General features: G+C 37.5%; 2 protein-coding genes and 2 pseudogenes across 3 annotated transcripts; 2 read left to right on the top strand and 2 right to left on the bottom strand.

The window, feature by feature from the left end:
- Positions 1-1,835: 1,835 nt before the first annotated feature.
- LOC116525347 (olfactory receptor 10A2) lies at positions 1,836-2,876 on the bottom strand. The gene has a single exon (XM_032241152.1). It carries the CDS (start codon positions 2,860-2,862, stop codon positions 1,909-1,911), a length of 954 nt encoding a protein of 317 aa, XP_032097043.1. The 5' UTR covers positions 2,863-2,876; the 3' UTR covers positions 1,836-1,908.
- Positions 2,877-4,828: 1,952 nt separating this feature from the next.
- Positions 4,829-6,274, top strand: LOC116525068 (annotated as a pseudogene). The gene has a single exon (XR_004257567.1). The product of XR_004257567.1 is annotated as an elongation factor 1-alpha 1 pseudogene (transcript).
- Positions 6,275-25,136: 18,862 nt separating this feature from the next.
- On the bottom strand, positions 25,137-26,178 carry LOC116525346 (olfactory receptor 10A5). Its single transcript, XM_032241150.1, has one exon. The coding sequence runs from the start codon at positions 26,163-26,165 to the stop codon at positions 25,200-25,202; it is 966 nt and encodes a 321-aa protein (XP_032097041.1). The 5' UTR covers positions 26,166-26,178; the 3' UTR covers positions 25,137-25,199.
- Positions 26,179-27,961: 1,783 nt separating this feature from the next.
- LOC116524997 lies at positions 27,962-28,923 on the top strand (annotated as a pseudogene).
- Positions 28,924-60,550: the final 31,627 nt, after the last annotated feature.

Genomic DNA, 60,550 nt, shown 5'->3' with positions numbered 1-60,550 from the left:
GGAGGGAGGGAGGGAGGGAGGGAGGGAGGGAGGGAGAGAGGGAGGGAGGGAGGGAGGGAGGGAGGGAGGGAAAAGAAAAGAGGAAAGCAATGGAATGGAAAGGAAAGGAAAGGAAAGGGAAACACTTATGCTGCATGCAGTGGCTCACACCTGTAATCCTAGCACTTTGAGGGGCTCAGGCAGAAGGACTGCTTGAACTCAGAAGTTCGATACCAGCCTGGGCAGTGTAGCAAGACCTCGTCTCTACTAATTTTTTGTAAATAACCAGGTATGGTGGTGTACACCTATATTTCCACCCACTAGGGAGGCTGAGGCAGGAGGATGGCTTGAGCCCAGGGGTTTGAGGCTACAGTGAGCCATAATTCTGCCACTGAACTCTAGTCTGAGTGATAGAGAGAGACTCTGTCTCGAAGACAAAACAAAACAAAACAGAAACATTTGAGCAGTTCTTATTTTTGAAGAGTTACAGAAATGTTGGAAGAAGACAAGCATGTAAAAATAAGTACATGTACATTTTGTACATGTAGTACATACAAAACTTATTTATTAATAAACTTGAAATGGGTGCATATAGGAAGGAGTGATTTATGCCGCTTGAGGACTCACAGTGGATGGAGTCTTGAGAGATGGGATAGATTCAGCTAAAATAAAGAAACTTTCAAAAGTGAAAATGAAACACCAAGACATCACCAATTGCTAATTATCTAATCTATAACTCAGAAGTTTGTCTTTTCTCTGATTTAATCATCCATTTCTTTTTATTCAAAATTTTTTCAAATTAAAATTTCATTGAGTTTTTATAAAATATTAAATAATCAAAATTCTAAACGTTTCATGACAAATGTTATTGACGTGTTATGGGGAAACAAACACCTCATAAATTGCTGGTGAGAGCATAAAATGGTACAGTAAGTTCAGAGGAGAGCTAGATAGACAATCAATATACAGCAACGTTATTTAACGTGTATTTAACTTTTGCCCAAGAAATCCAGTTTTTAGATTTCTAATTGTCAGGTACACTAGCAAAAATATAAAAAAGATATATGCATAAGTCTGTTATGTACAGCATGATTTGTAGTACTAAAAGACTGGCTAAATTAGGGCACATCTACCAACAGAGTACTATCAGGTTATAATAAGGAGAAATCTTGTGGTTAAAGAAGACTTATTCTGAAGTTAGCTGGGATTTGTTTTAAAAGCTATGACTGAAATTTGCGACATTATTTCAACAAAACATAAGAACCTGAATATGGAATAGACAGCTTAGGGAAGATCAGGTTATACTTCCTGGGAAAAGTCTAGTGAGAAGGAAATGGTTATTGGGGTTACAAAGGCATACGCATGTGAACTTTTGATCTATTCTTGTACATGCATACTGCATACCAGTAAGCTTAAAAGAACTAACACTGCTCAAGGGCATGAGAACTGAAGTAAGATGGTGAGGAGAGTTATGTGTTGGGAAAGATCATGGGATTTTCTATCTCATGAATGGAGAGTCAGATTTGCTCAGAGAAAGAAAAGTGACAAGATGATTTTTAATGGGTTTTACCCTCTGTTACTATGTGTGCTCCCATGTTATAATGACTAGCATTTTCATATTGTACACAATGTATGCCACACACAAATGTAAATATCTGGAAATACTTGGCCACAGAAGTGCTGACATACCAATTGAAATAAGAAAAACAATGTAAGTCTACAATGGGCAGACAGAGAAGTTTTCTTAATTGGTGGTGCTAGGTTGAAACTACTTCTGTGCTCTATTCTCTCCTCTCAGCTTTCCAAAAGCCATTTGGAAATGGCAGCTGTGCTTCATCTCATTGGATATGTGGAAAGATACAGAAAGGAATCTCAAATCTGGGACTCACTGTTTCTCATCCAGTAAAATGCAGTCTTGCTTCCTAAGGCCTATGGGATACAGTTTTGGAGGGCTAGGGCCTTGCATATCGTCCTGCTGAGGGCATTCTTCATCTCACTATTTCTCAGGCTGTAGATAATGGGGTTCAACATGGGAGTCACGACAGTGTAGGACAATGATAGGAGCTTCTTGCCCTCAGGAGAATTATTTGATTTAGGCCGAAAATATGTGAGGCTTAATGATATATAGAAAAGTGAGACAACAAGGAGGTGTGAAGAGCACGTAGAGAAGGCTTTATGCTTCCCTTTAGCTGATGGGATCTTGAGGATGGCAGCAGCAATGTGAGTGTAGGAACACAAGATCAGCAAGCAGGGGACCATGACCACCAGAATGGTTCCAACGATGGCGTAGATCTCAAACAGTGCTGTGTCTGCACAGACCAGCCTCAGCACAGGTGGGCTGTCACAGAAGAAGTGGTTCACCTTGTTGGTGCCACAGAATGGAAAGCTGAAGAGCCACGTGGTCTGCACAGTAGCTACAGGAAAGCCTGGGAACCAGGAGGCAGCAGCCAGTTTGGCACGTGTCCTTTGGTTCATGATGACTGGGTAGTGCAAAGGACTGCAGATGGCCACATAGCGGTCATATGCCATGGTGGCCAGGAGGAAGCATTCAGCCACCCCAAAGAAGAAGAAGAAGTACATCTGAGTGGCACAGCCAAGGAAGGAGATGGTTGTGTCCTGGGCAAGTAGGGTCCCCAGCATTTTGGGTACGATGACTAGGTTGAAGCCAATCTCCAGGAAAGACAAGTTTCTGAGGAAGAAGTACATGGGGCTGTGTAGCATAGGGTCAGCTAGGGTAACCAGAATGATGAGGCTGTTTCCCATCAGGGTGACCAGGTAGATGGTTAGAAATGTCAGGAAGAGCAATGACTGTATTTCAGTAGGCAGGGAAGAGAAGCTCATGAGGATAAACTCACTTATTCTTGTCCAATTTCCTGTAGCCATAAGTATGAGCAAAAGTCCCCAGCTGTGGTCACAGAGAAAAAGCCTTCATTAGAAATCAAATTCTCAATTTTTTTCAGATTCCCTTTTAGTGTCAGGGAAAGAGGCAAGATCAGCACCTCAGCTGGAAGAGGAAGGGCCTTGGGTTGTCCAAGAATAAAAATACAATAAAGAATAGCCAGAGCCTAATCTATGAGATGGGCCTGAATCAGGCTCTAGAGGAGTTGATATTTCTACTCACACATTAAGTTATTCAGAAATGCCATGCAAAGTGAGAATCACGAGTTTCTAAAGGAACCATCAAAGAATACATTTTGGCAGAAAGTGATGTTTCTGAAAATACTTAAACTTATGAGACACACACAGTATTCATAATCTCATAAAAGAACACATACATTTAAATTTATCAAAATTTTAGAAATATATTTATAACTATCATGAAGAATGCATTTGATAATTTTTCTACTCTTCATGAATCTTTCTTGACTGGCTAGAATTTGAAAGGAGGGTGAGAGGTTAGCATGTATTGAGGACCATTTACATAGCATGTTTTTGTTCTTTTATATCTCTGTTTTATACATGAGAAAACTGAACCGAGATAATTTAAGGAACACCAATTACATGGCAGATCTTGAATCAAAACCATATCTATTGGATTACAAAAGCCTTCAGATTTTTACTAAACCATGCTTTGTTCAATTGTCATGCCTTATCTGATGACTAACTCATTAATTTGTAGGAGAATTAGAATTGGCATTTCTGCAAAATCACAGTGAAGACAGACGAAAAGATAAGCAAGAGAACCAACATCATTAGCATTAATAGGTTTAGGAGATTTCCTAGACACAAGTGGATCTCAGTTTTGTATTATTGGTTTCTAATTTTAGTTGGTTATCTAGAGGCTCTTCTTACTGTCTTTGTAATCTAGAATATTGAAGTCTAATGGAGAAATGGTGATATGAAGCTGGAAAACAAAATTGGCTGAGAGACTGGGAAAAATAAAAAAAGAAACGAACGTGGTTAGCAAACTATGGTAAAAAAAACTTTAATAATAAAAATAAAAACATTAGGAGCAGTAAATTGACAAAAAGTAAAAGATAAACAAGATGTGGTCAATGTTTTGGATATGTTACATTAATAGACTTTTATTCTATGCTGAGAATTTTGGACTTTATAGATGAGGAGAGCCACCTTAACATTTGAAGCTGCTGAGTGACGTTGTCATAATGCTATGTAGAAGGATCACTCTGACACTGTTGAGAGAACGGGATAGAGAAGGGATCAAAAGCTGTAGGCCTGAGATCAAGAAGACTAGGTAGCATATCCATAATTACTCTCAATCTTCTACCCATTTTCAAGCAGCAGACAACTTATTAAAGAGGTTAAATATTAGTCAGGTCTTGGTGAATAATTTGAACTTCAAGGTTATGTTTAAAACTTCAGAGTATCTGTGAAGGAAAAAACATCATTCTTATAAAAGATCTATAACCAAACTGATGTAATATTTCTCAGAAGTGCTAAACACTAAATGAAGTAATGACTACAGTTTTGAGCTCAGTTTCAGAAAAACAAATGTAAGTTTAAAAAATAATAAAAGAACCAATGATGAAAGAACAGATTGTCTCAACTAGAAACTCTCTCACTGTAGGCCAGGCATAGGGGCTCACACCTGTAATTCCCAGCACTTTGGGAGACTGCGGCAGGTGAATCATTTGAGCCTAGGAGTTTGAGACCAGCCTTGGCAAGGTGGCGAAACTCCATCTCTACAAAAAATGGAAAAATTATCTGGGTTTGTCATATGCCTGTTGTCCCAGCTACTCAGGAGGCTGAGGTGGGAGGATCACCAGAGCTCAGGGGATTGAAGCTACAGTGAGCTTTGATTGTGCCACTGCACTCCAGCCTGGGTGACAGAGTGAGACTCAGTCTCAACAAAAAAGAAAAAAGTAAAGAAAAAAATGGAAACTCTTTTTCGCAACGGGTTTGCCGCCAGAACATAGGTGTCATGAAAACTACCCCTAAAAGCCAAAATGGGAAAGGAAAAGACGCATATCAACATTGTCATCACTGGACATGTAGATTCCGGCAAGTCCATCACTACTGGCCACCTAATCTACAAATGTGGTGTCATCGACAAAAGAACCATTGAAAAATTTGAAAAGGAGGCTGCTGAGATGGGAAAGGGCTCCTTCAAGTATGCCTGGGTCTTGGATAAACTGAAAGCCAAGCGTGAACGTGGTATCACCATTGACATCTCCTTGTGGAAATTCGAGACCAGCAAGTACTACGTGACTATCATTGATGCCCCAGGACACAGAGACTTCATCAAAAACATGATTACAGGGACATCTCAGGCTGACTGTGCTGTCCTGCTTGTCGCTGCTGGTGTTGGTGAATTTGAAGCTGGTATCTCCAAGGACAGGCAGACCCGAGAGCATGCCCTCCTGGCTTACACACTAGGTGTGAAACAACTAATTGTTGGTGTTAACAAAATGGATTCCACTGAGCCACCCTACAGCCAGAAAATATATGAGGAAATCATTAAGGAAGTCAGCACTTACATTAACAAAATTGGCTACAACCCGACATAGTAGCATTTGTGCCAATTTCTGGTTGGAATGGTGACAACATGCTGGAGCCAAGTGCTAACATGCCTTGGTTCAAGGGTTGGAAAGTCACCCGTAAGGATGGCAACGCCAGTGGGACCACGCTGCTTGAGGCTCTGGACTGCATCCTACCAGCAACTCGTCCAACTGACAAGCCCTTGCGCCTGCCTCTCCAGGATGTCTATAAAATTGGTGGTATTGGTACTGTTCCTGTTGGCTGAGTGGAGACTGGTGTTCTCAAACCTGGTATGGTGGTCACCTTTGCTCCAGTCAACATTACAACTGAAGTGAAATCTGTTGAAATGCACCATGAAGCTTTGAGTGAAGCTCTTCCTGGGGACAATGTGGGCTTCAACGTCAAGAATGTGTCTGTCAAGGATGTTCATCGTGGCAACGTTGCTGGTGACAGCAAGAACGACCCACCAATGGAAGCCGCTGGCTTCACTGCTCAGGTGATTATCCTGAACCATCCAGGCCAAATCAGTGCTGGCTATGCCCCTGTACTAGATTGCCACACGGCTCACATTGCCGGCAAGTTTGCTGAGCTGAAGGAAAAGATTGATCGCCATTCTGGTAAAAAGCTGGAAGATGGCCCTAAATTCTTGAAGTCTGGTGATGCTGCCATCGTTGATATGGTTCCTGGCAAGCCCATGTGTGTTGAGAGCTTCTCAGACTATCCACCTCTGGGTCGCTTTGCTGTTTGTGATATGAGACAGACAGTTGCAGTGGGTGTCATCAAAGCAGTGGACAAGAGGGCTGCGGGAGCTGGCAAGGTCACCAAGTCTGCCCAGTAAGCTCAGAGGCTTAAATGAATATTATCCCTAATACCTGCCACCTCAGTCTTAATCAGTGGTAGAACGGTCTCAGAACTGTTTGTTTCAATTGGCCATTTAAGTTTAATAGTAAAAGACTGGTTAATGATAACAATGCATCATAAAACCCTCAGAAGGAAAGGAGAATGTTTTGTGTACCACTTTGGTTTTCTTTTTTGCTTGTGGCAGTTTTAAGTTATTAGTTTTTAAAATCAGTACTTTTTAATGGAAACAACTTGACCAAAAATTTGTCACAGAATTTTGAGACCCATTAAAAAAGTTTAATGAGAAAAAAAAAGAAAAAAATGGAAACTTTCTTACTAACATTGCAAGGCAAGCCAGCCCTTTGTCTTTCAGAATAAGTAAACAGAGAAAGTTATGGGAGATATGAAGACACAACACTTAGGTTAATGAGATGAAATCCAAGATACCAGAGCAATTGTTTTCCTTTTCAAAAAAAGAATCTGAAAGTACGTTGAAATGCATTGAATTGCCTTTATTACTTACTCTCAACAAAGCCCTATAAAAGATTGAATATTTAGGCCAGGCACAGTGGCTCATGTCTGTGATCCCAGTACTTTGGGAGGCCGAGGCAGTTGGATCACTTGAGGCCAGGAGTTTGAAAACAGCCTGGCCAACATGGCAAACCCCTGTTTCTTCTAAAATAACAAAAATTCGCTGGCAATGGTGGTACATGCCTGTAATCCCCAGCTATTCAGGAGGCTGAGGCATGAGAATTGCAAGAACTCAGGAGGCAGAGGTTGCAGTTAGCCAAGATTGCACCGCTGTATTCCAGCCTGGGCGACAGAAGGAGACTCTGTCTCAATAATAATAATAATAATAATAATAATAATTGAATACTGAATATGTACTCATGAAAATGACAGTATTGGGCCAGAAAAGACCACCTGAGGGACAAAACAAAGCCATGATTATTGAAGTTAAACCCTGTGGAGCAAAATGCCAGAAACTTAAGAAAACTGAGTTAGTCAGTTAGAATATAAGTTTGAAAAATTACACCCAAGTTACTGGTAAAAATTATGAAAACATAATAATTATAAGAAGAGTAATGAAGAAAAATACAAGAAATAAAATAACAGATATTCCACAATGACAAAGAACCAAGAGGGGTAGAAATAATATTCAAAGAAGTACCAGGGGAAGAATAAATATCTCTGATCTAATGGAAGAGATGACTTTCTGAACCAAAAGAATCACTAAGTCTGAAAAAAAATTTTTTAAATATTCACACAAACATGTTTTTATTTTAATGAAAGATTTCTTTAAAATTCTGAAAATAGAGAAAAGTTCTGGTAAGTAACCAAACTGGAAAATGATTAAAACAAAATAAAACAAAACAAAAATGCCCCCTACAAACCACAACTAAACAAAAAATAAAAAGCATTCACCATTAGGGAAATGCACATAATCTTATAAAGACCCCAGTGATATATCACTACACACATATCAGAATGGGTTAAAAAAAAAAAAAAAAAGTGACAATGCCAAATGCTGGTGAGGATTTGACTAATTGGATCATGCATACATTGCTGATGAAAATGTAAATGGTATCAGAGGTGTTCCATCTTTTGACTTCCCTGGGCCACATTGGAAGAAGAAGAATTGGCTGATAAGCTAAAACAAAACAAAACAAAAGTCTCAAAAAGAAAAATCTCATAATGGTTTAAGAAAGTTTCCAAATCTGTGTTGGCCCACATGCAAAGCCATCCTGGTCTGCATGTGACCCACAGAGTTGGACAAGCTTGGTATAGCCACTATAGAAAATAGTTTGACAGTTCTTTTAAAAAAACTAAGCATGCAACTGCCATATAACCAGCAATTGTACCTTTAGGTATTTATCCCTGAGAAACAAAGACTATGTTCAGACAAAAACATGAATATTCCTCAGTGCTGTATTCATAATAGCCTCAAATTGGCAAACACCCAGATGATGAAACAAATTGTGATGCATTTATACCTTGGTAAACTACTCAGCAATAAAGAGGATGATGCAATAATATGAATTTCCAGAGAATTCTGAGTGAAAAACACCAGAAACATATTTTATTATTTAAAATATTTATTATATTTTATCATTCCACTTACATAACATCCCTGTAATGACAAGATTATAGAAATGGAAAAGAGACTAGTGGTTGCCAGTGACTAATGAGAGGGTGGGGACAAGAGGGAAGTAGGTTTGGCTATCAAAGACCAAGGTTGGAGATTCTCCTAGCAATGGAATGTTCTGTATCTTGACTGTACTAATATCAATTTCCTGGTAGTGATATTGTACTATAGTTTTTTAAGATGATGTTACTTTTGGGAAGAACTGAGTAAAGACTGCATGAGACATCTCTGTATTATTTCCTACAAGTGCATGCAAATATCCAATGATCTCACAATAGAAAGTTAAAAGAAAGAGAGAAAGAATACAATTTACTCAAAGTAAAGATGATGTTTTAACAAGAAATTAAGGAGAATTAGTTTTTTTGAATAATCCTCTGCAATGAAGGGTCATTTGGATGTTTGCAAATACTTAGATCATTATATGATTTTGTTGACAGAAATGACTATGTCTCCTCTAAAACTCTCATATTTACTCACATAAAAAACTGATAAAGTGAATTTTCTAATGAATTTTTTAAATCTGCTAAATGTAGAGTTGCAATAAGTTTTGAACACATTTTTAAAACAATTAAAAGACAATGTCTTAATTTATTAAAAAATTATCTCAAGAAAAATAGAAATTTCCCAGCCATATTTCAACAAAATCTTTGTATATTTGTGGGTCAGAACTATTGAATCAGTGTGAATATTTAGTAAGCGTAGACAGTAATAACTTTCTTCCTTTTCTATTTTTTCTACATATTTATAGTTTTTTATAGCCATCAAAATAGAGTATTATTTTTGTGCCTAAATATTTTATAATTTTAAACATATATATAAATATATTGTACTCAGAACTAGATTTTCAAATTAATGTATTATAAAGTGTCAAGCCAAATTTAAAAAAAAATAGGACATTTTAAATCACATTCCTCTGAAATATTATTAATGCTAATATTTAATTTTATATAATTTAATCAGCATATTTTGTGAGGGCAAGTTATCTCCTTTTTGTAATAAAAATAATTTAAAATGTTTTGTTATATACTTACTGGCTCCTTTAAAATTTCCACTGGTGATATATATTTATAATATACATATTTTATAACCTAAATTAAAAACAAATAAAAAATAAATCAAGAGAGCAATAGACTTCTATGCAACACCAAATGACAGGACAATTTTAGATTGATTATGTGCATATTTTAGCTATATTTTAGCATACTTCTCTCAGCTTTATTTATAATGGAGTAACTGAAACAAATAATAAAGGACAATCTACGAATATAAAAATAGTAAACTGGCTAAAGAAATTCTGTTTTATCTGTGATACAATGCTATGCAGTAGTTTAAAAGTGTGTTGTAGACGAATATTAAGTGACATGACAAAATATTCAGTCTGTTTTGCTACACTGATAAAGTAGGCTACAAAATACAATGTTCAGTGTAAGTCATTCATTGTAAAATGAAAATATATGTTTATTTATAACAATTACAGTATTCCAACACTTTGTAAAATCCACCTGTTATTTAGATCCACAGTGTTTAGGCCATTGTTTATGTTCTTTCACTTTTACCAAAATAATTGTAATATTTTTAAATGAGGAAGAAAAAAGAATTTAAATACACACACACAGAGAGAGAGAGAGAGAGAGAGAGACAGAGAGAGAGAGAGAAAGCCTTCACTTCTATTTCTTTGTTAATACTTTAGTGGTATAATTATGAATGTTTCAAATTTCTTCCTTGTGTTTTATATTTTTTAAATTGTCCACAGTAAAAATGTATTGCTTTTTATTTAGAAGAGCAAATACTTGGATATTATTAAGAATAAAATACTGATAACACAAATCAACCCATAAACAAAAGGGAAATATAAATCATAAATTATGGAAAATATTTACAAAAACAGCAATTAAAAGTATTTTATACTTAATATATAATGAGCCACTTAACATCATTTTTAAAGGACACAAATGCCTACAAAGAAAAAGAAATAGAGGATACAAAAATTTAATTTACCAAGAAATGCCAATAGCCAATAAACATATAAAAGTTACTCTGTTTTTCTAGTGATAAAAATAAAAACTCAACATAGAGATTCAATTTTTAAATTAAATCCAAAATACTGAAAAATATAATATTCAGTGATAGTAAGGGATGGTGTAGTAGGCAATATCTTATTTTGTTTAAGGCTATTGAACTAGTATAAGTTCTCTAGAAATCCATTTGGCATAATTTTATGATGATCTTTTATATAATTTCTTTCTAGTTCATGCATTTTGATGGAAGAACCCCTTCTGGTACTAGAGATAAAGGCAATGATTTTATGTGTAAGTTTGTTCAGTGCTGACCTTTATAGCTACAAATTGAAAATGATCATTAATAGAATGAATGGCTCAATTATGAAGCATGTATTTAAGGAAATATCCTGTAATCTTTAAAGTCACTTCTCAAGAACATTTAATGCTGTCATATAATAATCACCATACAATATTAAATGAAAAACACAGCCTGTACACATGTGATATATTTACAATTTTTAAAATATATGCTATATAAAAAGACTGAAGGGCTATATGCAAAATGTAAAAGTGACTTATTTCAAGTGGTAAAAGGAGGGTATTTATGTTCTTATTTTTATTTTTCTGGATTTCCAAATTTTCTACAGTGAGCTATATTTGCTCTGCATTAGCAATAAAAACACTAAAAATGAAAAGGATGATGATAGTAATAATGATGAAGCTGGTAATATTCCCTGAGTATGTAATAGATTTATGCCTTGTGCTTTACAGTAATTCACTTTTTTCTCACAACTCTATGATTTAAGTGCCATTATTATCCTCTCCACATTAGAGATGAACAAGCAAATTTCAAACTGATATATAATTTTATGGTTAATAAGTTTTGTAATTATATGGGAAATAAATGGCAGAGCCTGAACTTAAAACATAATGAGAAAAATTTATAATAAAAAAATTGGGGTTTTCAACAAGCCATATGAAATTAACTTAAGCTACACCAGAAATGTCATCTTTGGTCTCCCGCATCCATCTCTCCTTCTTCTGCTTCGCTGTTGAGCTTTTTACTATTTACTGAACAGAGTTCTTTTTGTTTGCATCTGCCTTTGTATGTGACATCACTTCTGCCTGCAAACATCCCCTACTCTATCTGGCAGGCTCGTTGAAATCCTCAAAACTCGGCTCTATTACTTGATACTTTCAGATAGGATTAGTCATCTTCTCTATTTTCCTCTATCTTTTAAAAATATTTTAAAATTATTCAGATATTTCCACTGCCAATATATATCTCACTCTTTAGACTTCTTCATAGTATAAACTTAAACTGTCTTAGTCATCTTTTATATGAAGAAATCCAGTGTTTTTACAGAGTAAGCTATTTACAGTATACATGTTTTTGGACAACTGATTGTATAAAGGCTTACATGAATTCTACAAAGTTCATTCTTCTTGGAGTTTTTATTCACCATTAGAATGTTTGTTTTTCTCAATGACTGTTCTTTTTTTTTTTTTTTTTTGTCAGAACTGCACTTTCACTAGAAGCTTCATTTCATGACAGATGTGTAATATGTGGTGCTGGTGGAGAGGACTGGGGAGAAGGAGGGGTGGAAACACCTGCTGGGATTCCCAGAGAACTTCCGAAAACACTGGGAAAGAAAAGTTGGTGCCCTGTCTCCAGTATGGGAGAGGCATTGCAGAAGTTGGCAGCCCATGATCAGCTTACAGGGTTCTCTAGAATGGGGTGTCTAATCTTTTGGTTTCCCTGGTCCACACTGGAAGAAGAAAAACTGTCTTGGTCACACATAAAATGCACTAACATTAATGATAGCTTATGAGCAAAAAAAAAAAAAAAAAAAAAAAAAAAGCAAAAATGTTTTGCTTTTTTTAAGCATAATGTTTTAAGAAAGTTTACGAATTTGTGTTGGGCCACATTCAAAGCCATCCTGGGCCGCATGTGGCCCATGGACCACAGGTTAGACAATCTTGCTTTTGAACTTCCCCAGGAACATCCCTTTGCTAATCATCTGACTGTCCCAGGAACTGGAACTCACTCTTCTAGGCCTTCTATGACTAGAATTGTTGTAAAGTAGTAATTTGCCTGATGTTCTCCATCTCATAAATGTTCCACTGAGACAAGTCTTCCCTGTGTGTGTTAGACGAAAATCAAGACCTGAAGGGGGTATATGTCCTGTGAAGGTTGTAAGGCCTGGAAGCTTCCTGACTTAGAAAACTTTAGAGGACAGAATTAGAAAAAGCCTAGGTAATGTCAGTCTTTTTGTGAATTCAGATCTCACTTATCTTACGACATAGAATGGAGAAACTCACTCGCAGGGAGATAGGAGCTGATGAGATCTTCCAGTGTGGAAAGAGCAGTAGAATTAGATATCCACCAAACTCTGATCATATTTTGCACAGCTGAGTAACTGAACCTGGAGAGTGGCCCCTGGTAGATTCAGTCCTTGGTAAAAAGGCTTACCTGTGTCCAATAGGAACATCTGCCTTGTTCAGCTCTGCCTGACATCCATGCTTCATGCATATCCTTCATGCATGTAATCTAAGAGCTCTATTTTTGTATCAGCAAAGCCAAAAGAAGAACCAGGGAAGTCTTATGCCCTGTCCTGGCTGAGCTATTAATGGCTGGAGCTATAGCCAGCTCATCGCTGCTTTGTGTATCAGAGGCGAGCAAGTGCACTGTGAAGTTTGCCCATGCTCCCAGTCCTGGTTTTGGGAGAGTTGTTCCCACCTGTGCCTTTTTTGTCCTTGGGGCCAGTCGAAGGTATGACACTTGTATTTTTCCCCAGGTGTTTCTAGGCTCTTCTTTCCCTTCCTCAGGGGACCTGGTCTTTCTTGAATCTACCGTCCTTTGAGTATATAATGAATTTCAGATGCCAACAACATAAAATTCAAGAAAGAAAAACCAAACTCCAGGCTAAGGGAAGCAGCATTGTGTAGAGAAGCACTACAGGAGTTTGAAGTCAGAATACCCTAAATTTAATCTCAGCACTGGAACTCTCTGGCTTGTAATGTTTAGCAATTTTGTTAAACTTGCTGAGCTTCAGTTTTCACATTTCTTAAAGATAACAAATATTCTTACTTTACAGAGTTACTGTTATGATGAAATTAAATGGCTTATAGTAGTTAAACCTATCGCATGCTGAAATATTGCTTATTAAGTATCTACTAAATGTCAAACACTCTCCTAAGCTTAAGGTTATGAATTAAAAAACAAAAACAAAAACAGATTTGGTTTCTCTACTCATAAAGCTTACATTTTAATGGGAAAATTTAAACTATGGTTAAGTAAATTACAAGATAACAATTAAGAACATATGACTAATATGGCTGTTATTGAATCCAGAGGAAGAAATAAGAAACTGAATGGAAAGTAGGAGGCAGACATGTAGAATTTGGCATAAGAACTTTTGTTGTTATTATTTAGTCCTATGCTGGTCATTGGTAAGGAAAATGTACGGGACAGGATCCCCAGTCTCTTGGTTGTTCAGGTGAATTGAAGCTACCTAATTTTGAAATAGCTAGTGAACAGTACAAGATAGAGATAAAGTGATATTAAATTGATCCAGGCTTTTAAAAGTCACTTATTTTGGAGAAAGGAAAATTATCATTTTTAAATGTAGCACCACTGTTTAAAAAACTTTTATTTTAAATTCAGGGGTGTATGTCATGGGGGGGCTTCATACAGATTATTTTGTCACCCAAGTACTAATTCATTAGTTATTTTTTCCTGATTCTAACCCTCCTCACACCTTCCACCCGCAAGTAGGCCCCAGTGTCTATTGTTCCCCTCTTAATATCTATATGTTCTCATCATTTAGGCCCCACTGGTAAAATAAGAATATGTGGTATATTGTTGTCTGTTCCTGCATTAGTTTGCTAAGGATGATAGTCTCCAGCTCCATCCATTTTCTTGCAAAGGACATGACGTTTTTTTATGACTGCATAAATATTCCTTGGTATATATGTAACACATTTTCTTTATCCAATTTGCCATCAATGGGCATTTACATTGATTCCATGTCTTTGCTATTGTGAATGGTGTTACAATGAACATACATATGCACGTCTTTATGGTAGAGTGGTTTGTAATCCTTTGGGTATATACTCAGTAATGGGATTGCTAGGTCAAATGGTAGTTCTGTTTTTAGCTCTTTGAGAAATTGTCACTCTGCTTTCCACAATAGTTGAACTAATTTACACTCCTATTAACGTGTATAAGCATGCCCTTTTCTCCATAAACTTGCCAGCATCTGTTAATATTAGACTTTTTAATAATAGCCATTCTGACTGATATAAGATGATATCTCATTGTGGTGTTTATTTGCATTTATCTAATGATCTGAGCTTTTTTACATGTGCCTTTGAGCTGCATGTATGTCTTCTTTTGAAAAGTGTCTGTTCATATCCTTTGCCTACTTTTTAATGGCGTTCTTTGATTTTTACTTGTGTATTTATTTACATTCCTTCTAGATGCTAGATGTTAGACCTTTATCAGGTGAATAATTTGTGAATATTTTTCTCCCATTCTATAGGTTGTCTGTTTACTATATTGATACTTTTGCCAATGCAGCATATTTTACTTGCAAAATAATGTAAAAAAAATATTGATTCCATTAATAGGAGACTGATTCAAAGCCTGTGGATTTTTCATAGACTAGAATGGAATGCTATGTAACTGGGGATATATATTAATATTTATGTTAAAAATTAATGCAGACACGTAACACCCAGCTAGCTTTCTAATGCAATTTACCAATAAAAGGAACTAGTGTTCCCTGGAGAAATGGCTGATTCTAGGACTGAGGCAGGAAATAGGCAGGATGAGCCTGAAGACACTTGTAATGCAGAAAGTAAGAAAGTGATGGGGAAAAAAAAAAACAAAAAAACCCCACATTTTTGAGTATGTCAAAGGAACACAGAAACCACATGAAGAGCTCCCAGTAGCCAAAGCTGGAATTTTGAGCAACAAATAAGGTAGTATTGTATTATAAACCAAAACATAAAATAAATGTTCATGATTGTGTATGATATAAATAAATAATCGAGTAAAGAAATAAAAATGGGGAAAGCTCAACAAGTCTAGAAGAAATCAACATAATTTATGTAGTTACTTTGCCCATAAGGAGGTGAAGCATTACTCTCTACCTTTTGAGTGTGGGCTTAGCATGGTGACCTCTTTACAAAGAGTATGGTATGAAAAGGGGAGAAAAGAGTAACTGATATGGTTTGGCTGTGTCCCCGCCCAAATCTCATCTTGAATTCATGTTGTGGGAGGACCCCAGTGGGAGGTAACTGAATCATGGAGGCAAGTCTTTCCCATGCTGTTCTCGTGATAGTGAATTATTCTCATGAGAGCTAATGAGGAATTAGCCTGCACAAGCTCTCTCTCTTTGCCTGCTGCTATCCATGTAAGATGTGACTTGCTCTTCCTTGCCTTCTGCCATGATTGTGAGGCTTCCCCAGCCATGTGGAATTGTAAGTCCAATTAAACCTCTTTCTTTTGTAAATTGCCCAGTCTCAGGAATGTCTTTATCGGCAGTATGAACATGAAATAATGTAGTAAATTGGTACCAGTAGACCGGGGCATTGCTGAAAAGATACCTGAAAATGGGAAGTGACTTTGGAACTGAGTAACAGGCGGAGATTGAAACAGTTTGGAGGGTTCCGAAGAAGGTAGGAAAATGTGGAAAAGTTTGGAACTTCCTAGAGACTTGTTGAATGACTTTGACAAAAAATGCTGATAGTGATGTGAACAATAAGGTCCAAGATGAGGTGGTCTCGAAGATGAGCAACTTGTTGGGAACTGGAGCAAAGGTGACTCTTGTTATATTTTAGCAAAGAGACTGGCAGCAGTTTGCCCCTGGCCTAGAGATTTGTGGAACTTTGAAGCTGAGAGAGATGATTTAGGGTATCTGGTGGAAGAAATTTCTAAGCGGCAAAGCATTCAAGTGGTGACTTGGGTGCTGTTAAAAGCATTCGGTTTTTGTAAGGGAAGCAATTGAGACAATTGAAATATGAAATTTATAAGGGAAGCAGAGCATCCTTGCAAAGTTCAGAAAATTTGAACTGCACATTCAGAAAATTTGCAGCCTGACAATGTGATAGAAAAGAAAAACCCATTTTCTGAGGAGAAATTCAAGCTGGCTGTAGAAATTTCCATACGTAAAGAGGAACCAAATGTTAATCCATAAGACAATGGGGAAAATGTCTCCAGGGCATGTCAGAGGGCTTCATGGCAACCCCTTCTATCACAGGCCTAGAAAAAAATGTTTTCATGGGCTGGGTCCAGGGTCCCCATGCTGTGTGCAACCTAGGAACTCGGTGCCCTGCATCCCAGCTGCTCCAGCCATGGCTGAAAGAGGCCAATCTAGAGTTCGGATTGTGGTTTCAAAGTGTGCAGACTCCAAGCCTTGGCAGCTTCCACATGGTGTTGAGCCTACGAGTGCACAGAAATTAAGAACTGAGGTTTGGGAACTTTCACCTAGATTTCAGAAGACAAATGGAAATGGCTGGATGTCCAGGCAGAAGTTTCTCTGAGAAGATCCACTGGCTAGACTCATGGAAATGGCAGTAAAAATGGGTATTTAAGCAAGGTTGAGTCAAAAGATGTTGCCAAGGAGGAGTTAACAGGATTAGGAGACTGGTTGAACACTTCGTTGGTAGCACTTATCAGTGCAAAATTATAATATAGTAAAGCCTTTTCCATGGCACTGTCTTTTTGTCTATATCTGTGTATTTACTTTGTCTCACTTAAGGAGCCAGGAGCTTTTAGAGGGAAGCACCTTGTTCACTGTTGTACCTTCAGTATGAATATTCACTGATTAAATGAAAGAATATGTCCATGAAAGGTGGGATAAAAACAATAAATATGTAACAAGACATTTTTCTTTCACAATTTAGAGATTGGGAGAAAATTTTGTCTGGGAGCTTGTTATTTGACATGTGCCTTGATACCTAGGCAGAAATGTCTCTGAGACAATTGAAATATGAAACTCACTTCTCAGTGAGAGTGGAACAGGCCAAGGCTAGAGAAACAATTTTAGGACTATGCATTTCTTCAATCATTTATTGAGTACTTACTGTATGCCAGGTGCTAGACTAGGTGTCAGAAATACAAGCAAGAATGATGAACTACTCTTACTGTATCCTCTATGCTTATAAAGATACAATTGCAATGTCTTTAATGCTTAACAATTATATATACAAACTATCACATGTGTAAAAAGGAAAGTGAACTCAGATTTGCCTAGAGGAATCAGGGAGAGATTCACAAGAGAGAAAACACTAGAGTTGAATCTTAAATAATATGTAGGGATTAAGTTGGTATGGTGAGTATGGGGTGAGTAAAGATATAAAGATTTAATAGTAATGTCTACTTTCTGTTGAAGACATATTCTTTTCCAAGTAGATTGATTTAGTGAATAAAGAGATTTAATTAGAGAATAAAAAGTAACTTGTACATTTCTTTCAATTACCCCAAAGAAATAGTTTACAACATGGTGATTTGTCATCCTTTTATGTCTACTGGCCTCAAAGGTTTTTTTCCACTTATGACCTTCCTGAAGCCTCTTGGCTGCCCATATTACATTCCTTTACTTCCAAATATCTTTCTATATTCTTAGATCCTTTCTTTATGTTTTAGAGATTAAATATGCTATCTTAAACATGATATTGTGGAATCAGATAGACCTAGATTCAAATCCAAACTTTGACACCCATTACTTGTTACTTTGCCATGTTCTATACATCTTGTTAATACCTGTAAGGAGTAAATGATACTTTATTGACAAATATGTAGCTCATATTTAACATGTTACTTCCTCTCTTTGTTCACTGGGAAAAGGAGGGAACCTAATAATTTACTTGTGTTATGAGTGGTGCCTATTGAGAATATTACATAACTGATATACTACTTTGAACGTAAAAAATAACAAAGAATAGACAAAAATCATGAAGTTCCACAGGTGTAAGTGGTTGGCTGATATCATTTGATTAACACACCTGGTACCTCTGCTGTCACAGAACAGCTGGCCTTTTAACATCTTCATAGTAGGTTTCATTATTCTCATTTCATCTTTGCATTACATCCACAAGATATTTGCACTCAATTCACAGAAAAGGAAATAGAAGGATAGAAACACAGAGTAATTTTCATATCTGGTAAGTAGCAGACACACAATTTGAACTAAGGTTTTTTAGACTCCAAATTTTTGAGAGAAACAAAAAAGCACGTTTAGAGAAATTTAAAGTGCATAGTATAAAAGAAAATAAAATAATTCAGTATGATGAACTATTTTCATCATACCACATTCAACTGTAATGGATGGGGTCTGGTAAAAACTGAAATTTGAAAGAGAAACTAGAACTGAACTATAAGGAGGTTTGGATGACATGCTAGGAACAATAGTTTTACTCTTATTATTAGGGTGATTCATAAGGAATTTAAGCATGATTATGACAGATTGTCACATATGTGTTTAGAAAGAACTCTGGGTAGACTAAGGGCTGAATGGGAATGCAGTGTATGTGTAAATCTGCAGCATGACTGGAGGCAGGGAATACAATTAGGAGGCTATAACACTAATCCTAGTGGGAGATATAGGTCAATGCCCAAGTTCATCGCCAGAGGGGTCATGTGTTGGAATCCTATGAATGGAGGAGATGTCTAGGAGACAGTAAACAAGGAGGATAGAAGAGGCCAATAAATTAACTCCCAGGACAAATACAATTTAAAAATACTTGGAAAATAATCCAAAGAATCTGCACTTAGACATACATAGGGAATAGCAAGGAAATCCATAGTTATGGAAGGTTAGATGACAAAAGGTTTCAAAAGCAACATTCCATTTTCATAAGCATCCCAGAGAACTCGAAGAGCACTTGATTTCCTCATGAATCTCTCTAGACCAAGAGCTATTACAAGCCTGAGATCACTTGACTCTGTTGTCACTTCCTCCTACCAAGGCCTTGGTCCCTCAAGATGTCCTCTAGAATCATAGTCTCTGAAAGCTGGAAGCAACCCTGGAGACCTCAGAATACAAGCCTAAGAGCCTCTGCTAAGTTATTTCTCCTTCTAACGCAGCTACCCTTAGGCTCTGTAATCACTGACTTCTGTCTTCATTCTCCTCCATCCGTGAGGATGCTGACTAGCCAATCTAGTAATGAGCAGTCACAGGCTGTGACATAATTAAAAGGAGCTAATGAGGCACTCTGTTGTTCAGGGAGCAGAGTCTACTGAGGTTCCCAATGGCCTATCTTGTGGCCTGGAGGGAAAACTTAGGTGAATAGAAAGGATCAGATATGGGGGAGAGGGCTAATGATTCAGGCTGTAGAGCCATACCTTCAAATAAACTTATCTTGGTAAGCAGCCACCTCTGCAGCTCAAGTCCTGCTGGCCTGCAGGTAGACAGGAGTAGATGTGGTCCAGAGTAGCAGTGATGATTTTCCTCTGAGCTGTTAGCATGGGTGCTCTGCTGGCCTATTTTGATAAGGACTTGAATTTCTGAAGATTAAGAAGAGGGTTTCCAGGAACACATGGACACAGGGAGGGGAGCACTACACACTGGGGTCAGTTGGGGGAAAATAGGAGAGGGACAGTTGGGGGTGGGGAGCTCGGGAGAGACAGCGAGGGGAGAGATGCCAGATGCGGGTGATGGGGAGGAAGGCAGCAAATCACACTGCCACGTGTGTACCTATGCAACAATCTTGCATGTTCTTCACATGTACCCCAAAACCTAAAATGCAATAAAATAAATAAATGGGGAAAAAGAAAAGAAGAGGGTTTCTTTGCACTGAGTTTTGGTATTATATCTCTTAACTGCTCATTTACAGAAGTCTTTCTTCTCTATCTTACAGGTTGTGTCCCCTTACTGCCTACTTGCCATACGACTGCCAAAGTAATGTTTCCAAAATATGTATTGTTTTTTCATGCTGAAACACTTAAATTGATTTACATAGTTCACAAGATAGCATTAAACACTTCAGCATAAAGAACTTTCAAGATTTGATGCTTATCTACATCATCAAACTAATCCTTCTGTTCCTGGACCAAAATGAAGGTCAGGCTATTTCTCGTGGCCCAATAAGATAAGGAACTTATTGGGAACCGGAGCAAAGGTGACTCTTGCTATGCTTTAGCAAAGATCCTGGTGGCATTTTGCCCCTGCCCTACAGATTTGTGAAACTTTGATCTTAATGGAGATTATTTAGGGTATCTGGCAGAAGTAATTTCTAAGCAGCAAGGTATTCAAGAAGTTACAGAGTGTAAAACTTTGAAAAATTTGCAACTTGATCATGCAATAGAAAAGAAAACAATTTTCTGGGGGGAAATTCCAGCCAGCTGCAGAAATTTGCATAAGTAACAAGAAGCTGAATGTTAGTCACCAAGACAATGGGAAAAATGTCTCCAAGGCACATCAGAGATCTTGGTGGCAGCCCCTCCCACCATAGGCCTGGAGGCCTGCAAGGGAAAAATGGTTCCCTGGGCTCAGCCCAGGGCTCCTCTGTTCTGTGCAGTTTCAAGACTTGGTGCCCTGTATCCCAGCTGCTTCAGCTCCATCAAGGGCTAAAAGGGGCTAAGGTATAGCTTGGGCTGTTGCTCTAGAGGGTGCAAACCCCAAGCCTGGGTGGCTTCCACATGGTGTTGGGCCTGTGAGTACATAGAAGTCAAGAACTGAGGTTTGGAAACCTCCACCTATATTTCAGAGGATGTATGGAAATGCCTAGATGTCCAGGCAGAAGTTTACTGCAAGGGTGAAAAACCTCTAGTAGGGCAGAGCAAAGGGAAAATGTGGGGCTGGAGCCCCCACACAGTATTCCCACTGGGGCACTGCTAGTGGAGTTGTGAAAGACGGCCACCATCCTTCAGATCTCAGAATGGTAGATCCACCAACGGCTTGCACCATGCACCTAGAAAAGCTACAGACACTCAATGCCAGCCTGTGAAAGCAGCAGGGATGGGTACTGCACTGAAAAGCCACAAGGGTGGAGCTGCCCAAGACTGTGGGAGCCCACCCCTTGCATCTGTGTGACCAGAATGTGAGACATGGAGTCAAAGTAGATTATTTGGAGCTTTAAGATTTAATGGCTGCCCCCACCACCAGATTTAGACTTGCATGGGGCCTGTAGTCCTTTATCTTCACCAATTTCATACATTTGGAATGGGAGCATTTATCCAATACCTATATCCCACTGGCAATAACTAATTTGCTTTTGATTTTACAAGTTCATGGGCAGAAAGGACTTGCCTTGTCTCAGATGGGACTTTGGACTTGGACTTTTGAGTCAACGCTGAAATGAGTTAAGACTTGGGAGACTGTTAGGAAGGCATGATTGGTTTTGAAATGTAAGGACATGAGATTTGAGGGGGGCTGGGGTGGAATGATACAGTTATATGGTGTTCCCACCCAGATCTCATCTCGAATTGTAATCCCCAGGTGTTGAGGAGAGACCTGGTGGGAGGTTCCCCCAATGCTATTTTTATGACAGTGAGAGAGTTCTCATGAGATGTAATGGTTTTATAAATGGTGCTTTCCCTGGGCTTTTCTCTCTCTCTCTTCCCTGCCACCATGTAAGTCATGCCTGCTTCCTATTCCACCCTGATTGTAAGTTTCCCGAGGCCTCTCTAGCCATGTGGAACTGAGAGTCAATTAAAACTTTTTCCTCTATAAAACACCCAGTCTCAGGATGTTCCTGATAGCAGTATGAAAATTGACTAATACACTATTGCATGCAGGTTAAACTCCAAGCTCATTTGCATGCTCAAAAGGAATTCCTCTATGACCTCACCTATATCTACCTATCAAGCCATTTTTCACCTTTCTTTCCCATATTTACAACATTTCAGCAAAAATTGGTATTCTTGTACTTTCAAAATGCACCAAGTTCTTCTTCTCCTGACTTCTGTGATCTTTCTCAGCCTAGAATGCCATTTTCCTACCTCTTAACCTAGTTGCAATAATTAGCTTAAATATCATCATCTAAGGAACCTCTAAAATATTATTTTGATATTATTTGTGTTATCGTTCCTTTTTTCCCTCTAGGGCAATTTTCACAACTTTTAATTTTATAAATATAAAGTCATCTTTTAAAATACTACCCAGTACATCTAGAACTTGCTCAAAGCCAAATTTCAGAATGAATACCTTACCTTTTAAAGTTATTTATAAAATTTAGAGCAACCCAATTGGATGCATTGCAATTGTGTTGATATTTTTTGAAGATTCCTGTGAAGTTGCTAATTTTCTATTTGTCTCTTCATGGTAATAAGTACAGTATTGTTAACTTTCTGAAAACTTTAAAACCATTAAATTTTAAGTTTCTTACTGTTATCTAGACCTCCTAAGCATATTCTTATGAATATTGTAACTATATGTAAGAGTATATTGATGTTTCAATTTTTAGGAGAAATAACATATTTCTCAATAAATTGTTTGGACAATAAGGCTAGCTATTGGAGAAAAAGAAAAAAATCGTACCTCCTACCAGATAAATTTACATTGCAAAAAGATTTAAATATTAAACAATGAAAGTAAAGGAGAATTAATGGAAGTAATGAAAGAATATTTTTGTAGACCCAAGTATGACACCTAAGCCTAAGGAATAAAATATTACCATAAGCAAAGTTAAGAGAGAAATGACAATGTGTTAGGCTATTCTTGGGTGCCTATAAAGAAATAGATGATGCTGGGTAATTTACAAAGAAAAGGAATTTAATTGGCTGATGGCTCTGTAAGCTGTACAAGCATGGGGTGCTGGCACCTGCTCAGCTTCTGGAGAGGCCTCAGAGAGCTTTCACTCATGGTGGAAGGTGAAGCGGGAACAGGTACATCACCTGGCTGGAGCAGAAGCAAGAGATGGGTGGGAGGTGTCACACACTTTTAAACAACCAGATCTTGTGAGACTTACTCACTACCAAGAGGAAAGCACAAAGCCCTAAGGAATCCACCCCTGTGGGGAGCAGTATCCTGAGGCTGTACAAGGCAATGAGTCCCCTGTTCCTGGCCCCCAAAACCATTCCTCCCTCCTAGGCCTCTGGGCCTATGTTGAGAGTGGTTATCACAGAGGTATTTGAAATGCTTTCAAGACCTTTTACCCATTGTCTTGGTTATTAGCACTTGGCTTCATTTTTAGTTATGTAAACCTCTAGCAAATTGTTCCTCCAAAGCCTGCTTGGATTCTTCTAAAAATGGGCTTTCATTTTCTACCACATGAGCAGGCTATAAATTTTCCAAACTTTTATGCTCTGCTTCTCCTTGAAATATAAGTTCCAACTTTAAATAATTTATTTGCTCCCATATCTGACCATAGGTTGTTAGACACAGCCAGATCACATCTTGAACACTTTGCTGCTTAGAAATTTCCTCCACCAGATACCCTAAATTATCTCTTCAGTTCAAACTTCCACAGATCCCTAAGACATAAACAGAATGCAGCCAAGATCTTTGCTAAGGCATACACGTGTGACTTTTGTGCCAGATCCCAGTAAGTTTCTCATTTCCATGTGAGACCTTAGCAGCCTGGCCTTCACAATCTATATCACTATCAGCATTTTGGTCACCACCATTAAAGTAGTCTCTAAGGAGTTCCGAACTTTCCCTCATCTTTCTGTCTCTTTTGAGCACCCCCCACAAACTTTCCAACCTCTGACCATTACTCAATTCCAAAGTTGGTTCCATATTTTCAGGTATCTTGATAGCAATGCCCCACTCCCAGTACCAATTTTCTGTGTTAGGCCATTCTTGCATTGTTATAAAGAAATCACTGACAGTGGGTAATTTATAAAGAAAAAAGGATTTAATTGACTCATGGTTCTAATGGCTATAAAAGCATGACAATGGCATCTGCTTGGCTTCTGGGGAGGAATAACTTGAATCTTACTTTGCTTAACTGTAAAATGAATTTGCTGTTAGCAATTACCTCATCTAAATCCTTCATTGTTGATTATATTATTAACTTCTGATGGCAATGATTGTGCTTTATGGTATTTTGTATTTTCATATCAACAACATAAAAACTTTAAAGGCACTAAGAAAATATTGGAGTCAGCTAAGATCCACTGTAAGCCTTGTAAAAAGCAGCATATGATTGAAATTATGTTTCTGAATTTTGAAATTACTTCACCAAGGATTAGGAACATGGAAATGAATTTGCAAGAAACAATGGGAAATAGCTCATTCTGCCTGGGAAGAGTAGCCTAAGGAAGGAGTCTTTTAAGGTATTGGGCTTATAAAAAATTATGAATAGGGATTAGTGATCCTCTTTTCTCTATTCACACTAAATATCAATAAACATAAAAGCCAACACTTTCTTAGGGGCATGTAAAATGAAATGAAGAACAAGAATTATGTACTAGAAGTATTATAGTGTTTTTCTACTAAATGGTGTCAGAGTTGTCCAAACCGAGATGATGGCCAAGATGACATTTGACACTTGTCATTGTCTTGCATATTGTGTGTCCCTCAAGGTCACATTACAAGTAGTTTCATACTGTCCATAATATATGTCATATTTGTGCTCATTAGCAAAGCAAATATCTTCAATGGTTTGGCCAATTGCTCCAATAAGAAAAACACAGTATGTCTATGATGGGCAGGTAAAAGAATTTGGCAGATGATAATGACAGGCCTATGTCAACACTGTGCCCTCTTCTCTCCACAAAACTTTCCAATAGCCATTTCAATACCTGGCCTTCATTTCAATAGAGATGTGAAGAAAGGCAGACAGGTGTCCCAAACATGAAACTAATTGTCATTCAATAGAATTCAGCCTTACTTCCTAAAGGTCTATGGGATACAGTTTCTGAGGGCTAGGACCCTGTGGAAGGTTCTGCTGAGGGCATTCTTCACCTCACTATTTCTCAGGCTGTAGATAATGGGGTTCAACATGGGAGTCACAACAGTGTAGAACAATGATAACAGTTTCTTGCTGTCAGGAGAATTATTTGATTTAGGCCGGAAGTAGGTGAGACTAGAAGATATATAGAAAAGTGAGACAACAAGGAGGTGTGAGGAACACGTAGAGAAGGCTTTATGCTTCCCTTTAGCTGATGGGATCTTGAGGATGGCAGCAGCAATGTGAGTGTAGGAACACAAGATCAGCAAGCAAGGGACCATGACCACCAGAATGGTTCCAACGATGGCATAGATCTCAAACAGTGCTGTGTCTGCACAGACCAGCCTCAGCACAGGTGGGCTGTCACAGAAGAAGTGGTTCACCTTGTTGGTGCCACAGAATGGAAAGCTGAAGAGCCACGTGGTCTGCACAGTAGCTACAGGAAAGCCTGGGAACCAGGAGGCAGCAGCCAGTTTGGCACGTGTCCTTTGGTTCATGATGACTGGGTAGTGCAAAGGACTGCAGATGGCCACATAGCGGTCATATGCCATGGTGGCCAGGAGGAAGCATTCAGCCACCCCAAAGAAGAAGAAGAAGTACATCTGAGTGGCACAGCCAAGGAAGGAGATGGTTGTGTCCTGGGCAAGTAGGGTCCCCAGCATTTTGGGCACAATGACTAGGTTGAAGCCAATCTCCAGGAAAGACAAGTTTCTGAGGAAGAAGTACATGGGGCTGTGTAGCATAGGGTCAGCTAGGGTAACCAGAATGATGAGGCTGTTTCCCATCAAGGTGACCAGGTAGATGGTTAGAAATGTCAGGAAGAGCAATGACTGTATTTCAGTAGGCAGGGAAGAGAAGCTTATGAGGATAAACTCACTTATTCTTGTCCAGTTCCCCATAGCCATAAGTATGGGCATAAATCCCCAACTGTGGTCCTGGAGAGAGACTCTTGATTGGAAGTCAGATACTCAATCTGTTTTTCAGACGTTCTCTTAATGTCAGGGATAGAGACAAGATCAGCACCTCAGCTGGAAGAGGAAGGGTCTTTTCTTGGCTAAGAAAAAAGACACAATAAAGAGCCTTTAGTCAGAGCCTAAGCACTGAAATGAGCAATATGTCACCTTTCTCCTCTCTTTTATGTTCTATTATCTTGTTAGTATTTTTACTAAAACAAACCTGATCTTGTTCACACACACTCATTTTCTTCTGCACACTTAACACTTTTGTAACAGGGTTAAGTGAAAGGGATCCTGAGGCAATGGAGTGAAGTAAGATGAAAAAGATGAAGAAGAAAGATGAAAAGATAAAAGATAAAGTAAGTAGAAAGTTTCCATTTGTACCTGTTACATATCAGCCTTCAGCAAAGACACATTGTTTTCATCTTCATCTGCTGTCAAAACTATTACTTACCTTTCTGCATCCATTTAGGGACTCCAGTTCCAAAACACTTGAGAGAGTATGCAGTAAAAAAACGTGTATTGTATCATATTTTATTTTTAAACTATTCAAAGTAGAAAAAAAAATAGAGGTGAAGGGATGAAAAAATAGAGGTGAAGGGATGAGTCAGAATAATGTTTACAGTGTGTGGTTTTTTTGTTTTTTTTGAGATGGAGTTTCACTTTTGTGACCCAGGCCGGAGTGCAAGGGCGCGATCTCGGCTCACCACAACCTCCGCCTCCTGGGTTCAAGCAATTCTCCTGCCTCAGTCTCCTGAGTAGCTGGGACTACAGGTGTGTGCCACCATGCACAGTTAATTTTTGTATTTTTGGTAGAGATGGGTTTTCACCATGTTGACCAGGATGGTCTCGATCTCTTGACCTCGTTATCCACCCTCCTCAGCCTCCCAAAGTGCTGGGATTATAGGCGTGGGCCACCGCGCCCGGCAGTGTGTGGTTGTTTTAATGCACTTTCTGCATGCATTTAGGGACTCTAGTTCCAAAACAATTGACAGGATATGCTGTAAAAAACATGAATTGTATCATATTTTATTTTAAAGTTATTCAAAGTAGAGATAATAGAGGTGAAAGCATGAGTGAGAATAATGTTTACAGAGTGTGGTTGTTTTAATGCAGTTTCCCCCTTACTCAATGTGAGAATTGTAGACTACTTCAAATCACATGATACTTATTTTTTCTTGCCAAATCAGACTATGGGAAACAATGTTATCAGTTTCCTCTTTGGTCCAGCATATCTATAATTGACAATTGATTCTTAGTACCTGCATAATCCACTGACTCTCAAAATTAAGATCTGAGAGGAACATTATGCTACAACTCTGTGGAAAGCGAGTGTGTCCAAGGAGATTCTGAGTACTTCTCTTTCAAGAACAGGAAAATTGGAAAAAAACAAAACAGATTCCCACAAAAAAATCTGTAAAAAATATAAGAAACATTTGAGTGAAATTTCAAAGGAAAACATTCATGAATAAAAAGTTATGAAACAAGAGACAGAATCTTAAATGATATAAAAAGAAAGTCTGTATTTATTCAATTTCTATGGCAGCACTGATTTTACAATGATTGATTATTCATTGAAGCTCAGAATTTAACAGAGAAAATATTTAAATAATCAATTATAACACATCACAATGGAAGTCAAAATACAGAAATATATTGTACTTTAGGGGGGCGCAGGAACACATAATGTAGTCTTTAAAGTCTTTCTAGGCAACAGAGATGAAAATAAAGTTGGCTAAAATATAGGAATAGTCACCATGGGAGTGTTGGAGGCCAATGACATGGAAGATGGGCAGCTTTCTGACATGACTCAGATTCTGACATAACGGTAGCACCCAGTGACAGGCCACAGCAAGTGTGGGAAGTGCTAGGCGGGGACAGTGCTAATGAGGGCCTTCCAGACCAAGGAAACTGTATGTGCACCAGTAGCACAGTATTGAGCTGTTGAAACTGTGGATTCAAATGAAGAGAGTTTTTCTAATTCAGATGATGATTACTGTCTTTGGAATCACAAATGACAGAAATGTTTTAACCCCCCTCCCAAATCAGAGTCTTTTCAGTTCGGCCATAGCAGTCAGAAACCACCTGTTGCTGGAGGAAAGAAGGTTAGTGGCTTTCTGCAACTTCAGTGGCAGTGGCCACTGAACTTGGTATCTTGGGAATGAAGCAGACAGTCCGAGACCTACGATTATTTGCTTGCTAAGAAACTTAAGGGGGAATCTCAAAAGCATACAAAAAGACTAGACAAGGAATTAGATGAATACATGCATGGTGGCAAAAAAATGGTATCAAAGGAAGAGGAAAAGGGGCAAGGTCATCTCAAAAGGAAATGACCTATCAAAGACAGGCTAGGGAACAGACCAGATATAAACCATGAAGGTTGATATGAGATCACAGAGGAAGATTCTCAAGAGAAAGTGGCTGATGAAATTTCATTCAGCTTATAGGAACCACAGAAAGATCTGATAGCTCAAGTAGTCAGGATTATTGGGAACAAAAGGCAATTGAACTTCTGATGGAAAGTGCTGAAGTGGAACAAAATGGCAGCCTCTTTATAATGAATGGTAGGTGAAGAAGAACACCAGCTGGACTTTTTCTGAATCTCTTGAAAAACATTCCTAGTATCAGTAAGGAACAAATTAAAGGTGTTTCTACATTGAAAATCAAAAGGAATATGAAAATAAAAAAGCTGCTAGGAAGAGGAGAACACAAGTGTTGAGGGGGAAATGAAATAAGCTATTAATAGTCTAAATTTTCAAGATGATGATATATCATGAGAAACTTTTGCAAGTGACACAAATGAGGCCCTGGCCTCTCTTGTTGAGTCACAGAAAGGACATGGAGAAGCCAAGTTAGATGCAGAGGAAGCCACTGAAGTTGATCATTCTCATAAATTTGGATGTCTTTTAAGTACACTTTTGATCGTTTGTGGAATACCCTTTCTAAAATAACATCGTAATAAACAATTTTTACTAAAATTGCAATGTTATGCACTGATCAACATGAGAATCTGGAGGAAAGAGAATTGTTTTCTTGTTTTAAATAAAAACTAATATATGTGGCAAAAGGAATCCAATTGATGGAAACATTTAAATATATCTTATGTCTGACAAAATACTTAAAAGTATATAGTACAGGATTTAATTTCTCAATCGATTGCATGTGCTAATTATTATATTACTAGTTAATAATCTATTTTGTTCAGGTCATTATAACATATTATTCAAAAGTTTATTTGCCTTTTCTAATTTATCTTTGCAGTAAATTGTGCTTTGGCTTTAAAACATTCCACTAAAAGATCATAATGAGACATATAAATTATTAAACTGTTACAAATGCATTCAAATTTGTTTTTTCTGTGTTCTAAGAACTCAGGCAATTTTAAGGATAAAGACTAAAATTAAAAGAGGCTTATACTGATGGCTCTTCCCACTTATTTGTTTGTCAAGAAGTAAATAAATGTCAGAAAATTTTCAAAGAACTATTTGTACTTTTTTTTTTTTTTTTGAGACAGAGACTCAGTCTGTTACCCAGGCTGGAGGCCGTGGCCTGATCTTGGCTCAGTGCCAACTCTGCCCACAGGTATAAGCAATCTCATCCTGCTGAGTAGCTGGGATCACAGGTGCCCTACCATGCCTGGCTAATTTTTGTATTTTTAATAGAGATGGTGTTTTGCCATGTTGGCCAGGCTGGTCTAGAAATCCTGGCCCCAGGTGATCCACCCGCCTCGGCCTCCCAAAGTGCTGGGATTACAGTTGTGAGCCACCACAACCGATCTATTTGTTCTTAAATTTAACATGTTTTTTGACTTCTTAATTAACTTGGTCATATACTAAATGTGATCTACACCTGTTATTTTTTAATTCCCAGGCCGGGCGTGGTAACTCACACCTGTAATCTCAATATTTTGGGAGGCTGAGATGAAAAGATGGGCTTGACCCCAGGAGTTCAAGATCAACGTGGGCGACATAGTGAGACCCTGCCTCTAATTAAAAAAAGAAAAAAAAAAATCCCAGTGACAGCCTGCCTAAGACTGCCTAAGACAAATAATTAATGTCCCTGAAAAAGTGAGCCAAACAAATGGAGCGGGAATAATAAATAGTAAGAAAGGTAATGAAGATATTACTAAGCAAAGAGAAATCAATCATTTAATAGTGAGAACACATGAAACAACAGAGAAAATCAAAGAATGACTACCAACCAGTGTGTCCCTGTGAACAATTTGGTTTTCAAGAATATATTCAAAACATTGCAGAATCTATGCAGAAAAAAAATTTCTTAAAATAATACTTAACACACTGAAATTGGACCGCTCTGTGGCATTAACAAGTTAAAAAAATTTATAATTTTGAGGAAAATATTGGCGATTTTAGCAACTGTAATTGCTCAAGCTCTCTCTTTCTCCCTCTCACACACGCATGCACACACACACACACACACACACACACACAACACACATACCTATAAAATTTTGAATGAAACAAAAGGATCCATGAAATTAATAAGCACAGTATATCAGTTAGAAACTTCTGTTTTATTGTAAGACAATCTAGACTTTTGTACTTCAGAATAAACCGAATAAAGTCATGGGAGATAGGAACATAACAATTTAAACTAATGGGCCATATCTAAGACATCAAAGGAGATGTCCCTCTTCTGAAAAAAAAAGTAAATAATAGGAGAAACATGTAAACATCTGTAACCTGTACTACCAACAACATAAAATAAAATACTCTTGAATAGGTAATCACAAACATGTTCAATGTATTGTAAGCAAAATACACCTGAAAATAAAAAATGTCATTAGGAAATTAAAACACTGTGAAAAACAGTCCTGGATAGTGAACGAAACGGAATTAAGGGAATGTTTAAGAAATTAAGGAATACTATGAAATGATAAAAATTACAGACTAAATTAAAAACTCAGGAAATAAAAATAGATAAATTTCTAGAAACATAGAATGTCACATCAAAGTGGAAAAATGATAGATAAAATGCTAGCAAAAAATAAAAAATTGTTGAGCTAATAATTTTAAACTTAGAGTATTTCTTACTATACTACAAAATTTATGGAAATATACTCACTAATATCTTAATCATTGTCCTAGTTTCCTTTTAATTTTGAGGGTAGAGAAAACTTTAAGTTTGCAGAGAGAAAAACAAATAAAATAGAAAATTCTAATCCACAAAACCACACAAGCCACAACCAAAACACCTTTCAGGATATAAACACACACACACGCAAAAAAAAGATAAAAAGATAAAATAACTCAGAAGAACAATAGATTCTGCTGAACACACACATGACAAAATATAGTACATTCGGGTTTGTATGAATTTGTATGAGAATAATTTTATTATCACACAAGAAACAAAAAAACTAAATTGCTCTTTAAATCGACTTAGAAAACAAAATAGACAAAGAAAGAGAAAATAGAATTAAAAGCAGAAATTAATTTCAAAAATTTAAAACTGATAGATTTAAGATTTGGCCCTTTGAAAAATTAAGTAAAGATAAATTGTTGAAAATACTGAATAAAGAAATAATGGAGAAAACAAAAATATGTTATTTAGCAACAAAATGTGTAAAATAATTTCAGATATAGAATGAAACTTTAAAAATTATAATCAAACACTACTGTATTAATAAAAGTCTGATTTTTAAAACAAAGTAGCTTTCTAGTAGAATGTAAGGGTCAGCCTTGAATAAAACAGATAAAAATGAGTGGCTCAAAGTAATTTTATCAAAAGATTACAATGCAAAAGTCCATTAACCAGGATAGTTTAGTGCTTGAGGTAATTTATTCCTTCAGGGAACACATAAATCTTGTGATTTATCTTTAGATGAACTGTTTCAGAACAAAGAAAAAGATGCAGTGTTTTCCAATTAATATTATGAAAATTACCTATACCTATTTTCAAAGCGGCACATACAATACATACACAAAAAAGCCCAAAGACTAATCTGACTTGTGAATATAAGTGCAAAATTAAGAAATAAAATGTAATCATTTTACATCCAAAACTAAATATGTATGGCCAAGTAGGATTTATTATAGGAATGCAAATATATTTTGTAATTCAGAAATAATCAAATGTAATTTATCTCATCAAGATTTCAATCAAGAAAAATGTTAACCTCAGCAAATCCTAAAACTTTTTGAAAGCTCAACATTTATCTCTAAAAAATCCAACACAGCAAAATTTTATAACGTTTGAAGAGAAGACTACTTTCTTAATGAAACCTGAATATTATATAAACAATAGCCAATTCTGAGATTAGTAGTATAATATTGCAGCAATGGTTCTGAGAATTTGGGAATTATGGAACGCTTCTACAATCTGACAACAATTATGAACTCTTTCTCCTCCCAAATTTACATATATCCACATGTAGAAAATTTTGCATATAATTTTGGAGGGTTTATGGATATCCTGAAGATCATAGATGTTGTTGAAATTTTAATGCCACTATTGGCTTAAAAATTCTGGCCAAAGTAATATGATAAAAATAATAAACAAGGCATAAACATTGGAAAAGAAAATAGAGAATTATCATTAATTTCAGAAGAAAAGTTGTTCAATGTCAGAAAACTGAGTTGTTCAATGAGTTGACTATTAATACAACATAGTTTAAGAAGAAATATTTTTCTTATATACAAGGAAAAAACAGTAAAAAATAAATTTCATGTTATCAATAAAATCCAAAAATCTTGAAATACACATATCAGGAAACAGTATCCTATTTAAAATAATCAAAGCCTTAAGAAATGTCATAATATAATCTTGAGCAAATTTAATGTCATATTGTGTTTATGACTAGAGAAATAGTTTTATAAAAATATAAAATTTTGTCAAATTATTAAAAATATTTAAAGTAATTTCAAAATTTAAAAAAACCCTATGTTTGTGACCATATGGTAAAATATTTTGAATTTTTTTTCTTTTTTTAAAGATGGGGTTTCACTATCATGGCCAGGCTGGTCTTGAACTCCTGACCTCAGGTGATCCACCCACCTCAGCCTCCCAAAATGCTAGGATTACAGGCGTGAGCCACCGGCCTGGCAGTAAAATATTTTGTAACATTATTTGTATTTTATAACATTATTTATAACATGAAAATATTTTATAAATCTCTATGCATGCTTTAAGTATAATATATTTGTATTAGACAAATCATGGAAACATAATGAAGTCCAGAAATACTGTATATATAAGAAAAATACAATAAAGAACTCTGGGACAATGCAAAAAAGCCCAGTTAAATTCTCACCAGTTAAATATCATAAAATGTTACATTCAATATAGATGATGATTTAAATGTTGAAATTCTACTCTGGTTGAGTGTGAAGAAAATATGTTTATATTTTATTGTATATGCTTGTGGTCTTTCTAAGCAATATACTAAAACAAATTTCCTGAAGAAAAAAGATGATTGATTAAAAAAAAAAAAAGCCCAAATAAAAATTAAATAATTTTAAACATAAAACCCAAAATTAGAAAAAAATTGAAATTAAAAAAAGAAAATGTCATAAGATATATGGCAAAAGATTCCAACAGATGTTCTAAGAATAGAAATTTAGGTAGAGGGGGCATAAAGCCCGACATAGACCAGTGGTACCGAGAGCCCAGAAATAAATTCACACACACACAGTCAACTGATATTCAACAAGTGTGCCAAGAACACACAATATAGAAAAGGATAATCTTTTCAACAAATGATTTCAGGAAAACTGAATATTCAAATGCAAAATCATGACTTTTTCTTTTACCTTTTATTATAACACACACAATAATCAACTCAAAATGAATTAAAAATGTAAATGTAAGAACTGAAACTACCAAGCACTTTGGGAGGCTGAGGCAGGCAGATCACCTGAGGCCAAGAGTTCGAGACCAGCCAGCCAATATGGCGAAACCCCGTCTCTGCTAAAAACACAAAAATTAGCCAGGTGTGATGGTGCACGCCTGTAATCCCAGCTATTTGGGAGGCTGAACCAGGAGAATCGCTTGTACCCAGGAGGCAGAGGTTGTGGTGAGCCGAGATTGCCCCATTGCACTCCAGCCTGGGTGACAAGAGTGGTACTTCATCTAAAAAAAAAAAAAAAAAAAAAAAAAAAAAACTGTAACTATAAAATTCCTGGAAAAAAATATGGGCAATAGCTTTATGACACTGGGTCTGGCAACAATTTTTTGGGTGTGGCACCAAAAGCACAAGCAATAAAAGCAAAATTCGGCAAGTGGGACATCAAGCTAAAAACCTTCTATGCAGCAAAGTCAATAGAGCGAAGAGACAACCTACAGAATGCAAGCAAATATTTGCAAACCATATATCTGATAAGAGTTTAATACCCAAAATATATAATAAATGCCTACAACTCAGTAGCCAAGAAAATAAGTAAGCTGATTTTAAAATGGACAAAATACTTGAATAGATATTTCTTTAAGAAGACACACAAATGGCCAACAGGTGATGAAAAGATGCTCAACATCAGTAGTTATCAGGGAAATGCCAATCAGAATTACAGTGAGTTATCACCTTACACCTGTCAGGATGGCTATTACCAAATAAATAATCCCAACAGACAAAAACAAAGGAACAAAACGAAACAAGTCTTAGTGAGCATATAGAGACATTGGAAGCCTTGTGCACTGCTGGTGGGAATGTAACATGTTGTAGCCACTGTGGAAAACAGTATGGAGGATCCTCTAGAAACTAAAAATAGATCCAACAATCCTGCTTTTTGGAATATATCCAAAGGAACTGAGATCAGGATTTTGAAGTGATATGTGCACTCTCATGCTCATTGCAACGTTATTCACAATAGCCAAGATATGAAAACGACCTAAATGTTCTCTGACAGATTAGTGAATGAAGAAAATGTGGTATATAAATACAGTGGAACATTATTCAGCCTTAAAAGAAGACAACCTGCTGTATGCAACAACAGGGATAAATGTGGAAGAGATTATACTAGGTGAAACAAGCAAGTAATCGAAGGACAGTGCATGATTCCACTTACATGAGGTATCTAAAACAATCCAACTTACAGAAACAGAATGTAGAGTAGTGTATATTATCAGGTTCTGGGGAGAGTGTAATCATCAGGAGTTGCTTTTCAAGGGTATAAAGTTTCAGTTTGGCAAGATGAATAAGTTCTAGAGATCTGCTGTACAACAAGGTACCTATAGATAACAATACAGTACTATGTACTCAAAATTTTTTGAAGTGAGTCGATCTCATGTTTTAAGTGTTCTTAACACATGCACACAGACAAAAGGCACAATATTTTCACATATAAATATGTTCAATATTGCATCATTATAGTGTCAAAATTGTGTCAATAATCTACACATGATTGGGTCAAATATAACCCAAGCATTTAAGTAAATACCGTGTTCTTTTTAAAGAACATTACCACTATTGAATACTCACCATAAAATAGTAAATGGAAAAAAAAATCACAAAAATACATATGAATACATGTAAAATTTCAAACTCATAAATACGTGCATAGCAATTTGCAAATTTTTATCAATACTCACTTTCAAGTGGTAGGAAGAGAGATGGGATTCTATGTCCTTAATTTTGCTTTCTGGGTTTTCAAGCATTCTACAATGAGTTACACATGTTATACAGCAGCAATAAAAGCAGTAATAATAAAAATAAAAATTATGACCTCATGTTGGTAATATTTGCTTACTACATAAAAGAATTATGCTATGTGTGTTACTTTTCCCTTTTTCAAATTCTTCTAACAATAACTGTCTGATCTAGATGCCATTATTATCCTCCCTTTGTTGCCACTTGATGAATTGAAGTTTAGATAAATTATGTAATGTGTTAAAGAATTTAGTAATTTGTTTACATGGGCAGTAAAAGGCAGAGTCTGCATTCAAAACCATAATCAGAAAAAAATATAACAAAAGCAACACCTGGGTTTTAACAAGGTATGCAATATGAATACAGCATATTCTTTAGGTCTCATTTTTTTGTCCCCTTGTCATCCAGGTACCTTAATCTTCACCAATGCTGAGGATAAACATATTTGTTTATTATTGAAAAAACTACTTTTTTACATGATTCTATACCAGGAATTGGAAAACTTCTTTCTGTAAAAGGCTAGACATAAAATATTTCATGCTTTGTGGATCATGTGATCTGTCATAACTACTCAATACCTAGACAAATTCATGCATGCACGCACACACACACACACACATACACACACACACACATGCATAAATAAATAAACAACATATATGATACCTGATGTATACAATATAGGTATACAAATATATAATTAGGTATATTAACATATGTAATACCTAAGCAAATGGGCATGGCTGAGTTCTAATAAAACTTTATAGACATTAAAATTTTATATAATTTTAAGAAGCTATAAACTATCACTCTTTTAACATTTTTGACAATTTGAAAAATATAAAAGTCATCTTCAGCTTATGGGCCATATAAAACAGGGCTGAATAGATTTTGTCCATGAGTTTTAGTTTGCTAATAACTGACTATACCCTTGCTCATGACATCACCTGTGATTGCATGTGCCCCCCTCCTCCATCTGGCTGACTTCTTTCTTCTCATCTTAAAAACTAAAATATGTCTCCCTTGTGATGCTTCCCGATAGGGTTATTCCTGTATTCTTTTAAAAATTCTTTAATTATTCAGTTGTATTTAAGTTATCTAATGATATCTGAATTTTCAAATTTAATCTGTAAACTCCTTCAGACTAGAAACTTCTTATTTTCTTTATAGGAATGAGCCCAATGTCTGCCCATATTAAGCAATTTATGTGTATTTTGGGGTGAATGAGTATAAGAATAAATACATGAATTTTAGAAAGTTCATTATTCCTGTTTCCATTGGATTTCATATCCAACTACATCCTACTAAAATGACCTTCAAGCTGGGTGCGGTGGCTCACGCCTGTAATTCTAGCACTTTAGGAGGCCAAGGCAGGCAGATTTCTTGAGGTCAGGAGTTGAAGACCAGCCTGGCCAACATGGTGAAACCCTGTCTATACTAAAAATACAAAAATTAACCAGTCACGGTGGCATAATCCCAGTTACTTGGGAGGCTGAGACAGGAGAAATGCTTGAGCCTGGCAGGTGGAGGTTGCAGTGAGCTGAGACCACGCCACTGCATACCAGCCTGGGTGACAGAGCGAGACTCTGTCTCAAAAACAAACAAACAAACAAAAAACCACTTTCACTACAAGCTCCATTTCATGACAGCTGTGTTGTGTGTGATGCTGGTGGAGAGGACTGTGGAAGAGAAATGGCAGAGATGAAAGGGCCTGCTAAGGTTCCTATAGAACTTCTGGAAACTACTGGGAAAGAAGAACTGGCAACCTGTCTCCAGTGTAGGAGACACTGAAGAAGCTGATGGCCCTTGGCCAGCCTACAGGCTCCTTGCCAGTTCCTCTAGAACTTCCCAGGAGCAGCTATTTGCTAATCATCTGACCAACTGTCCCTAGAATAGAAACCCACTCTCTTAGGCCTTCTGTAACCATAAAACTGTCCTAAAGAAGTAGTGTCTCCATAAAGAAGGATGAGTTCATGTCCTTTGCAGGGACATGGATGAAGCTGAAAACCATCATTCTCAGCAAACTAACACAAGAACAGAAAACCAAACACCACATGTTCACACTCTTAAGTGGGAACTGAACAATGAGAACACATGGACACAGGGAAGGGAACATCACACACAGGAGACTGTTGGGGGGTGGGGGACTTAGGGAGGAATAGCATTAGGAGAAATACCTAATGTAGATGATTGGGTAATGGATGCAGCAAACCACCATAGCATGTATATACCTATGTAACAAACCTGCACATTCTGCACATGTAACCCAGAACTTAAAGTATAATAATAATAATAATAAGAATAAGGGTCTCCTGATGTCCTCTGCCTCATGAATGTTCTAGTGAGGAAAGTCTTCCTTGAATTAATCAGGAGAAAATCAAAACCTGGAGGAGGTGTATGTCCTGTGGAAGCTCCAGCTACTAAAATTTTTCTAACCCAGAAAGCTTTACAGGATAGAGTTATGAAAAAAAAATCCTGTCATTTATTTCTTCTGCAGCCTTAGATCTAACTTACCTTTCTTTGCCTATAAGGCAAAGAAAACAGAGACCTAAAGAAATGAGGAACTGACAAGATCTTCCTAGTATGAGCAGAGGAATAAAATTAAGTATCCCACAAACCCTGCTCCAACCTTGTCCAGTTGAGCAATTGAAGCTGGAGAGTGGCCCCTGATAAATTAGGACCTTGGTAAAAAGCCTTACCTGTGTCCAACAGGAACGTGTGTCTTGTTCAGCTCTGCCTGACATCCATGCTTTATGCATGCCCTTCACGCACAACTTTCACAAATGTAATCTAAAAGCTTTCTCTCTGTTTCAGCAAAGCCAAAAGAGGAATTAGGGAAGTCCTATTCCTTGTTCTGGCTGAACTATTAAATGACTGGAGCTGTAGCCAGCTCGTTGCTGCCTTGTGTGTCAGAGGTGTGTCAGAGGTGAGTGAGCACAGTAGGAGTGTTGGCCATGCTCCCTGCCCTGGCTTTCAGAGAATTATTCCCAGTCGTACCTTTTTGGTCCTCAGGGCCAGCTGAAGGGCTGGCATCTGCATTGCCGCCCCCCCATCCCTGGTGTTTCTGGAATCACCTAAGTTCCTCTTCCTTCCCTTTTGCAGGAGGACCTGATCTTTCTTGAATCTATTGTCCTTTGGGGTTCAAAGAAATATCAGATGTCAAAAGGATGAATTCAAAAAGAAAAAACATACTCTAGGGATAGAGGGTTGTGCAAAGTAAAGAACAAAAGTTTTGGATTCCTAGTGATCTAAGTTTAAAACCAGCTCTCAAATTCACTGACCTGTGATATTTAGTCATTTATTAAACTTTCTGAATTTCAGTTTCCACATGGCTTAGACAAAGACCATAAGGCTTACTTTATAGGATTGGTGTGATGAGATGAGGTATATTAGCAATCATATTAATATGTTACAACATACATGCATACATAAATACCTCATATTAACATGATGTTACTATAACCTATGTGGCAATAACTTTTCATTTATTTAACAAATACGTATTGAGTAATTACTACATGCCAGGCATTGTTCTAGACCCTGAGATAGAGAAATGAACAAAACATTGAAGTCTCTGTTTCATGAAGCATACATTTGAATGGAGGAATTCAGGTGTTGAAGAAATAACTGATTAAGTACATAAGACTAAATAGCCATTATAAACAAAATTTGAGATGGGAGGAAAAGGAAACTGCTGACAGAAAAGACTCAGTCAAGTAGACTTCCTTTAGTATAACTCTGCGGGGCGGGATTGGCTAATCTTAGGCTGGTCATTATTAAGGAAAATGTATAAGTGGAAGATACAATTTCTTGTACAAAAAATGTTGATTAAATGAATTGAGGCTCTAAGATTTTGAAATGGCTAGTGAGCAGCACAAGATAGAAATAGTGATTCAGGCTTTAAGAATCATACAGTTTTAGAGACAGGAAAAATCACGATTTTTTTTGGACTACAATTTTTCACAGCAAAAGAATGGGAAAAGATCTTAATTCCATTAATGGGTAATTGATTAAAAATTGTCTATTTTCCATTGGAATATAATGAATTGTATACATGTCATATTAACATGGGATAAATATACATGGAATAAACTCCCAGATAATTTTTTATGTGAGGGAAAAGCGAGATGAGTGACGTTATATTCACATCACGCAAATTAGAAATATTATACTTAGATATATAAAATATGCACATTGACCCTTGAACAACATGGGTTTGAACTTTGTGGGTTCAGTATATGTCAATTTTTTTCCATGGGATGCCATGTGGAGGGTTGATTTTTTGTATTCACAGGTCCCACAGGGCACACAGTGGGACCTAAGTATGAGTGTGTTCTGTGAAACGACTTTGTATGCAGATCAACAGCCCAAATGCAGAATGAGCTGCAAAACCAAAGAACAAGGCAGACAAATCCAGTTTGTCAGTAAAAGATAATTTACTGGGGAACTTCCAAATGGAATTGTGGTCTTGGGAAGCACTAGGCAGATAGATATTCAACCTATTACCCCCAGCCCCAGCATGTATATACCATAGGGAAAGGGTATGCAGCTCTATACAGACAATTAAAGGCAACACTACAGAACAGGCAAAAGTGTTACATGCATCATAGCCTATAATTTGTGCAGTATCATCAAGGTTGCTTTGATTTAAAAGCAGAACTTACAGTAAGCAGATGTTCTTACACTAAAAACAGTAAATAAAATAGGAATTAGGAGGTATTCACAGGAATGGAGTTAATCAGAAGTCAACATGGTGGATTAGAATCCGAGATGGAGTCACTTTTGTCTCCACACTCAGCCTCTCTAATTCAGCCCTTACAATCACATGCACACACCTCTTCATGGTGGTCCCTGAGCCTCTGGCAGGGGTGAGGGCTGCGTCATTTCTGATGACATGGGTGGTATGTTGCATCAGTGTGTTTTCTGCTTGTAAGCAGAGGCTCCAGCAACAATACAAATGACAACAGGTGATGACACTTACGCCAAGACAAAGAATTAATAATGCCTTTTACCAACATGTTCCTCAGGGTCCAAACCAAGAGGCATAAAGCAGAGAAGCAACAGGAACAGAAGACTATAGGTGGAAATACAAGTGTTTAGTAGGTACTTGGCAGGGCAGCTCTTTGCCAACAAGCTTTGTCTCTGTTGTTTAAGACATTGGCAGCCCAACAATAATGGGCTGGAGGTACATACCAAGAATATTGCCCGAGGGGTGAAGTGCTGGCATTATCTGTAAAGTTACAGGGGTGGCAAAGAACCATGTCAATGGTCAACATGCGCTTTAAATGGGCCCATGTTCCAGTGTCTTGGTGTGCGGAGTATCTTGGCCCAGACTCCAGTAGAATCAATGGAGACCACTTTAGTTGACTGGGGAATTCCTCTTTCTGGCAAGAAATGCCCTATTTAACCTGGGGGATGTTCCCAGTGCAGTCCCTATTTGTAGGTTAAATATTCTATATGACCTGAGAGAAGTGTCCCCTCCCCTGGCTTGAGATCTTGGGGAGTGCTAAATAACATTTGCCATTGCCCTCTATCGCTCCAGTAGAAATGTATCTGGTTAGGCCTTTTTGACAACTCTGATAAATGGACCTTCCTCTATGGTGATCCTGAGTCATTATTAGATTGCCAACCTCGTATTCATTTCAACTGAATTAAGACATCTGATGGCTTGAGGCAAAACCTTTGCCTTCTCATGCAAGATATTGGATTGTGAGAATGGACATAGTTGTGCTTTCAAAATGCCATTTTTCCTTTCAATCAACCCTGCTGCTTGGGGAATATATGGCAATTGAATTCTCTATCTATAGCTTTTTCATATGCCTAGCCTTGGACATCATGTCCAGTAAAATGTGTGCCTCAGTCACTATCAATGGATCAAAGATATCCACACATGATACAGAGTTGTTCCAAGGCCTTGATGATTGCTATTTGGTTTGGCCTTTTATAAGTGAAGGCCTATAACAATCCCATGGCAGTATCTACACATGCTAGTGCATACTTTTATCCAAAGCTTACTGACAGAGGTCCAATGTAGTCTAATTGCCAGTCTCTCACAGGGGCAGCTGTCTTATATATTTGTCTAGGGTTATGTGGGATATGGTGGGGGTGGGATATGGTGGGGCACAGGTGAAAGCACTGCTGCTACTGCTGCCACTACACCTGTATAGTGGAGAAGCAATTTTTCAGCCCACTACTGCTCTGCAATGCCCACTGTGTTTATGCATTCAGTCAGCAAGCTCAGATGATTGAAAGGAAGCCAGTGTTCTAATTTTGGCTGGGGTATCTGCCTTCACGGTGCTGGGAGGTGAATCTGAGTGGTGTGATGAAACAGGACACAGCTAGGCTCACAGGGGTTCTTGTAGCCTTTCCACCTGGCAGGTAGAAAAAAACCCAAAAGGGTTTTCTAAGTACATTCATTTTGACCTATTGGGTAAGCCAAGTTGTAAGACCATTAGATACTTTCCAGCTGTCTGTACAGATAACTGTAGGCCAGGGCTCATGGGTACAAATCAACTATGTAGCTCAGAGTTCTGCCCATTGTCTGCTTTGCTGCATTCCCATCTCAAACCAGTTAGCATCTGTCTGTGGTTGTACAGTTACTTCTATCCATACACAAGGATTACCTCAGTTGTACCCATCTGAGTACTAAGTGTTTTCAGGACAGAGAGCCATGCCTTTGGGTACCATTGGAGGGATCTCCTGTGGGGGCTTCACAAGAAGGGCAGCATGGGCCTCATAGTGTACTGGCCCTAAGATAGCATGCAGTTCATTCCCCAAGGGACTTGTGGAGAGGTCACTACAGGTTACAAGGATGCATACCAATTTTGTAAAGAGGAGGCTTGAGCAATAGCTGATACATGGCTAGCAAACAACACTTCTATTCAGCCTTTAGTAGGAAGAACTCTTCTTACTGTTACTAGCCAAGCAACAGTTACAGGTTCAACTTGTCAGAAAGCTTTGTATATCCCCAGGACTGGTTGTTTCATGAGGGAATAGCAGGTTTCAGCGTCTTTCCATTGTTGCAACCAAAATCCTAAGGGAACTGCTGTCCCATGCTGGACTTGCCAAAGGGCCCAACTGATCCCCTCAGAGATTGTGGTCACATCCAAAGACACTGGTATCCTAGGAAGGGGGAACCCTAAGCCTTGTGCCCGAGCCAGTAGTATTTTAGCCTTCTCAAGTGCATCCTCTTCTTCTTTATCTCAGCACCAACTAGATTCCTTCTTTACTAGTTGGCATAGGGGACACAAACATTGGATTAAATGTGAAGTAAATAGCCAAAAAGATGTAGGAAACTTTGTAACTGTTTAACTGTCTTAGATGTGGAAAACTGTTGTATTTTGTCAATGACTGTGCCTGGGATAAGATGTGTCTTAGCTAAGGAAAGTGAGCCTGGGATAAGATGTGTCTTACCCAACCAAGTGACCCCTGGGAACTTTATAGCAACCCTGTCCCTTGTATCTTTTGCAGGTTGATGACCTAACCTATCCACTGGAGAATGGCACACAGTGCATCCAGGTGTTGCTGTAGCAATGACAAGTCTTCAGGGTTTAGCACAGTCATCAATATAATGCCTGTGAATCACGGCATAAAGCAATGCTAAAGAAGGCAGTAGCCGAATCTAACACAGCATGATGAGTGCCATATTGTCCATTATTTGTTCTATCACTTGAGTTCTATTTGGCACAATATGGAAAACAACCCCCAAATGTGCAGAAAGAGCCAAGAAACCAAAGAACAAAGCATACAAATCCAGTGTGTCAGTAAATGGTGGGTTATTGGGGAACTTACAGATGGAAGCATGGTCTTGGGCAGCAGCAAAGCAGGTAGATCTCTGCACCTATTGCACTCAGACCACAGGCTTATATACCATAGGGAGAGGATGTATGTGCTCTGTATAAGACAAAGGCAACCTTCTGGAACAGAAAAGAATGCTATATCCATCAGAGCCTATAACTTGTATGATAATTTCACAAAGGCAGAATTTATAGTGAGTATAAGTTCTCATACTAAGGATGGAAAATAAAATAAGAATCAGAAAGTATTCATGAGACTGGGGCTAATCCAAAGTCAACATGGCAGATTAGCATTCAAGACAGAGTCTCTTTTGTCTCTGCAGCATAGATATCAGTACACATGGAGGGGTTCCTAGAACCAATGCCCAAGATATAGAGAGTTGACTGTAAATAGAAAATTTCTGGAAGGATACACAAAAAAATTTTAATAGTACTGCCTTTGGGACAGGGATGTGGGGAACCAAAAAGGTCAGCATTGAGAGGGAAATATTTTTATTATATGTTATTTCATACTTCATTAATTTTATCATGTATGTTTATTAAATTTTTTAGAAAAATACAGATACCTGAAACAAAACAACACCTTCATTCTGATTATTTTCCCAAGTTTCTTGCCTTATGACTCAAATAAAGACATTAAAATTAATCCATGTATCAATACCCATTGTGAAAAGGAAATGAGATAAAGTATAGGAAACATACCAAATCCTGGTGAATGTCATATATGATAAGGCCGTATCATGATACTATTTGACCTTGAACTTGACGGTTGCAATTAAGGAAGAGAAGGGGGATTCCAGCTGACTATATAATGACCATCACTACTACTATTACTGCCATCAACCCTGTTTCTTTAATCACACTCAGTGTTTGTCACATTGGCTTCTTTCTTTTCCTCCAATACACTAAACTCTCCCGCCTCAGGACCTTTATGTCAGTTAATACATTTATTTTTTAATGTCTTTCCCCCTAATTTTCACCTTGTTAACTCCCATGCAGTTTTCTGATATCACTTTGTCATTTTCTGTTGTCATTTCCCCTAGAAAGCACTTTCCTAACTCCTTTATATTTGAATTTCCATTTATTCTTTCTCAGAGAATTTTGTTCTTTTTTTTTTTAGAAATAATGGCAATATATAATTATTATTTATTTGTAAATTCTTCATTTAATTTTCATAGGGCAACAATGTCTCTGAGAACAAGGACTTGGTTTTGCTCACCACGTAAAGTACTTATTAGTATATGTAAAGGAGGATTGGGAAGTGAGCATGGAATTTGAGAACAGTGAGGTGGCTTTTATGATAACAGCCTAGAAATAAGGGCCTGGCTAGGCTCATGTTAGTCAATGAAAATGGGAATTGAACCAAAGGCTGAGTTAGAATTTTTCCAACAGAGAATTAACAGGATTAAAAGACTTGGTCAGGTGCAGTGGCTCATGCCTATAATCCCAGCATTTTGGGAGGCCGAGGCTGGCGAATTGCCTGAGGTCAGGAGTTCAAGACTAGCCTTGCCAACATGGTGAAAAATACAAAAATTAACTGGACATGGTGGTGTGTGCCTGTAATCCCAGCTACTTGGGAGGCTGAGGCAGGACAATTGCTTGAACCTGGGAGGCAGGCAGAGGTTGCAGTGAGCTGAGATCACACCACTGTACTCCAGCCTGAGTGACAGAGTGAGACTCCATCTCAAAAAAAAAAAAAAAAAAAAAAGATTAGGAAACTTGTTGAACATTTCTATGGTAGTATATGGCAGCGTAAAGAAACTAAAAATGCATTGTATAAGGGGAAAGAAAAAAGTTCAGTATGACTGTAATTGAATGAATAAGTGTATGGCAAGAATTGAAGTTCTTATATGACATGCTAAGAACATTAGTTTTATTTTGATGATGAGAGTGAATCAAGAATTTTTAAGCATCATAATGACAGATCATCACATGTGTGTTTAGAAAAAAACTCTGGGGACGCTAAAAAGTATGAATTGAAATGAGTTGTATGTGTAAGTCTGCAGCAGGTTGGGAAGCAGGAAGACCAACTAGTGTAACCATGAAACCAGACCAATCTGGTTCAATTTTTATGTAACAAAGGAATTAGTCATTTTTCAGTTGCCATAGACCCTAGGTTGCAAGTTAGGTAACCAGCATGCCCAAATAAACCAAGTACACAACCTTTAGTGTAACCTAATAGCTTAATACAAGGAACAGGGACCAAATTAAGAAGCAGACAACACATGGCGTAATGCATAATCCAATCAGATTGAGCCCTGGCATCACCCCATGGCATAATCCAGTCAGATCATGCCACCCAGCATTACTTCATTACTCTGCCTGTGAAACCTGCCCCAGTCCCCAGCTCAGGGAGACAGATTTGAGCATTTCCTTCTGTTTCTTTGCCAGTTGACTTGCAAAAAAGCTGCTTTTCTCAAAAGCTAGTGACATGATATTGGCCTCTATGTCCTTTGGGCAGTGAGCCCCTGCTCAGTAACATTAGGAGGCTCCAACACTAATCCAGGTGGGAGGTATAAGATATGAGTCAATACCAAAGTTTCATCTCCGCAGGGGCCATGTGTTGGAATCCCGTGAATGGACAGGATGTCTAGGGGACAGCACACAGGGAGGAGAGAAGAGGGCCAATGAATTAACTCCCAGGACAAACATAATTTTAAAAGGCTTGGAAAATAACACAAAGAATCTGTGCTTGGACACATAGGGGGAATACTGAGAGAATCTATGGTTATAGAAGGCAAGATGATAAAAAGTTTTAAGAGCTAAATTCCATTTATAAAAGCACCCAAGATATCTTGAAGACCATTTGATTTCCTCAAGAATCTCTTTAGACCAATAGCTGTTCCTAGCCTTGGATCACTTGATTCTGTTGTCGCTGCTTGCCACCAAAGACCTGGTGCCTCTGGATGTCCTTCTTCAGAATCATAGTCTCAGAGCTGGAAGGGACCCTGGAGACATCAGAGTACAAGCCTAAGAGTTTCCGCTCAGTTCTTTCTCTTTTTTTTTTTTTAACACAGCTGCACCTGGGCTGAGCTGTTATCTGTCTTCAGTCTGCTTTACCCCCAGGGAGGCTGACTAACCAGTCTATTAATGAGCAGTCACAGGCTGTGACCTCATTAAAAAGTAGCTAATGAGGTACTTTGTTGTTCAGGGAGTACAGTCTACTGAGGTTCCCAGTGGCCTATCTTGGGGCCTGGAGGGAAAGCTCAGGTGAATAGAAGGGATCAGATCTGTAAGAGAGGGCTAATGATGGGGGCTGCAGAGCCATAGCTTCAAATAAACTCATCTTGGCAAGCAGCCACTTTTGAAGCTCAAGTTCCTGCTGGCCTGCAGGTACACAGGAGTAGATGTGGTTCAGAGAAGCAGTGATTTCCCTCTGAGCTGTCAACTCTGCTTAATGCCTGCTCTGCTGACCCATTTTGATAGAGAGCTTTCATATTTGAAATCAAGAGGTGGTTTTGTGTTGCTCTGAATTTGTGAGTTATGAATAATTGTATAAGCCTTTTGATTGGTCTCTATCCCACTGGCTGTGTCTTCTTGCAATTCATTCTATATATAGAAGGGCCTTGTATGCTGAGGAATTTGTGTGTGTGCATGCGTGTGTGTGCATTTGAGACAGGGTCTTGCTCTGTCTCCCAGGCTGGAGTGCAGTGGCATCCTTCTGTCTCACTGCAACCTGGACCACCAGGGCTCAAGTGCAATAGAGCTAGGAAGATTTGCAAGTCTTGACCCTTCCCATGGGTATTACAAGACAAGTAGATTGTGCCTCAGTGCTTGAGAGGGGCTTAAAAACAGTGCTTCCCACAACTCCAAAGTAGCAGTTAGGTCTAGCTGAGTGTTCCCTATGACTTGATAGACAAAATTTTTTTTTGACACAGGGTCTCATTCTGTCACCCAAGCTGGAGTGCAGGGGTACTATCATGACTCACTGCAGCCTCAACCTCCCGGCTCAAGAGATCCTCCTACCACAGCCTGCTGAGTAGCTGAGACCACAAGTGTGTGCCACTACATGTGGCTAACTTTAAAAAATTTTTTGTATAAACAGGGTCTCCCTATGCTGCCCAGGTGGTTATCAAACTCCTGGGCTCAAGTGATCCTCCTGCTTTCCCTCCCAAAGTACTGAGGATATAGGTGTGAGCCACCATGCCTGGCTGACAGGCTAAAAACTTAACATAAAATGTGTGGAAAGTTTTAGCAACGATCTGCATAAAACAAAGTCTGACTGCTATTTAGAAGCATACTTATGCAAATACAGAAGGATTTATAAGCATCATTCCATCTTTTTGATTCTTTAACATTGTGCAAGTCCTCAAGAACTTAGATTTAACATCCAGGGAAAAGGTGGGAATCTAAAAATGACTGATATGAAATTACACCATTTCCACAGAAAAGGGGCCTCATAAAAGGAATTATGTTCTATTATAGAAAAAAAACATTTTTTAAGACAGCTAACCAGGGGTGTCAGATGTGAGTTCTCTACAGAAAGAAAAGCCAACCTTACAGGTGAGTGATCATGGCTGGAGTGGAATGCTGAAGAAGAATGTCAAAAACCAGTTGGAGAAGCCACAGGAAGAAGCTCTGGTGCAGAAAAGGAAGGCAGCTAGACTGGCAGAGATTGACTCCTGAGGAACTTGCAGTCCCACAGAAAGTGTAGGTGGGAGTGTTTCTTTGCTCTCCTCACCCCTGTGACAGACTGCTGAGGACCAAACTGTTGAAGAGCCTCTCTGCTCTTGTAAGACCAGGCACTGCTGTCAAGAGGAATTTGGAAACTCCCTGGGGCCCAGCAGTTGGTAGCCAGTTTGTGTAGGTTCACATACACTCCCCTTGAACCCAAGTTGGAATGGTAGGCACCACGTTGGTTGTACACCCATTGTGGGCTACTGTCCTGCCCAGGGAATTTCAGTCTTTGTTTCTCCACATCACTAGATCCCCAACAAACATTTCCCAGATGCTTTAACTGCAGCAAACACAGAGTATCATTGGGATACTTGGGAGTTGCAAGATCCCTAGATATCCAGTTCACAGCATGGGCTGCTCCTGGGAGAAGCCACAGTGCAGCCCACCAAAGCACATCTTGGGACAAAGGAAACCAAATAGAAAGCTCTCTCCTGCCTGAGAGTCCTCTACCTGTGTCCATTGGGTGACTATTCCCCTCCAAGAAGAGTCATGGGTGCAGTGCTTATCTCTGAAAGGGAAAAATGTTCTGCACAAGCAGACAGGCACACCAGTGGCTGGAAATGGATAAGGGGAATCTTCTCTTACTCCCCCAGTTCATGGTTGTGGACAGAGCCAAGGTTTTTCCCACTGTGAATTGGCATGGGTGCACTTAGAGTGAGCCTTTTCATCATGATCCCAGGTGGCTTCAACCCCACTGAAAGTGTACCTGCCTCCTGGAATTGCATAAGGGTGGAGCTCATCTCCCCCTCCCTACACAGAGCTGCTGTGTTCCTGCAATGGAATGGAATGCAGACCAGCCACAGAGTTATCTGTTTCAAACTGGAAAAAGAGGTTCAGCCTCAAGGCTATCTCATTGGTACCTGCAGATGGGCATTTTCCATGGACCTCAGTTACATTGAGACCTGGAGAAAAAGGTCAGTGTCTATCTGAACTGAAAGTAGCAAGCCTTGTGACAGAGGTGTAATAGCCATGTAGACTGTGTTCCTGGCTGTCCAGGATAAGGAACTGGTGAGGTCCCCTCCATGGCATCCCCTGCCTTGGGACATCAGCTCATCCCACCATGAGCTTCATCCACCACCCCTGTCAAAGCAAGTGCTTCCATTGGTCATCAGAGTATCAGAGGATGAGCCCACTCTTACTTCTAATCGCCATCTACTGGACTAGAGACTGAATTGCACCACCAAATAAACCTGCTGACAGAAGGGCACAGTTTTAGGGTCTGAGATAAGCTTCCTGAGACCTCCGCACTCCCAGCACCACAGAAGATGAGTCACCTCCTATGCCCAATATATCACTAAAACAATCAACATTTGAGAAAGCCATTGCAGAAAAGCTATCTATAACTATGGAGCTCATACATATACTTGGCCCCCTGGAAGCACTGAGAAATGAAGCCAAACTATCATACAGAACATATGTTACAGTCATACCCTCAAGAGAGAAAAGAATAAAAAAGTTAAAGGTACCATTCAAATGAGATAAAATTCAAAAATCAGAAGTCACACACTTCTCTAGATGAGGAGGAAGGAGTATAAGAACTCTGGCAGGAAAAAAAGACAGTTTTTTGACACCCTCAAAGGATTACGCTAGCTCTTTAGCAATGCATCCTAACCAAAACTAAAATTTTGAAATGACAAAAAAAGAGATTCAAAATATGGATTTTAGGAAGCTCAATGAGATCTTTGAGAAAGTCAGAAACCAACACAAAGAAATCAGAAAAACAATTCAGAGTATGAAAGAATAATTTACTAAAGAGATAAATTTAAAAGAAAACCAAATGGAACTTCTGGAAATGAAATGTTCATTTAAGGAATTATAAAATATAGTTGAACTATTTAACAACATACTAGACAAAGTAGAAGAAGGAGTTTCAGAGTTTGAGGATTGGTCTTTTGAATTGACCCAGTTATATATAAAAAGGAAAAAGGAAAAGAATTTTTAAAAATACAGTCAGGAAATATGAAATTATAGAAAGCAACCAAATCCATGGGTAATAGCCATTCCTTGGGGATAATAATAAAAAGTAAAAACCTTGTAAAACGTATTTGATAAAATAATTCAGGAAAATATTTTTGGTCTAGATAGAAATTAGACATCCAGGTACAACAGGTTCAAAGAACATCTGGAAGATTCTTTGCAAAATGAATCTAATCAAAGTATATTGTTATCAGACAGTCCAAAGTCAATGTTAAGGAAAAAATTCTAAAGATAGCTGGAGAGAAGTGTCTAATCATTTAAAAAGGAAATTCCATCAGTAACAGAAGATTTATCAGCAGAAACCTTACAAGCCTGAAGAAGTTGAGGACCTATTATTGTCTTTCTTAAAGAAAAAAAATCTTTAAGAGTTTTTTAATAAAGCTTAAAGTAAACTTTATAAATAAAGGAGAAATAAAGTTATAGACCATCAAACGCTAACAGAATTTGTCACCATTACACTGGTCATATGAGAAATGCTCAAAGGAGTTCTCAACATGGAAGCAAAAGGACAATACTTGCCCTCATAAAAACTCATTAGTATAAAGCAGTTACACAACTGAGACTACAAAGAAACAAGGTAACATCATTATGACAGGAACAAAACCTCACATATCAATGTTAACCTTAAATGTAAATGGCCCAAATACTCTACTTAATATATATACAGATATATATTAATATATATAGACTGGCAAAACTGGATACAAAAACAAGTCCCAACTATCTGCAGCCTACAAAAGACCCAATTAACAGATAAAAATACCTATATGTTCAAAGCAAAGAGCTAGGGGAAATACACTATGAAAAAAGAAAACCAAATAAGCAGCAGTGCCTACACTTGCATCAGATAAATCATACCTTGAAGAGACAACAGTTAAAAAAAGATAAACAATGTCATTATATAATGATAAAGTGTTTGATCCCACAAAAAGATATCACTATTCTAAATATATATGCATAAACATCAGATCATCTAGATTCATAAAACAAATACTACTGAAGAGGAAAAATAAAATTTAGAATAAAAATCAATTTAAAGTAAATAATAAGCTTAAGACTAAGCCAGAAAAGAAAAAAACTATAAAGAGCAGCAAAGCAAGTAAACTACCCCTCCTAGCCTAAATTTCCTGCAGTTAACTAAAGCAGACCCAGAATAGCGTCCTCCTTCCAAGATAAGGCATCCAAGCGTATCTTTGTACCCACAGCTCACAAGCATATTTCTGTAAAAAACCTGTTCTCTTCCCCAGCTGCCAGTTGTGGGAGCAAGATACCACATAGAAAAGGTATGTATTCTCAAGGTTGTAAACTTGTCAGAAGTTAATAACTGTCTTTGTTTAAACCTGTTTTTTCTCCTGCCTTATCTTCCAGTGCCAAAACTTATTTAAGCAAGAATTTTTCCTTTGTGAGGGACTCGCAGCCATTACGGGCAGTAAGGCCACCATCAGCTGGAGCTCCAATAAAGAGATTTTCTTGTCTCTTGGTCTCTCTGTTCTTCTCAGCTTGAATTTCCACAACACTACCAAACCTATGAAAAGGAACAAGTAGCAATATAATAATAATGGGGAAATTCAACATCCCACCAGCAGTACTAGACCTATCACTAAGGCAGAAAATCAACAAAGAAACTGTGTACTTACTGGACTCTAGACCAAATAAACTTAACAGATTTACAGAACATTCAACCCCAGAACTGCAGGATATACATTTTTCTTATCTGTACATGGAACATTCTCCACAAAAGACCATATGCTTGGCCATAATTAATAAATTCAAAATATTCAAAATTATATCAAGTATCCTGTCATACTACAGTGGAATAAAATTAAAAATCAATACCAAGAGAAACTCTCAAAATGACACAAATATATGAAAACTAAACAACTTGCTTCTGAGTGGCCTTTGGGTAAACAACAAAACAAAGGTAGAAATAAAAAATTTTTGAAATGAATTAAAATAAAGTCAATGGTGACCATTTAAAAGGCAGGAAACAACAGATGCTAGAGAGGATGTGAAGAAATAGGGACAATTTTACACTGTTGGTGGGAGTGTAAATTAGTTCAACCATTTTGGAAATCAGGATGGTGATTCCTCAAGGACCTAGAACTAGAAATACCATTTTACCCAGTAATTCCATTATAAATCATTCTACTGGATTATAAATCATTCTACTGTAAAGACACATACACACATATGTTTATTGCGGCACTGTTCACAATAACAAAGACTTGCAAAACAATCCAAATGCGCATCAATGATAGTCTGGATAAAGAAAATGTTGCATAGATACACCATGGAATACTATGCAGCCATTAAAAAAGAATGAGTTCATGTCTTTTGCAGGGACATGCATGAAACTGGAAACCATCATTCTCAGCAAACTAACACAAGAAAAGAAAACCAAACACCACATGCTCTAACTCATAAGTGGGAGTTGAACAATGAGAACATGTGGATACAAGGAGGGGAACATCACACACCAGGGCCTGTCAGTGGGTGGAGGGTTAGGGGAGGAATAGCATTAGGAGAAATACCTAATGTCGATGACAGTTTGATGGGTGCAGCAAACCATCATGGCACGTGTATACCTATGTAACAAACCTGCACATTCTGCATATTGTACCCCAGAACCTAAAGTGTAATTCAAAAATAAAATAAACTCATGACATACCAAAACCTCTGGGATATAGCAAAAGTGGTGTTAAGAGGAAAGTTTGTAGCATTAAATGCCTGGATGAAAAAGAAAGATCTCAAATTAACAACCTAATTTTACTCCTCAAGAACCTAAAAAGGCAAGAACAAACCAAACCCAAAGTGAGCAGAAGAAAAGAGCTAACAAAGATCCAGAGCAAAACTAAATGAGGTTGCAATCAAAAAAAACATAAGAAGGATCAATGGAATGAGAAGTTGAATTTTTGAAAAGATTAATGAAATGATAAACCACTATCTAGAGTAATCAATAAAGAGAGAAGATTTAAATAAGCACAATCAGAAATAATAAAGTGACATCACAGCTGATACCACAGAAACACAAATGATTGTCAGAGACTACTATAGGCATCTTTATAAACACAAACTAGAAAACTTAGAGGAAATGAAAAAATTCCTGAAAGCATAAAACCTCCCAAGATTTAACCAGGAAAAAAAATAAATCCTGAAATTTCAATGATGAATAATGAAATTGAATCAGTAATTTTAAATCTCTCAAAAAAAAAGCCCAGGACCAGATGAATTCACAACTGAATTTTATCAGACTTACAAAGAAGAGCTGATACCAATCTTATTCAAACTATTCAAAATAAGTTGAGGAGGAGGAATTCCTCCCTGACTCATTCTACAAAACCAGTATCACCCTGATACCAAAATTATGCAAGGACACATTAAAAAAAGAAAACTACAGACCAATATTCATGATGAACATAGGTGCTAAAATCCACTAAAATACCAACAAACTGAATCTAACAGTGTATCAAAAAGATAATGTATCATAATCAAGTAGGTTTTATTCCTGGGTTACAAACATGGTTCAACATACACAAATCAATAAATGTGATTCACCACATAAACCGAATGAGAAATAAAAACCACATGACCATCTCAATAGATGCAGAAAAGCCAATCAATAAAATCCATGGATAAAAACACTTGAGACACAGGCATAGAAGGAAGATAATTTAAAATAATAAATGCCATATATAACAAACTCACAGCCAACATCATACTAAATGAGGAAAAGTTGAAAGCATTCTAAGAACTGGAACAAGACAAGGATGCCCATTTTCACCACTCTTATTCAAAATAGTACTGGAAGTCCTAGTCAGAGAAGTTAGGCAAAAGAACAAAAGAAAAAGGCCTCTAAATTGGGAAAGAAGAAATCAAATTATCTCTATTTGCTGATGACATGATCTTATATCTAGAAAATCCTAAAGACTCCTCCAAAAGACTAAACTTTATAAATGACTTCAGTAATGTTTCTAGACACAAAATCAACATACAAAATTAGCAGCATTTTTATATACTAATAATGTTCAAGCTAAGAACCAAATCAAAAACTCAATGCATTTATGATAGACACACACACACACACACATACATGCGCATACACATGCACACTCAAATACCTAGAAATACATTGAACTAAGAAAGCAAAAGATTTTTAGAAGTAGAATGATGCAACACTAATCATAAATGACACAAACAAATGGAAAAACACCCAATGCTCATGGATTAGAAAAATCGATGTTTTAAAAATGAACATACTGCCCAAAGTAATATACAGATTCAATTTAATTTCTATGAAATTACTAGAATTATGTTTCACAGAATTTTTAAAAATCTTAAAATTTATATAGAATTTCAAAAAAAGAGTCCGAGTAGCTAAAGCAAACCCAAGCAAAAAGAATAAAGCTGAAGATATTACATTACTTTACCTCATACTGTATTTCAAGACTATAGTAATTAAACCAGAATAGTACTGGTACAAAAGCAGACACCTAGGTCAGTGGAACAGAATAGAGAACCCAGAAATAAAGCCACATAACCTACAACCAACTAGTCTTTAATAAACATGACAAAAATGATACTGGAGAAAGGACATTATATTCAATGAATGGTGCTGGGAAAATTGAATAGTCATATGCAGAACAGTGAAGCCGGGCCCCTATCTCTTACCATATACAAAAATCAACTCAAGATGAAGATTTAAATTTAAAACCTAAAACTATAAAAATCCTAAAAGCAAACCTAGGAAGTACTCTTACTGGCATCAGCCTTCACAAAGATTTTTTGGCTAAGTTTCCAAAATCAATTGCAACGAAAACAAAAATGAACAAATGGGACCTAATTAAACTAAGGAGCTTATGCACAGCAAAAGCAACTATCAGTAGAGTAAACAGACCTCCTACAGAATAGGAGAAAATATTTACAAACTATGCATCTGTCAAATGTCTAATATCCAGAATATATAAGGAACTTAAACAAATCAACAAGCAAAAGACAAGTAACCACATTAAAAAATGGACAAAGGATATGAACAAACACTTCTCAAAAGAAGACATACAAGAGCCCAACAAACATTTGGGGAAAATGCTCATCACTAATCATCAGAGGAAGGAAAATCAAAACAATAACGAGATACCACCTCACATCAGTCAGCATGGTCATTATTAAAAAGAAAAACAAAACGAAACAAGGGATGGTGATAAGGCTGCAGAAAAAGGGAATGCTTACACACTGTTGGTGAGAATGTAAATCAGTTCACCACTGTACAAAACAGTATGGAGATTTCTTAAATAAATTATAATAGAGCTACTATTCAACCCAGCAATTCTATTACTGAGTATATACCAAAAGGACAGATCATTATACCAAAAAGATATGTGCACATGTATGTTCATTGCCATTCTATTCATAATAGCAAAAACATGAAATCAACCTACGTGTTCACCAATGGTGGATTGGATAAAGAAAATGTGGTACTTATATACCATGGAATACTATGCAGCCAGAAAAAGAAATAATGCTCAATAGAAATTTCAGTAACATGAATGGAACTGGAGGCCACAATCTTAAGCAAATTAAGGCAGAAACAGAAAACCAAATACCTCATGTTATCACTTAAAATTGGGAGCTAAACATTGAGCTCACATGAACATAAACATGGGACAATAAACATGGTGAGCTACTAGAGGGAGGAGGGAGGATGGGGAATGTGGCTGAAACACTACATATTGGGTACCATGCCCAGCTAATTCAATTTTGTGTGTGTGTGTGTCTGTGTGTATGTGTGTGTGTGTAGACAGGATCTTGCTGTGTTGCCCAGGCTTGTCTCAAATTCTTGCTTCAGGTGATCCTCTCACCTCACCCTCCCAAAGCACTGGAACTACAGGTCTAGGCCACTGTGCTCAGCAACTAACAATTCTCTTAAGACCAGGAGATACTGCTGCTAAAGTTCTGCTTCCATTCTTTCAAATATCAACTATTTCTTCAATTTTATGAAATATATTATAAAGATCGTACAAATAAATACTATGTTTTCTTTTGTTCTCAACCTAGCATAGTTTTTAAAATGCAGCTTTTCATTTTAAAAACTATGCTGTAACACTGGCTCAGCTGTAACACTGGCTCAGCTGTCTCTTTCTAACATAAGTTAGCATCTGATTAATCAAGAAGTAGTATGGTATGGTGAATCTGAGTTAGGGGTCTTGAGACAGAATGTGAACTCAAAATCTATTTCTATCACTTATTTTATGACCTCGAGCAGATTACTCACTGCTATGGCATGGTATCCTCATCTATAATATGGCATAATATTAACTTTCTCATATTGTAATTATTAGTATTAAATGGGATAATACAGTCAAGTAAATTGGATGCTTGACATAAGCACACAAATGTATATTATCATTGTCATGTTTCATGACTTGTTGAGTACTACTACTATTTATATTTGAGCCAAAAATAAGCCTCTATTTTCTGTCATTCCACTAGCTCATTGAATATTATATTCATTCAACAAAGAATGATATGACAAATTAATATGTGTCAAATGACTCATAAGCTCATCTCCTCCATCATCTCAGCCACTTAATTGTCCACTAAATCTTATGAACTCTTCTCTGTGTATTTCTCTTATATCCATCAGTTCCCATTCTTTTATATTATCTTAAGTTGAATCCTTGTCAGTTATCATGTAGACTACTGCAATAGTAGTAATATGCTTCAGAGTAGCCTGTGTCATCTCTGTCTCTAGGTTTTCATCTCTAATTCATCTTTCTCACTAATATTGGAACATTTTCAAATTGAAATCTATATCTACAACAACTCAAAACCTTGCAGGACTCCTCATCATATATGGAATAAAATAACAATCTTTTATCAAATAATAAATTATTTTATAAACTACCTCATTTTATTTTTCTGGCCTCATTTGCAGCTATTCCACCATTTATAGTTCTGGTTGGCAATCATACCAAGTCACCCAAAGTTCTTTAATAGACTGGTGATTCAATAAGATTTTGAGCCTCTACTACAAGTTAGTGAGGTAATGAGTGCTAAGAAACCTTAAATAACTTAATAGGGAAGATATAAAATAATTAATTGTGTAATTAGTGCTCTCATAAAAGTAACTAGACTTTAGTAGGTGCAAATCTGTTTTATGGTTACTTGCTGTAAATTAGAAAATTGCTCTGGTATAGTTTGAATCTGTGTCCCTGCCAAAATCCCATATTGAAATGTAATCCTCAGTGCTGGAGGTAAGGCCTGGTGGGAGGTGATTGGGTCACGAGGACAGAGTTCTCATGAATGGTTTAGCACTATCCCCCATAGCACTGTATAGTGAGTCAATTATTAGGAGATCTGGTTGTTTTCAAGTATGAGGCACCACCCTTCCCCTCTCTCCCTTGCTCCTACTCCAGCCATGTGATATGTGTGTTCTCCTTCACCTTCCACCATGATTGTAAGTTTCCTGAGTGTTCCCCAAAACCTGAGCACATGCCAGTGTCATGCTTCCTGTAGAGACTGTGGAACCATGAGCCAATTAGGCCTCTTTTCTTTATAAATTACCCTGTCTCCAGTATTTCTTTATAGCAATGCAAGAATGACCTAATACGGAAAACTAGTACTGAAGAGTGGGGCATTGCTATAAAGATATCTGAAAATGTGGAAGCTACTTTGGAACTGGGTAATGGGCAGAGGTTGGAAGAGTATGGAAGTCTCAGAAGAAGACAAGAAGATAAGGGAAAGTTTGAAACTTCCTAGACTTGTTAAATTGTTGTGACCAAAATGTTGATGGTGATATGGATGTTAAAGTCCAGGCTGAGGAAGTCTCAGAAATAAAGAACTTATTGGGAACTGGAGTAAAGGTCATTTTTGCTATGCTTTAGCAAAGAACCTGGCTGCATTGTGCCCATGCTATAGGGATCTATGGGACTTTGAACTTGATAGTAATGATTTAAGGTATCTGCTGAAAGAAATTTCTTTTATTTTTATTAATTTTCTTATTTATTATACTTTAAGTTCTGGAGTACATGTGCAGATCATGCAGGTTTGTTACATAGGCATACATGTGCCATGGTGGTGGCTTGCTGCATCCATTGCCCCGTAAATCTACATTAGCTATTTCTCCTAATGTTATCCCTCCCCAATCCCCCCACCTCCTGCTATTCCTCCCCTAGCTCCCCAACCCCCAGGCCCCGGTATGTGATGTTCCCCTCCCTGTGTCCATGTGTTCTCATTGTTTAACACCCACTTATGAGTGAGAACATGTGGTGTTTGGTTTTCTGTTCTTGTGTCAGTTTGCTGAGAATGATGATTTCCATATGTATCCATGTCCCTGCAAAGGACGTGAATTCATCCTTTTTTATGGCTGCATAATATTCCGTGGTGTATTGTGCACCACGGAAAATGTGCCACATTTTCTTTATCCAGTCTATCACTGATGGGCATTTGGGTTGGTTCCAAGTCTTTGCTATTGTGAACAGTGCCACAATCAACATACATGTGCATGTGTCTTTATAATAGAATGATTTATAATCCTTTGGGTATATACCAGTAACGGGATTGCTGGGTCAAATGGTATTTTTTGTTCTAGATCCTTGAGGAATTGTCATACTGTCTTCCACAATGGTTGAATTAATTTACACTCCCAACAACAGTGTAAAAGTGTTCCTTTTTCTCCACATCCTCTCCTCTGCTGGAAGAAATTGCTAAGCAACAAAGTTTTCAAGATGTAGTCTAGCTGCTTCTAATTGCCTGTGCTCATATGTGTGAGTAAGAAATGATCTGAAATTGGAACTTACATTTAAAAAACGAAGCAAAATAGGCTGGGTGTGGTGGCTCACACCTGTAATCCCAATATTTTGGGATGCTGAGGCAGGTGGATCACCTGAGGTCAGTAGTTCGAGACTAGCCTTACCAACATAGTGAAATCCCGTATCTACTAACAGTAAAAAAAAAAAAAAAAAAAAAAAAAAAATAGCCAGGTGTGGTGGCAGGTGCCTGTAATCCCAGCTACTCGGGAGACTGAGGCAGAAGAATTATTTGAGCCCAGGAGGTGGAGGTTGCAATGAGCCAAGATTGTGCCATTGTACTTCACCCTGAGCAACAAGAGTGAGATTTCATCTAAAAAAAAAAAATTATATATATATATATATATATAGAGAGAGAGAGAGAGAGAAATGGATATGGTTTATTTCAACCTATTGATGTGGTATATTGACTGGTAATAATAGCTAAAAGCAAACTGACATTAACCTCTATAAATCTAAACTATTGAAAATATTCCTCATTTAGACAGCATTACCCTGCCAATCAAACTGACACAAATTCAACCAATTGCTAGCTTTAAAGGCTTTTCAACTAACAATATAGCATGTTAATTACATATATATATATGTGTGTGTGTGTGTGTGTGTGTGTGTGTGTAGGAATTTTCATACACACACACATATAAACACATTTTTGTGCATTACTCAAAATACAGTTTATTACAGAGTCTTCGGCATATGATTTTACTCTAAAGTAGGCTTTTATTATTTTTGTTCCAATAAAACTTTATAGACCCTGAAATTTGAGTTTTATATAATTGTTTTATGTTGCATAATTATTATTCTTTTGATATCCATTCAACACATTAAAAAATATAAAAATCATTCTTAACTCATAGGCCATACAAAAATAGGCAACAGCCCTGATTTGGCCCAAGGACCATAGTTTGCAGATCCCTTGCCTAGGAGAAAAAGAGGCATGCATATTTACTTCAGCCTTTACTGTTCTAAAGATGTTTTGCTTTCAATCAAAAGTCATGAGACACCAAACACAAGACAAACAACCCACTGTCAAAAAACAAAGCAGCCAACAAAACCAGATTCAAATATGACCCAGATGTTGAAGCCATCAGACAGGAAACTTAAAGTGACTATGCTTACTATATTAAAGGCTAGAGTGGAAAAGATGAACAACATACATGAATAGATGCAGAGTTTTAGTAGAGAATACTCTTAAAATAAAAGCTTACTTTAGGGCAAAAAAGAATGAACAAAGTCTCCATACTAAGGTAGGCTTTTATTTTAAGAGTATTTTCAGATAGTCTTTTACATTCTACTCTTCCCTGCTGCTGCAAATTCGCTTAATCATTTTTTTCTGGCTTGGTCAATTCCTCATGATTTCCTGAGTATCTTTTCCATTTCAGAACCACTAAGTTTCATTCCTATCATGGGATGTGTGAGGCTTATGAGTAACACATTGATACAGACAATCACTGCCCAATCATACTCATTTTGTTCTAATTATTTAAA

Source organism: Sapajus apella, unplaced genomic scaffold (genome assembly GCF_009761245.1).
Source record: "Sapajus apella isolate SASKATOON/1434 unplaced genomic scaffold, GSC_monkey_1.0 scaffold47, whole genome shotgun sequence".
NCBI lineage: Eukaryota > Metazoa > Chordata > Mammalia > Primates > Cebidae > Sapajus > Sapajus apella.
Note: the sequence above shows the minus strand (reverse complement) of the source record. Positions and strands in the feature narration are given on the sequence as shown.

Excerpts from the sequence above, each read along its gene's own strand:
- LOC116525347 (XM_032241152.1), bottom strand. The coding sequence starts at position 2,862 with ATGGCTACAGGAAATTGGACAAGAATAAGTGAGTTTATCCTCATGAGC.
- LOC116525346 (XM_032241150.1), bottom strand. The coding sequence starts at position 26,165 with ATGCCCATACTTATGGCTATGGGGAACTGGACAAGAATAAGTGAGTTT.